Below are 72,089 nucleotides of genomic sequence, written 5' to 3'. Positions count from 1 at the left end.
GGAAAGAAGACTAGAAATAGTTTGCATCCACATGGAATGGATAATATTCATTTAGTTTTGCTCCAAGGATATGATATAATCTAAATTATAGGCCATCTGGACATTCCACAGAACATCACATAAATGCATTACATCAATGACATCATGCTTATTGGACAAATGAGCAAAAGGAAGCTTAGCATACCAGAGGCCTTGCTGAGATACGTGTTCCAGAGGGTGGGAAATAAACTCTACAGAGATTTGGGGATCTGCCATTCCTATGAAGTTTTTAGATGACCTGTACCAAGAGCCATCTGGAACATCCCCTACAAAGTAAAACACAACTTGTTACATTTACATCACCTGCTACATGGAAACACGCACAATGCCTGGTGGATCTCTCTAGATTATGGAGGCAACACATTTTGCCTAGAAACACTATCCCAGCCTATATACTGGATGGTATGAAAAGTAACTTAGTTTGAGTAGGGTCTGGAGCAAGAAAGGGCTCTGTAGAAGATTCGGGCTGTGATGCAAGTAGCCCTGCAAGTTGGGCCATATAATCTGGTGGACCTTATGGTATTCTAGGTACCATTGGTAGAAAATGATGCAATGCAGCCATTTTTGTCAGAAGTTCATGGAACTGTGGACAAGCTGCTCCCCAAACGTATGTGCGGAGAAATCTGTGCAGCATATATCAGAGGTGGAATGTGTTTGCCACAGGTGTGCCACTCAGATCTCTTCAAGAAAACCTGATGTGAAAAAAACAAAAGCCGGAGGCACACTTCCTGATTTCTAACCAGGTCACAAAGGTTTAGTAAACAACCGTATGGTGTTGGCATAACAACAGACACATAAACCAATGGAACAGAATAGAGAGCCTAGAAATAAACCCGTACATATATAGTCAATTAATTTACAATGGAGGAGCCAAGAACAGACAATGGGAAAAGGACAGTCTCTTCAATAAATGGTGTTGGGAAAACTAGACAGCCACATGCAAAAAGACTGAAACTGAACCCCTACCTTAAACTATACACATACAGAAATACAGAAATATTAACTCAAAATGGGTTAAAGACTTAAGAGTTGAAAACATAAAACTCCTAGAAGAGTTTCTAGGCCTTAACTAATAGGTAGTAAGCTCCTTGCCATTGGTCTTGGCAATAATTTTTCGGATTAGACACCAAAAGCAAAAATAAACAAGTGGGACCACATCCAACTAAAAAGGTTCTGCACAGCAAAGGAAACCATCAACAAAATGAAAAGGCAACATACTGAACAGAATATGTGCAAATCAAATATCTGACAAGGGGTTAATATTGAAAAAATATAAATACAACTCAATAGCAAAAACAATCCAACATAAAAAATGATCGGAGGAATTGATTAGACATTCTTCCAAAGACATACAAGCGGCCAACAGATACGTGAAAAGGTGTTCAACATCACTAATCATCAGGAAAATGCAAATCAAAACTCCAGTGAAGGTCATCTCACACTTGTTAGAATGGCTATCCTCAAAAAAAAAAAAGGTAGATGAATGCTGGTGAGGATGTGGAGCAAAGGGAAGCTTTGTGCCTGCTGGTGGGAATGTAAGTTGGTGCAGCCACTATGGAAAACGGTATGGAGGTTCCTCAAAAAGTTAAAAAAATAGAACTGCCATATGATCCAGCAATTCCACTTCTGGGTATACACCTGAAGGAAACAAAATGACTATCTCAAAGAAGAAAAAAAGAAACACCTCAAAGGAAGAGATCAGATTTGTGGTTGCCAGAGACTGGGGGTTGGGGGATGGGGGAAATGGGTGAAAGTGGTCAAAAGGTATAAACCTCCAGTTATAAGATGAAAAAGTCCTGGGGATGTAACGTACAACATGGTGACTACACTTAACAATACTGTATAGTATATTTGAAATTTACTAAGAGAGTAGATGTTAAAAGTTCTTATTACAAGAAAAAAAATTATAACTATGTGAGGTGATGGATGTTAAACTTGTGGTAAATATCTTGCAATACTTACACACATCAAATCATTGTTATACACTTTAATACAATGTGATTTGCCAATTATATCTCAATTAAGCTGGGAAAAAAGAAAACCTGAAGCAAACAGCCTCCAGCTCTAACAATAAACTTTTAAAATTACAACAATCATTAAACAAGAGGGGGAGATTATCCAAAACCATTCGCATCTCATGACTCTACACAACGTTCAGTAACATAGATTTCAATGGCTTAATCCATACTGTCTCTCAAATTTATACCATGTACCATTTTAGAGATCATGGAATAACTGAGTACTCAGGCGACCTCTAGAAGCCTGTTTCACGAAGCCCTCACCTTTAAATTATTCTTCCTGTGTAACTAGTAGCTGAGTACAGAACTAAAAAATTAAACAACCCACTAAGGCCATCTGTTTGTAGTACTGAAGTCCTTATTTACTGAGCTTTCAAGTCTGAAAAACTTTGAAGGATTCGGTGTCTTAATATTTTTAGAAACGTACGCCCTTCTGTCCTGATATTTCTACTTACACTAACTTTAACGAGAATATCAACTTTTCCACCTTCCGTAACTACCAAAGCACCATTCTTGGTTCATTACAAAGAATTTCAATTCATCTGTTTTCCTAACACAGCAAATAACCTCAAACTCTACTGCTAACAAAGCCTCAATTTAGAGAAGTAAAATTCACGGATCATTGCCTAAGGTATATTCAATCCACCCATTCCTCTATAGAGTAAGGATCAGCCTGTTTTGTACAAACTGAGCTAAGAATGGTTTCTACATTTTTAAAGGGTTATTTTTTTTTTAAGCAAGAGACTGTATATGGACGGCAAAGCCTAAAATACTTAGAATTTGTCCTTTCAGAGAGTAAAATTCCTGTTCCAAAGAGCAGTGTTTCTTAAAGGCACCGTCACTGACAAGATTTAGGGTAGTGATTCTCAAACATTATTATAAATAAGTCACTTAAGGAGTTTGTCAAAAAGCAGACTCCTGGCAACCCAAAAATTCAGGTTTAGGACCCTGGAACCTAACAAATAATCCATGCGATCATGATATAGGTGGTTCGAAGGACACTTCGAGAAAATTTAATCACGGGATCAGCTCAGACCATCAAAAAGACTTCTTACTGGACTGACTTTAGTGGAGTAAATTTTAGTGTCATATTGATTTGCATTGTGGGACATCTCATGATCAGGAAACATTGCTTTTCCTGTACAATATATCTGCTTCTATCTTAAGGTTACCATGAATTTTCTAATTTTATTCAACTCTTTGTCAATTCTGTCCACCTCTATCAGAGCAAATGTACAGGATCTGATAGCATGCATATGCGTTTTAACCCTTTTTTTCACCTTATTTTTTTCTCTATTTTGGCTTCATCCCAATGTTCTGTTTGTTTTAATATATTTATATTAAGTCTCTTCAAGTCATTTTTGGGAAAACAAGTCATACTATCCTAAACTATTCCTTATGGTACATGGTATGCATTTTCCTAAATTCTCTCGGTTTAAGAGCAAGAAAAGAATATTTATGTTATGAGCTGACGGGGGAAAAACCTGGAAAAAAAAATGAGATAAAAGGTTTTTTAAAGAAATATACAATTCCTCAGCCAACGAAATGTGGGAATGAGGAATAATCCATCTATATTAGGAGAACTCTCACACACATACACACACACACACACACGCACACACAAAATGATCCAACCAAAAGAGTTTAAAAGGAGCTTAAATAAGAAAACTGAAAGGAAATCATGGACTTCCCTGGTGGTGCAGTGGTTAAGAATCCACCTGCCAATGCAGGGGACCCGGGTTTGAGCCCTGGTCCGGGAAGATCCCACATGCCGCAGAGCAACTAAGCCCGTGTGCCACAACTACTGAGCCTGTGCTCTAGAGCCCACGTGCCACAACTACTGAGCCCACGTGCCACAACTACTGAGCCTGCTCTCTAGAGCCCGCGAGCCACAACTACTGAGCCCGAGTGCCACAACTACTGAAGCCTGTGCACCTAGAGGCTGTGCTCCACAACAAGAAGTCACCACAATGAAAAGCCCGCACACCGCAATGAAGAGTAGCCCCCGCTCACCACAACTAGATAGCCCACGTAGCAACAAAGAACCAACGTACTAAAAATAAATGAATAAATTAACTTTTTAAAAAACGAAAATCAAGAAAGAAAACCTTACAGACTTCCAAGATGAAAAAAGATTCGGTAGGTCTTGAATAAGATTTCAATAACCAAAATTAACAGAATTAAAAGACAGTATTTATTAAATGCTCAACTGTGTGCTAAGAAATATACACGTATTATAGCTTAGCTAATACTTACACATTAGACTAGCAAAGTAGGTACAATTCTTCCCATTTTTTTTACAAACACTCCTTTATGGCTTGCAGAAGGTGACTTGTCCAAAGACCATTTAAACAGTAAGTAATGAAATCTGAATTTGTATCAGTATCTGCTTACAAAGCCCATTTTGTCAAAGCTTACAAAGCCTATCTTGTCAAAAGTACTAGGGCTGCCTCTGAATACACATGTATATTATTAGATCCCCTATAGTTCAAATAAAGTAGGTCAGACATGGTCTCCAGTCACAAGATTAAAATATAGTGAGCAATGCTATGACAAGTGTGTGCTAGAGCCTTGTCAGAGTGAAACAGAAAAAAGCCTGCATTTCTTCAGAGATAAAAACATAGCAATAATTATTCAGCATGGACAGATAAACTGAGATGAAAGGGGCAGGAGAAAATCCACATAATACACATTTTAGTGCCTATCTTTGTGCCAAAAGGAGTAATCGTATCAGAATATTTTATAGAGAGATCAGTCTGTCAAGAACCAAGGAGTTTAATCTTTCAAAAAGTGAAGAAAAAAAAGAGAATGACACGTGTGGAGCTAGACATCAAGTCTAGATATGCAGACTGAAGTGAACCCATACAAAATGGAGTGAGCAGAAATAACTGACAAAAGAACAAACCAGGGCTTCCCTGGTGGCGCAGTGGTTGAGAGCCCTGGTCTGGGATGATCCCACATGCCGCGGAGCAACTAAGCCCGTGAGCCACAACTACTGAGCCTGTGCGTCTAGAGCCTGTGCTCCGCAACAAGAGAGGCCGCGGCAGTGAGAGGCCCGTGCACCGCGATGAAGAGTGGCCCCCGCTCGCCGCAACTGGAGAAAGCCCTCACACAGAAACGAAGACCCAACACAGCCAAAAAATAAATAAATATAAATAAATAAATAAAAATTAAAAAAAAAAAGAAGAACAAACCATACTCCATGCTATTTCATTTCCAGTTCTGGTGTTTTTATTTTAGAAAGCACACTGAATTAAACAGGTTAGAGCTATTGCTTCCTTGTTCTGTGTACTTCTATCCTCCATTTGAAAAAACATATAGTCTTCATCCATTCTGCGAGATCAAAAGAACCTAGGGGGGAAACACACAGAGCTCACTTAAATCACAGTTTTAAACAGTCTTTATAATTAGGATGAGAAAAAAAGAAAAGGAAAATAAGAAAATTAACTAATGTGACAATAAAAAAATACAAATTGTCTAGATTGCCAAAAAGAATCATAACCCTTTTTATAATTACCACATTTCATCTTGGTGATCTCAGCTGACAAAGGTATACTAAGGTATATCATTCATTAAAAATTAAAAGCTTAAACCTGTAACAGGTTTAAAAGAGCAACCTTACTTCCCAGATTTACTTGACTCTTCTTCAGGAGAAACTATTCTTATTTCCTGAAATTTCTTCTCTCTAGAATCAACAGTTCACTTTATAGGTCCATTATTTTATCTACTTTTTCAAGATGCTGCCAACACAAAAGCCAAAACTTTGGTCTTTATCACTGGAGTTTTGTGAGACTTATTTCAGTTAGACATCCAGGTAAGCATATTTTCCTAGTGATTGATTTAAACTGTACTATAGAGATAATTTATATTTTACAAAAATCAACCCAATTTTAGACACTGAATTTCATATTAAAAAATACAACCATATAAAAGATGTGTCAGTAATATTACTCCTTGACAACCCTATAATATAGACAATTGTGTTTTATTTTAGCACCAAGAGGAAAAAATTGAGGTAAGAACATTTTTTCTAAAACATCACAGAAAGTTATTGTAGCAAAATGCCTGAACAAACAAAATTAAACTTAAATGCTCTTACTCTAGTGCTCAAGACTACATTTTCAATAAATTATATAATGAGCAATAAATTTTGGTTCAGATTAAGTTTCAAGCTTCTTCTTTCAGTTCTAAAGCACTGACATCTCCATATAATAACCAAAATTTGTGACAAAACTCTTTTTAAAAGTTTAGAAATCTAACCATATTAACTGAGGCATGTATTCTTGTGTTCCATATTAATATATGTAAAACTGTATTTAGCATTAAACAATTTTTTAATAAAAGGTGACTTTCTATACTATTTTTTAAAAAAGAAACAGAATTCACCATGTATTTAAACAATAATATCAGTTACTCTAGCTTCATGTTACTATAAATCCTTTATTCCAAGTATGCACAATAAGTTCATTTAACTATCTACTTCCCGTTGCTAACCTAAAAATCTGTCAGAAAAAAAAAATTCAGAATATAATGTTTTACCTTTGTTGCAGATTGATTCATTATCCAGAATAGAAATAAAGGTAGGCCAGAGGAGAGGTAGAGGATTAGTGGTATAATAGATCTAAGAGATCCACTTCTCTTCTCTCTTGACCAGAAATTGCAAAGAACCTCTTTGCATCTTCTCTTAACAAGGGACACTTTTTTATTCTCAAACCCTGTAAATGATGTACTCATTAATTCTACGTACAAACCACCTAAAATGGCTGCCCACAGCTTGCCTTAGTATCCTAACCACAAGCCCAAACAGTGACAACTTTCTTTCTAACTCACAGCGGTCTCATTGCAGAGCACTTCACTTATTCAGTACTACAGCAGATTTTGAAGAATGCACAGCACATAATGCAAAGAGCACCATATTGGCAGTTAGGACACTTCAGATGTAGTCCTGGCTCTGTAATCTTGGTTAAGTTACTAACTTCTCTGAACGTTAGTTTCTTTACCAGTAAATCCAAGATTACAGTATATGACCTCTAAGCTTTCCACTTTAAAAATTCTAAACTTCTATGGTAGGCCTCTGTAGGCCAGTAGTTCAATCTGTTACTACAGATACTACAGTAAAACAAGTAGTTAAGTGAATAAACGGGTCTGCAACTTACTAAAAGAATGGAAAATTACAGTCTTTAAATCTAGGGAATTCAAAATATCACTTCATTTCTTTTATTCAGCCTCATCAAATTCTAAAATGTAGAAAATCACAATACTGGTACTGATGCACATGCTGAAGGCAGCTGTTGATGGAAAGGAAATAGAGCTATTTACCAGAGAGAACACAAATGAAAATGGGGACACACACACACACACATAGAGAAATAGGCAGGCAGAGACAAAAAATGACAACATTGGAAAAATAAAATCCAGAGGGACTGAATGACTAAAGAGAGAGATACCAAACCAGGAAAGCAGAAGCACAACTGAAGAAAGAATAAGAGAAGAAGGGCAGAGACAGATAAGCAAGACAGAAAGGTGAATATGCAGAACAGAACTGATGGGCAGGTACAGTGACAAGGAAATGGGAGTAGAAAGGAAAGAGAGAGCCAGAAGAAAAGATCATTTTTACCACAAAATATTGTCAAGTGACATACTTCTGTAGCTATCCCCCCAGTGCTCACACTAAAAAGGGGACACTTTCATTTTTACAAAATGATTAACAATGCGTATTTCATTTACCTTGCAGATTTTTTAAAAAAATCACATTTACTGTGAGATAGCATAATTTTTGCCATCATTAAGGTCTACATATTGGATATGATAATAACTCGATGGGGGGGGGGGAATCCTTTCACAATGTATATCAAATCATCATCTTACAATTTTATCTGTCAGTTATACCTCAATAATGCTGGGGGGAAAAAAAAGGTTTCACATGTATCAATATACTGGAAATCCCTAATTTTACATATTGCTAATTTTTTTTTCCAAATTAAAGAATGATAGTACCCCAGTTAGGACAAATTCATCCTACGTCAAGAATTTACAGGCATTCATGATTACACACCACAGTGACTTACGGGACACTGGTATCATATTGAAAACACATTCTTGAAATTAACTTACCATTTAAGAGTCAAGATCAGGGATCGTAGTCCTGTTTCCATTTTTGCCCCCTTTGCTTGTCGTGGTATGTCATGCTCTCTCTCTTCTCCTATGCAGATTTTGTCAGTAGCCATCAATCTGAAGAATTCTTTCTTCTGCTGCCACCTACCAGTTTATTTCTCTGCTGCAGCAGAAGAGTATATAGAAAAAGTTCTTGCTTACTATTCATATTAAACAGAAAAATTCCTTAACATTTCATATTTTCACATGTGTATGAAGTTCCTGTTTCCCCGAAACCTCCCCTCCAAGTTAAAACAACAAAAATCCCAATCACAGAAGATCAAAACATGTATGATCAATGTTCATGCTAAGCTGGAGGAGGGGGAGCTGGAAAGATTTAGACACTCAGCAGTTGCCATCTCAAGGAGCCATTCCTTTTCTGTTACTTTCCTTCTTCAACTGTCCCTACAAATAATAAATGCATAACTTAAAATTTTAACTAGGTAGTCAACTCCTCCAAATTTTAAGTTCAGAGACTACCAAAAGACTTGTGGAAGATGCAGCAATAAAGGAGTTTTTAAAAGTAATTCTAGAAACTAAGGGTGTTAGGCGCTTTACCTGCTTGAGTTTTCATGTTCTGGACTGCTTATTGCCCAATGGCTCTGAATACATTAAAACACGAACACATACGCCACCTACATTTAAAATAGGGTAGCATTTGTATGCCCATATAAGCAATGGGTATATTTTTTGCAAAAGAGTAGTAATTTCATTAGGTCCTTTTAAAAGGACTGACCACAAATGCACATTTCCTCAAACTGTATACATACATAAAAGAATTAGGGCAAAAAAGGGAGAGTGACAAAGGTAAAAGCGGGTGTAGAACTGGAAATTAATACCACATAAATGTTTTGTCTTTTTATATCCTGAGATTCATTTCTATTCCCAGTCTATTATTGAGGTCTAGGTTTCAAATTTGTTCTTTATTCGCTACTAAAGAACAATATGCAAGAATGAGCTAGTGATAATGATGAACTAGTAATAATGGCTTTTGTTCCACCCTCCCACTACCTTTACCCCAAAATAAAAACTTATTTTGTGAACTTAAAAAATAAAACAAACACTGACATATAAGCACCAAAGGCTAGTCAACAGTGGCCCGGCTGTGACATTGTTTCTACTTTCTCATTCCTTCCCCCATCTCAAGCCCCACCCTTTGACCTCTGTATATGGGATGAGCCTGAGCAGGAGAGTTGGTGATGTCAGGACTGCGCCGTTCCCACGGATGCTCCTAGAGGCCTGCTGTGCTTCTGGGAACTGGGGCACAGGGATGGCTGTCTGACTGAAACCTAAAACAACAACAATTCACCCCACCCCTCATGTTCCCAAACCCCACAGTAGCAGCCAGGTATATATGCTATATAAGGACCATCTAATATAGTTTGAATATGGTGAAATCTGAAAGCAAGATCATTTTTAACATGGCAGTGATCTTGGGGGCGGGGCAGTGGAATGGAGGTGCAAAAATCCTCCACATCCCATGCAATCACAGAGTGCACACATGCTAATGCTAGCCATTCTCATCAGCAAGAGAACAAGATCCTTCCATACGTCATAAATTACTGCAGGAGTGCAGCCAGGATTCCTTTGTTGGTAAATTTCAGTTCAAGACAAATATTTTCATCTTAAGATGCTTAGGGGAATGACTGTCCCTACCTCACATGAGTGAACTGAAGCACAAAACAAGTTTATGACTTATTTTATGCCTCAGCTGTAGAAACAGCATTACAAGCCAGGATTTCCTATTCTCTAACTAGTGAGTTACTAGACTTACAGCCTCCTTGGATAGGACATACAAAGAGAAATATATCTTGAAAAGGTCCTGACTACTGACACTAAAATTCTACCTATCAGAAAGAGGATTATCTCCCATAATGATAATAACTCATATTAGAGCGAGAACTTTGGGAAGGACAGGAAAAAGGAGGGGACTGGCGTAGACAGGAAGGGATAGCAATATTAACTAACAGGAAGGCTACTAAAATGGGTAAGCTGTATTCCTGTTCCTGCCATTAACTTTGTTTTATGGGCTTGATTAATCTGCTTCAAGATCTTGTGCTTCAGAAATGCCCTCCAATCTGTTCAAACCTATAACTTTTGAATATTTAAACCATTATTTAATGATAATCTCAAACGGCTGACATCTATCTCTTTGTCAGAATTAGTGTATCAGAAATGCTAAAATCATTAATTCTGAAATCACGCTGCTCCTGAAATAACTGAAATGCTATTATCTTTTGTCTCATTACCTTTCACTTTTATAATGAAGTCACAGAAACAGAAGCACTACTAAGGTCAACTGAAGGCTATGTTGAGTTTTTACCATATATATATAACCTAGAACCTAATTTTACCTTTTCAAAACTCTAGTTTTCCATACCTGTCAACTCCTAATTGATGTCTTTATACTGTGAGCTCACTGTGTATTCGGAACACCAACCCCTGAAAAAGCTTAAGCCAGAGTAGCACAATGGAAGAAACATACAAACCCAAAACAAAAACAAAGCTAAAAAAGTCACACTCTGAAATAATTATAGACATATATGCAAGGAATGGAGATATCTAAATGGCTAAAACAAATCCCCAAAGAAAGTCCTGGGTTCATCCCAACCAATTCAAACTTTACCCCCAAAACTTTTTCTATAACCAAATTATTTGCTAGATATGTTTATACATTGTTTTTTGAAATCAAAGTTATTACAAACCCATTGGTGCCTTCAAAGTACATAAAAGAAAGGAAATTTTTAAAAGAAAGTAAAGTTAGCCTTGTGATGAAAAAAAGGAGAAAGAATCAAATTACCTGCCAGCAGCCTGGGGCTGTGCCTGAATCCAAACCGCTGCATTTACCATTCATTCTACAGCTGCATTATTGGGGGAAGGGGAGTTTAGAAGGGCACTGACCCCGAAAGTTCTCAATACTTCTCACTCATCATCAGGAAGGGGGAAGAAGGAAAGTTTTTTCTCTGGGTATTTTTTTGTTTGTTTGTTTTTGTTTTTTTGGCTCCTGAAAAGGCTGGCAAAGAACAGTAATAGTGCAAGCAGTTAGAATATTTCTTTAAAAACAATTTTAAAAATGCAAAACATTAAGGAATTTAAAACACCACATTTTCGTTAATATAGAAAGAATTTTCACTAGAGTTAGGCAGCCACCCCAAAACAGCATGGCAAAAGGGCATTGGTATAAAGGAAACAAAATACCACACAAAAATCCAAAACAAAACTAAAAACATTTCAAATTAAACCTGGAAGACTAGAAGATTCCAACAGCAGATTTCTGTCCACTACTGAAACATTCCAAAATCCAAGCTTCAAAGGCGCCTAAATGTATCTTAAATGAAACTTTGTTTTGTTTTGTTTAAGAAAAAAAAAAAAGAAAGAAAGCAGTGAACCTGGTTATAAATCCTGCAATATATTACGTTTAAAAATATCCTAGTACAACAAAAACAAATTATAAAAGAAATTAAACAAACAAACAAACAAATAAAAACAGTAGCAGCAGAGGTTACCTGTCTGAGCACCTACATTTTCTTAGGAAGGGATCGTGTCTCACCAGCCATATAGCCCATAAACCTTCTCAAAAAGAGTGAGCCAGGAGAAAAATGTAACACAAGATTTGATTTCACAATGTCTCTAAGCACCCCAGACCCCAAACTGGGGACTCACTGAATGAAGAGAATTTCTTTTTCCTTTGTTTTCTTCTTGAGAAAAAGAAGAGATGATCTTGAAAGTCAATTACTTCTTTCAACGCCTTCGATACCTTTTCAAAAGTCTGATAAAGCACTTGATGAAAGCAAGTCTCTTGATGGATTTTTCTAATGTTCCAGGGTATTTTCTTATTTGATAGCATATACAGAAATATTTCAAAGTTCAGTGGAGTTAAAGCCAACAGAAATGACCAATCAAAAGAAAATAACTATTAAAAATTTTAAATGGAATACTTCATATTTGTGTGTTTATGTATATACATAGTCCGCTTTTCATCATGGGTGACATAAAAACAATATCAGAAAGAATTACTTTTAAATACAATTCAGAATTACAATTTTAACAATGTACAATAGTTTTACAATAATTCAGATTTTTGCATGATAAAATAACAACTACACATATTTGATAAATACACATTTTTACCTCTCATAATAGCAATAAAGATTTTAAGAAAGTTACTCAACAATATGAAAATATATTTAACTTTCACTTAAATATCTGGGCTGTTTTATTTGGGTTCTTCCAGTATGGTTTGCTCATATTCTTTACCTTACTTTTTGAAGGAATTCAAGAGGATATTCATGTTTTTAAACTCTAAGATGTCCATTCCTGTCCATTCAGTGTACGATCCAGAAATAGATTGGTAAGGCTATGTTTTAACATAGTGTGAATGCACAAAAGATGGATAGTGAGTAAAACTAACAGTGAAATAATCTCAAGATATTTCTTCTAATGTACTTGGTTAATTTGACAATTTTTTAAAAAGGCTACCTACATTTTTCCTGGTGCCTTATCCCACCCAACAGAAACCTTGAGTTTTTCATCAAATAGACAGGGTGTTCTATTCGTGTTTTAAAATTCACTAATCTATATACATGTGATATGTAACTATTCAAAGTATATGTATCATAATCTATGTGGCAACCAGATGGTCTCTACACACATATGAATGATGATTTAATTAAGCGATTCCTTTTCCCTTGTTTATTTCTCTATCCCGAATAGTGTGCATCTTCCAAAGTATGGTCATTTAGTAAAAGAAGTACCAAGTGAGCCAGAGGTACTTATGTATTCCACAATATGTCGCACAATAACCCTGTACAAGTCAAATTCTTTTAGATGAGATGAGAATATCCTAAAATAAATTAGAAAGTCCTCTTATGTATCTTTTTCTAAGGTGAAATGAGACACTGCACAGATCAGAGGTACTATTCTATTTGTCAACAATCAACCTTTCACTCCATTTTAATATTATTTAATTCTATGGAAAAAACAAGTTTTATTACATTCCTTTTTTAAAATGGGGGAAAAACTGTACAAGTAAGCATGATCAAACCTCTGTTAGAGCTGGTTAATACTGATCTTATTGCCTCGAAGTCTCTCTAGTTGTGTCCAAGAAATTATGTTTAATGTCCATCTGAAGGAAAAAAGCACTGGAGAGGCAAGAAAGGACTCGGGTAAAAAGCTTCAGAGGATTGTAGGGAGATGGAACTTGCTGCTTAAAAAAATTACGTTGAGCTCTGGTGCATCTCCATTTCTTAACACACCTTCCAAACCATTCACTGGGATAGTTTTACCCATGTTTAAAGGCTCATATTATATGCAGTTTGGGGGCTTTTATAAATTCAGGAATAAAGTAATATAAAGAGTAGAATATTGAAGGCTTCAGAGTAGGGCTATAAGAGACTCAATACTGCTAAATAAGTCCCCAAACAAAAATGGTCAGTCCACCCCAACCCAAAACCTATGTGTAATAGGAGAAAATGCACAGCAAGAAGAAGCAGAGGAAAAGCATGTAGCCTGGAATAAATCATACACTGAACAGTCTAGAACCAAAGGAAAAAAGCAAACAACATACATATACACAAAAGCCTAAGAAGCAGCTATTCTCCTCATGTCTTTAGGTGAGTACCTCTACCAGTAGATTATAGTTATGAAAATGACTCAGTTGTTTGTTTTTTTTAAAGTAAAAAACTGTTTCCCATCATGCTCCATTTTCTAGAATCTTTCCTTTTTGATTGGTTGGTGTAAACAAAAAGCAAAGCACATAAACATGCAAGCGTGCACGCACGTGCACACACGTGCACGCGCACACACACACCCTCCTAAAATGTGAAAAATGCAGATATATAACGCTGGTATTAGAAATCACTTCAACTTTATACTTAGGAACTTATAGACCCTTGATTTGCCCCCCAAAAATATTTTTCCTTGTCCTTATTCTTTAAATGCCCAACCACCAAAAGAAAAAAGGAAAAAAATAAAAGGCTTTAAATGCACATGTTTCAAGTCAGTGTCTTGTTAACAAAAAAGGTAGCATTTTCTTCACTTTGGCCATTGTTAAAGATGCAGGCATAGATCAGGGAATGTTAAGACTAGCATGTATTTAAAAAAAAAAAAAAGCAACATTAACAGAGCATATATCTTTCAAAAAAGGCTAAAACACTAACAAATACAAGTCAATGCACATATTTTTAACTAGTGCAATTTTATCTACAATGGAGTAAATGTTATTTTGTGTGCCAGACATTGCAATACTGTTCATTTCCCTTTTATCATGCAAACATGCCAACTTTATCATTAAAAAAAATCTTTATTGGGTCACATTCATGTTGCCCTCCCACCCAAATTAAGGGGGAAAAAGTCAATAAAAGAGCTCCTCAAGATTTCATAACTATGAACATAAAGCTCCTAGATAATAGTGTATAGGCTGAATTTTCAGATTTGTATAAAAAAATTATAATTTAGGTAGATGTCTTCCTCACGGATTACAACACAATGTTAAGTTACACTATTCTGAAATTTGTACCAACTGTACAAAAACAAAAGCAAGAGACCATGAAAATATTATGTTCTTCATGGCCTGAGAGCCTACACATTTCTGAGTAATGTAAAATTATGAGAGCCTGACATTTTTCTGTATCTCACCTCTTCTGCCTATCGGCAGGATTTGTAAATCAAAGTCAGTAACATCTTAGCAAAGGTCTCGTCTATCTCCCCCTTCTTCCCTCCTAACTAATCCTACTCAATTTTCTCTCATCTTTCTGAGCATTTTCCATGAACAGCATTGCAAGTTGGTTAAAAAAAAAAAAAGAAAAGAAAAAGAAAAAAGAAAGAAAAAAAGGAAAGAAGAAAAAGAAAGTTTTACAAGGGTTTTGTTGGTTAATTATTTACTGGTGGAATCACTCCACCAGGAGTTTGATTTCATTGGCTAGCAGTTGGTTCATGTTGAATAGGCCCCCCGGGAGCTTGGTGAGCAGCTCTCGCTCCGTGGTTTCAGGGTCGCTGTCAACAGAGCTGGAACTTGCGCTCATGTTGTCGACAGCAGTGTTGGCTGGGGGACCCAGCTCCGGCTCACTAGTCTCACTGGCCGTGGACACCACGGAGAGCAGGGACATACGCCGGGTGAGCCGGCCAGAGGGCAGAAGGGAGGCGGCATAGTCCGCTATGATACCAGCTACATCTAGATTACAAGCCTTATCAAAGGCTATGAAACCTACATTTGCATTGGCCTCGCAGACACAGAAGGAGCCGTCGTCTTTCATCAACAGGTCAATGCCACACACATCCATTCCCAGGATATTAGACACCTGGATAGCTAGCTGTTTCCCTTGTTCACTCAATGAGCACATCATCCCGACACCACCTGGCAAAAGAGAAATAAGAAGTTACCAAAATGATAAAATTTTGGAGTAAAACTAAAGCTGACCTTAAAGTTAGCCTCTAAGGCTAAACCTCTCTTCTAAATCAGTCGAACAGCAAAAGTGCTATTCTAGTGTAAAATTGGGACTCTGAAGTCTAAGATTCTTTCATTAGGGAATCCCCTTCCAACCCAGTCTCTCGACAAATTCATGACATAGTACTTTTTCCATAAGCCATTTTTTTCTGAAGACATTAAACTTTCACTGAAGCCTATCTTACTTGCAATAACATGGAACTTTTGCATAAATACAGTTAAACCACTTAATGTTGTTATTGGTTTTTATCAGTTTCAGATTTTGATTTGTAAAAACAGAGATGCATCATTAGTGTATAGGAATGCAAGAGATTTCTGTGCATTAATTTTGTATCCTGCAACTTTACCATATTCATTAATTAGCTCTAGCAGTTTTCTGGTGGCAGTTCTGGGATTCTCTATGTATAGTATCATGTCATCTGCAAACAGTGACAGTTTTACTTCTTCTTTTCCAATTTGTATTCCTTTTATTTCTTTTTCTTCTCTGATTGCCGTGGCTAGGACTTCCAGAACTATGTTGAATAATAGTGGTGAGAGTGGACATCCTTGTCTCGCTCCTGATCTTAGAGGAAATGCTTTCAGTTTTTCACCATTGAGAATGATGTTTGCTGTGGGTTTGTCGAATATGGCCTTTATTATGTTGAGGTAGGTTCCCTCTATGCCCACTTTCTGGAGAGTTTTTATCATAAATCGGTGTTGAATTTTGTCAAAAGCTTTTTCTGCATCTATTGAAGATGATCATATGATTTTTATTCTTCAATTTGTTAATATGGTGTATCACATTGATTGATTTGCGTATATTGAAGAATCCTTGCATCCCTGGGATAAATCCCACTTGAATGTTATAAGTCATAATCCTAGTTATTACTTTAAAATGTATATCTCAGAAATAACTAATTTTCTTGTCAACTGCATTATTATGAACTTTCATCAAATCTTTAACCGTGGACATTTTTAAGTCTTTTGTCATTTACAGACAGTTCTGGGTGTACTCTGATGCTTTTGCAAATATGTTCCTATAAAAGGGTTTCATCTTCAAGAAATTCATGGAAAAGACTCTGACAAGTACAGGTTTCTGGTAACTGACTGTACTGCTGAACTGAATGAATAAGCATTTTCAGAACTCTAATGAAAAACTGATGAACTCATAAAAGTGCTAACAAAAGACCAAGATGAAAAAAAAAATTAATTACATGGGACTGAGTGAACTGATGAGGATGAGTATAATTTTTGTGACTTTCTGTTTGAATTAAAAAAAAAAAAAATCCCACAAGGACTCAGAGGCAAAGAATATACAAATCAATTTTCACTGCAAAGTAAAGGAGCTGTTACAGTGGAGGATTACTGGACTGAATGTCAATATTATGACATAGTATGAGTGTGTTTCGTGTTTGGTAATTGCAATCACTGTTGCTTTTGTTGTGGTCATCCATGTACAATGCTTGGTGTCAGGCTATTTATCTCTTGTAAAAATAAAATACAGTGTGTGTGTGTGAAAAAAAAAAAAAAAACAGAGATGCATAACAGGGAGAGAGGACAGAATCTAGGAACATGCTTCTCTTCCTCCACAGTCCCAATTCTAACCTCTGCCATTCCTAAGCCAAAAGCATTCTGGGGTTTCAGGTAGCTGGAGGAGTGTACATGAAGTCTTTGCTGGTATCTGAGAGAAAAGAATTAGAACTAGTTGGAGACACGCTTCAAGACTAGAAAGGACTAGATAAGGACTAGAAAGCAAAAGAATTTTGACAAAACCTTGGCTTAAGGAGCTCAACAGGAGGACAGCTGACATCAGTACTATGTAAGTATGCCTGACCCAAAGAGACCAAAGGTAAATGCACATATGACCAGAGTCCCCCTTACCACTGTGGCTGGAAGAGTAGGGGAGGGGAGTGCAGGAAGGAGGGGACTGGCACACTAGCCAATGAATTAAATGACACTGCTTCTCAGCATCCACAGTACTGAGGCCATCTGGAATGCTCCAAATAACCAGAGCAGAGCTCTGATGTGATGTGACAATAACAAGAACAAATAACAAGCTCTCTATGACTTGAATGAAAGAAATAAGAGCACAAAATTCAAGTTTAGCACAAAAAGACTCTCTGAACTAAAACAAAAACATGATTACCCAACTTAAAAGTTACAACAGAGGAACTGAAGGAGAGTTGCTTTTGTGAGTCTAACTTATAACTTGGAAACTCTACTGTAAGAAATATTTTGAAGCACATACAAAAAACCTGAGGTGAAGTCACAAAAGAAGAATAAAAAATTTGGATAACTGAATCAGAAAAACCCTAACCCCCAGAAGGAGAGAAGAAATTTTCCTGAAGCTTAGAAAAACTGAATCTGATAGAAACAGCTTACTAAAATCCAGGTTGGACTGACTGAGAAGAGACACATATCTAAAAATATCCTGAAAAAACTGTTGAGCATTTCAAATAAAACAAAACAACCAAAAATAAGAGAACAAAACAAAACAAAAAACAAACTTACAAAGAATATAAATTACCTACCCCCCCTCCCAAAATCAGAGTAGATTTGGACATTCAATTGCAAAAGTGTAAACTGTAAAGCACTAGAACAGAAGCAAGACTCACACAATTTAAGAATCCTATCTCAGCCAATATATCATTCTCCTTTGAGAAAGAAAGAAAGCTATGAGGTATCTATCACTCACATACACCATCCAGGGAAAATAATCAAGAAAAGATACTAATACTAACATAACAGCAAATGACTAAGAACAGAAAACACAAGATATGGGAAGATGCAGATGGAGAGTAAACAGTGACGAGTAGTGTGATTCTTGCAATACAGGAATAATTAACTCTAAACAGATAAAGACTGCCTGGGAATGGATAAAGTAAGTGCTACATAAGGATTCTTGAAACAGAAGAGACACACAATAAAAGAAATTCTGTTATAGACTTGAACTAAAACTATTAAATGGTTTCAGTAAAACACTAGAATACAAAGCCCAGGGAAGCAGAAATTTTTGTCTGTTTTGTTCACTGCTATATACAAAATACTGCTATAACAGTACTTGATACTTAGGAGGTACTCAAAAATATTTATTCAGTGAATGAATGAATCAAGAGGGAGGAGTAGGAAGGGAAGTAAAACTGTTCTAATCCTCTCATGGGAAGAGAGAGGGAACAAGAGGTGATGCATTTTGAGAGTAGAAATTTCAAGGAGTTTGGATATGAGGTGTTAGACTAGAGAGGAGATCAAGAATGACTCCAAGGATTTTGGTCTAAACTAGAAAGATACAGTTGCCAAAAAACAATAAGGAGAAAACTGTGGATGGGACATATTGGAAGGAGGAGTTAGATGAGGAGTTCAGTTTTGGACATGTTAAGACTAAAATGTCTAACAGACATCTACATGGAGATATTGAGAGGCAGTGATTTACATGTGCCTGGAGCTCAGGAAGAAAGCCTAAACTGGAGAGAGATATTTGAAAACAATAACATAGATAGCATCTAAAGCCATGAGCTAGATAACATTACTAAGAACGTAAAATAAATAGAGAAGAAGAAAAAACCCAGACGATGCTCTGAGGCGCTTCAACAGTAAGAAATCTCAGAGGATACACACTTAAGCAAATCAAAATCAGCAACATTCTTTGGACCAATGGGTAAAACGGGTTAGGACACAGCTTAAATGAAATAATATGACCAAAGAGGGAATTTGTTAGACATCTCACACATGTGCGAATTGGGGTACAAATTGAGCCTTGGTGAAAGCAAATTTATGATTCAGAGAAATCCAACTTCATTACTAGAAAAACAATTCTATACATTTATTATATTCGTGGTAAATCTATTAACCATATTTACATGTGAAAGATATGGTTTTCAACATATTAAATAAAAAGATCTAAGTTATATGCAAATACTCACTGAACAAGCTTTAATAATATTACTTTATATCCTAGAAAGACACTTGCATTGCTTTTACCTAGTGAGCAGTTGCTTTGCATCCTCCCATCCGTTGAACAGCGTAACATGGTGCCAACCACACGGCCTCCCACGACAATGACACGTACATCCCTTCCATGAGACTCTTTAACATACTTCTGAAACAGGTATGGAGCTTCATGGCGAATAAGATGGCTTAGATCAGCCAAATGGTGCTTATCGCGAGCCAAGAAAACTGCTTTGCCTGTGATCGAAAAGAATAAAATGGTCGAAAAGAATAAAAAATGTAAGTCAACAAATTATGAGCAGTTGATATCATTACCTGCAATTTCTTGTGTCCCAATCTACTTTTTCAGAACCAACTGCTTTTTAACCAAAGTAACAGCGTTATGGTAAAATGTATATAAAGACAAAGTAAATATTTGGGTTCTTAAGATTTGTATTCCTCCAGGTTAGCCAATAATATTAGCCCCACTTATCAACAAAACATTTTTCTGAGTTAAAACATATGTTTTATATATTACACAATATTAAGATGCCATGTTTGCATATAGTAAAAGAGCAGTATGTTACTACTTCTATGCCAACAGAAGTGTCTGCTTTTAAAACATGGTTATAAATCCTTTGACATTCTTCCCATCAAGAGGAGGCGGAATCTGTATCTTATCCCTTGAATCCAGGAGGGAACGTAATTGCTTCAGAAAAATACAGAATAGGCAATTCTATCTGGCTTCTGAGGCTAGATTGTAAAAGGTCACACAGATTCTTTGTTCACTGGAGCATTCACTGCAGGAGCCCTGAGACTTCTTGGCTGCCATACTGGAGAAGCCAAGTAGAAACAGTGCAGTCAGAAGTCCCAGCTGAACCCTGACCCAGCTATCTCTGTCAAAGCACTAAACCTTGTGAAGTACTTGGATTTATGAATCATTTTATGCCTTAAGAAACAGTTACTTAATCTGAAGTTATTAAGATATTTTATACACTGTCTTCAAACTATATAAATTGGGATGGGGATGATGGAGTTGGTGATCTAGAATCCTTGCATTGTTGAAAAGGACGATAAAGATATTGAGACTCAGCCTACATTAAAGCATGCATCTTAAAATCTCTAGGATATTCTGGGCGGCAGGGAGGGAGGCCTACTGGGTCCGCATGGCCTCGGGGCCAGAGCCCGGGTCCCCGCCCGCCCCAGCGCCTGCCACCGGCCGAGCCCCGCCCCCCGCGTCTCCATCATGGGTCGCGGTGGTCGGATGTGCGCCCAGGTCCGCGGGACAGGCGGGCGCAGAGGTCCCTTGTGTTGGCGGGGGTGGGTGCGGCAAGGTTCTGGCGCCTCCGCGGAGCATCGTGGGGCTGGGGCTGGGGGCGCCGTGGATTGCTATGCTCTCCGCACTTTCCCGGCTCTGAAGCCTCGAGAACACGGCTAGGCAGCAGTAGTTTAATGGGGAGCTTGCCTGCTGGGAACTAGGGGCCTGCTGGGGTCTCAGTTCTTGGCTGGCCCTGGAACACGAGGTTGCCAGGTGTGTGACGGTAGCAGGTAGGAGTGACCCGCTGGTGCAGTGATGAGCAGGAAAGGAAGGACAGCGGCTGTTGGCCTGTGAAGTTAGGCAAGAATGACCAGCCAACACAGTCCAGACCAAGGTCCGTGGGCCCAGCTCGGTCCTGTGCGTCTGGTCAGTGGAATAGACCTGCAGGTGTGGCTCTTGTCACTCTAGGACTGGCTTCAGGACAGATCCTGCTGATGAGCCCAGGGCACCGTCCTCAGTTCTCCAGGAGAGTGTACCGGAGTGGAGCCAGGGGGGTGTGCCCGACTCAGCACGGTGGCCACGCACATCCAGTCTGCCGGCAAGGGCAGTGGGGAGCCGGGGGAAGTCATGGCCTTGGGAGTGTCCTGTGATGAAAAAGAACCTGCAGCCTTATCAAATAACTTTTGTGTGGAACGTTGGTGTGCTGAGAAGCAGTTCTGTGTGCTTTTCCCCCCTGGTGGGGATCAGCAGTGCTGAGGCAGCAGGCGGGATACAGAAGTGTGAGCAGAGACCGTCTGGAATCCCCAAACTCCAGGGGAACTAGAGGTGACAGCCAGCCTAGTGACGAGGACAGGAGTTAGGGGCGGGGGCGGCAGCCCAGCAGGTGCCCCTCGTCTCAGGGCCCTAATCCTGGCTGCAGCCGGCTGGTCAGGGGAGCTGCAAGGTCTTCTGGGCGAGCAGAGCCCACAGTCCTGAGCTGTTCTTCTCTGTGTTTGGGTCATCTCCCCCCATCCAAGGGGAGAAATCTATATGAGATTTAAGAATTAGTGCTTTGGGCTTCCCTGGTGGCGCAGTGGTTGAGAATCTGCCTGCCAATGCAGGGGACACGGGTTCGAGCCCTGGTCTGGGAAGATCCCACATGCCGCGGAGCAACTAGGCCCGTGAGCCACAAATACTGAGCCTGCGCGTCTGGAGCCTGTGCCCCGCAACAAGAGAGGCCGTGACAGTGAGAGGCCCGTGCACCGCGATGAAGAGTGGCCCCGCTCGCCGCAACTAGAGAAAGCCCTCGCACAGAAGCAAACCCAACACACCCAAAAATAAATAAATAAATTAATTAATTAAAAAAAAAAAAAAAGAATTAGTGCTTTAAGAATGTGGATCTCATAGTTGAAACCTCGGAAGACATGTTTTCAGCACAGGGTGTTAAAGTGAACAGAAGGATTCAACCCCTTTTCAAGGAGGGTGTCTCCATGTGGGCAGAACTAGAGAATAAATGGGTCTTGAATTAAAAAAAAAAAAAAAAAAAAAAAAAAATCTCTAGGATAACCACTAAACAAACAGAAATGTGAGTTGTTGTTCCAGCCTAGCGGAACAACTCACAAAAGCCTTCTGTAAGTCTGAGGTACCATGCACCTAGCAATTTCCCTACAGTAATTCTTCAGAAGCTCTGTTTCAAAACCTATAAACTTCAGTTGACAAGACTACTGTCTGGTCAATAACCATGAGCAAATACAAGGTAGATCTAACTTAAGCTTTAAAAAATCTGTTTTGTATAACCACTTATTAATTTTCAAGAGTAATTTCAATATTATGTGTGGTAGCAACAACTCATACACACCTCTATGACCCCGTGTGTTCTTCACTACCATTGGGAACTCCAGTACTTCTGCTTCATCAATCATTTTAGCAAAATTTTCATGACCACCTGGTTTGAGCAAAAAAGAAATTTAAGAACAGCAACAGAGGTGTTTTGTGATAAATTTTATCTATACTAAAGTCAGCAAGACAAGGGAGGTATAAGGTAAGAACCTGATGGCTAAATTTTGTCTTCAGTTAAACAACCACTCCTTTTAAAATGGATAAAAACGATCTTAAACTATAAATATTCTAATATACAACTCAAAGAAATTAAAACAAAGTTTCCTGATTCTATAACATTTTTCATATTTTTAGCCCTTATTTCTCTACCACGCAAACAACAGAAGCCAAGATCTACTTTAGTATATAGAATTCTATTTGGATTAAGAAACAGAAGAGTGAGGCAGTTGGGTAGACTTATCCAAAGTTGAAAAGATGCTGCATGCGCAGGCATGGTTCTCTCTCTCGTCAAATACACAAAGTAATATTTCTTATCTCTATTATAAATCAGAGTTCTTTCTACACTGAGCTATTCAGTACCCATGGGTTATGTCTTGTTCTTTCTGTTTATATTCCTAGGAACAAATGATACAGAAGCAAAGCTACAGCAAAAATGGATTGTAGTTGTAAAAAATAAGCATGATGACAGAATAATCAGACCAAAAAAAGGTTCATTAAACAACTGTGATATCATAAATTTGCAGCTTAGAGAAATTAAGATGACCTAGTCTCCAAATTTTAAACCTTAAACATGAGAGCACAGGTAATATTCATTAATTTGGTTAATATACTTTTCTCCTTTCCATTCTCTTAAAATCAGAATTGTAGAATGATGAAATAAGCTATATAATATCTCAAAAGCATCAGGAAGAGAGAACTCTCAAACTGTAACAGGACAGGAATTTCTTTTTAAAGCCTCGTTAACTCTCCAAGCATTCTGCTGGACATTTTAAGAAATATTTTTATGAAAAAGTATACTGATTTATAGCAAGTCTGATTCTTTCCAAACTAGAAAAACTGGAAAGGCAGGAAATATATTAACATAATACTGTTTATAGCAGCGCTACTCCAAGTGTGGTCCAGTAACCCCTGCCTGTTTGTGACTTCTTTGCTATTGATATGTGTCCAAATAAATACAAAAAGAGTAAGCACAAGAAAGCAATTTGGCATTGCTCTGCTATTTTTATGGTACTTTATGTGTACTTATCCACAGCAAATGGGTCTTAAAAAAAAAAAAAAATAGTCCTCTACCACAGATGATTTTAGAAGCACTGGTTTAAAGCACACCTAATGGGCTTCCCTGGTGGTGCAGTGGTTGAGAATCTGCCTGACAATGCAGGAGACACAGGTTTGAGCCCTGGTCTGGGAAGATCCCACATACCGTGGAGCAAATGGGCCCGAGAGCCACAATTACTGAGCCTGTGCGTCTGGAGCCTGTGCTCTGCAACAAGAGAGGCCGCGATAGTGAGAGGCCCCGATAGTGAGAGGCCCGCACACCACGATGAAGAGTGGCCCCCGCTTGCCACAACTAGAGAAAGCCCTCGCACAGAAACGAAGATCCAACACAGCCAAAAATAAATAAATAAATAAATAAAGCACACCTAGTATAGTGTAATTTTCTTTAAAAATATGAAAATATTTATGAACCATTATCATGAAAATGGTAATGAAGATAATCATAAATTATAGAGATGACAGATTCTTTTACCTCAGGGGTTGCCAAACTAAGGACTGATTTGGCATACAGCCCTTTGTTGTAATTAAGTTTTACTAGAAAACAGCCAGACTCATTGTTTAAGCTTTGTCTACAGCATGTTTCACAGTACAACAGCTTTACTGAGGGTCACAAAAGAGAACTTATAGACTGGAAAGCCCAAAATATTTACTATTTGGCCCATTACAGAAAGTTTGGTCAGTCCATTCTACCCATAACATACACAGATTCATAATTCTCCTGCCCAGTTTGTTAAAACCGAAAATCGCTTCTAAGAGTTCTTCCTTGTTCACAAATTTCCTTATATCACATAACCCTATTAGTTTAGTAGGGCTTTCAAAACTTATTGGTGCTCTGAAATTTAAGCTATAAATTCTTATTCGTTAACTCACCATAAGAGAAAGTATCTGGCAGAGGAACACCATGACCTGCCAACTCTTGAAACGTCCAGAACTTATTAACACAGTTCAGGATGGCTTGAGGTCGGTTCATCAACCTGCATCCCATCTTCTCTAGATGACGCAAAACAGTGATGTCACTATCACTTTGCACCCATGGGGTTGGTACTCTCACTACCACCACCTGAGGGTAGGCAGTAATTAGTTCTCCATTGATACGAAGACCTGAAATATACAGGAATGAAACCATAACCATTAAAGGGGAACATACAATACAATAGAGAAATAGATATATACCAAAGCTTAGGTCTCAAAACTAAATGTACTATTTTGCTAACATTTCACTGGGACAGAGAGACATTCCTCCTTAAATCATTTTCTTTTGTAAGAACAAAGAAGATGTAATGAGAAGAATGTATGCCTGGGTAAATAAATTACAGTACATGTGAATACAATGAAGTATTACATATCCATTAAAAAGAATGTCATAAATCTCTATGTTCAAAGATGGAAAGAATGTCCAGATGCGTAAGGTTAAGTTTTTTAAAGAGTAAATAACTTTTGTGTTTACATATGTACAGAAAATATATAAAAATGGCTTTCTCTGAGTATGTGTGGGTGGCAAGGCAGGAAGAGAAAGGCAGAATGAGGAACTTTAAAACATTTTGCTCCATGCAATTCTCTATCTTTTTTAAGTGAGGATATATGCTTTTAGTACAAAAAGAGAATTTTTTTTTAATAAATTTATTTATCTATTTATTTATTTATGGCTGCGTTGGGTCTTCGTTGCTGGGCGCGGGCTTTCTCTCATGGCGAGCGGGGGCCACTCTTCGTTGCGGTTCACGGGCTTCTCATTGCGGTGGCTTCTCTTGTTGCGGAGCATGGGCCCTCGGCTCGCGGGCTTCAGTAGCTGTGGCTCGAAGGCTCTAGAGCACAGGCTCAGTAGCTGTGGCGCATGGGCTTAGTTGCTCCGCGGCATGTGGGATCTTCCCAGACCAGGGCTTGAACCCGTGTCTCCTGCATTGGCAGGCGGATTCTTAACCACTGGGCCACCAGGGAAGCCCCAAAAAGAGAATTTTTAAAAGAGCAGTTTCTTGAGTTTTATCCAATACCATTCTATTTTTAAAGAGGTCCCAAATAATAAAGGAACAAGGTACTTGTTGCTCCTTACAACCTACTTCCATTAAAAAACCACATATAGGGGCTTCCCTGGTGGCGCAGTGGTTGAGAATCCGCCTGCCAATGCAGGGGACACAGGTTCGAGCCCTGGTCTGGGAAGATCCCACATGCCGCGGAGCGGCTGGGCCCGTGAGCCACAATTACTGAGCCCGCGTCTGCAGCCTGTGCTCCGCAACAGGAGAGCCTGCGATAGTGAGAGGCCCGCGCACCGCGATGAAGAGCGGCCCCCACTTGCCACAACTAGAGAAAGCCCTCGCACAGAAACGAAGACCCAACACAGCCATAAATAAATAAATAAATAAATAAATAAAAATTAAAAAAAAAACTACATATACTTATTTAAAACATTCAAATACAAAAATATAACCCATTTACCTCCCATCCAACATCCTACATACTTAGTGTTAACAATATGTATTGACTAATAGTTAATAGTTAACTAATAGTATGTTAATAGTATTTTCCCCACCATTATCTAATTATAGAAAAATATATAGATAATTTTTAGACAAATGTGATACTTTGTTTACATCATTTTGTCACTTTCTCTCATCACTTAAAATTAGACCAGACATCTCAGTCAGTGCACATATAACTGTATTGGGCTCAACAGAATTATACTTAAAGATACACCATATGATCAATCCCTTACTCATGGACATTCATTCATTGAATAAACATTAAGTAATTACTATGTGTCAGATTCTTTTCTAAAAGTTGGGAATAGATTGGTAAATAAGGCAGATAAGGTCCTTGACTAGTCACTGTACTATATATACATTTACATACCCAGGACTTTTATAGTGAGTGAGTGAGTGAGTGAGTGAGTGTGTGTGTGTGTACACCGTAGTCTTTATACATTCATCTGTCAATGGACACTTAGTTTGCTTCCACGTTGTAACTATTATAAATAAAGCTGCTATGAACATGGGGGTGCAGATAAATCCTCAAGATAGTGATTTCATTTCCTTGAGGTAATATACAGAAGCAGAATTGCTGGATCCACAATTCTGAGCCAAAAGAGATTTTATCTGTTCTGATTAAGGGAACTGAGGTTATGTACTTGATATTACCTGTGAATACTTCACACCATCCCCATCTTTTACTCCCTCCCTGTATGGCAGGGCCTAGAAGCACTTCCTACTCTCCCTTGCCAGCAGGATTCCATTTTGAGAATCCACCAATGAGAGACAATTACACAAAATTTTAAAAGTCAAAGAGAAGTAGAAGTCATTATTCTCCAGGGGCAGCTACAGGTAGCACTGTGGTCATCAGCAGATGTGAGGTTTTTTGCCAAAGGCTTCAGGCATTCTCCTTGCAGTCATTCACTGACCATGCTGTTACAGGCATCTTGAGATCAGCAGGAGCAGATTTCTGCAATCCTACATTTTCCCATTTCCTGGGCTTTTGTGCTGACTTGCCTCAACAGGAAGATCTAAACAGCATTTTACTTGAAATCAGAAAAAAGCCTAGTGACCAAATTGGGATTTAAAAGGGGACATGGAGAATGGGAAAGGTGAAAAGGGAACCCAGTTTACGGCAAAAGATGCTGCCTCTGGATGTAGATATGAAAGATTCTGGTGATAACATCAAAGTAGAACTATTCTGTTATAGTTGAAGTACGGATGGGAACTATACAAATGTGTATATACAATACACATGTGTATTACAGGTGTGTAAAATAATTCATATCTGGTAGTGTGGAGTGTGTGTGTGCTTACAGAAGGAATCAGCCCAAGACTTAATACCTAAAGAAATGGGGATGTATAGGCTGAAAAAATAAAAAGAAAAAATGGAAATTCCTATGACTGGATTTGATGAATCTCAGTTAAGGGACACGAGAAGAAAGCAAAAACCTGAGGAAAAATGAGTCAAAAAAACAGGAAAATCTAGTTTTAAGTAGTAATATGAAAAATAAGAAAGTCAGTGTTACCTGGAAAGAACAATCAAATTCATTTAATGAAACAGAGGTAAAACAAAGATTGAGTTTGGGAAAACTTGAGTGATCAGGAAAAGAGACACTGTCAACTGTCAAGAGAAAATTCATCCATTATGACATTATCTTCTCATTTCCCTAAAATGGAGACACTTTTTGCTCCTTTTAAGAAAGGGGATAGAGAAGGCAATGTGTTCCACTCTCGGTCTGCTGCCAACGGAAATTGGGAATATGGGAGTACTTTATCCAAAGCACAGTCAGATCTGCATAGTATACTATATGGGCATTATTGAGGATGGAAAGAAATTCAATGCCTCCTGTAACAGAAACAGACACTTTATTATCCTAGACAAGCAGAAGGTGATCCGAGGCTGCCCAGAAAGAAGGGCAGGTACTGATGAATGTGAGCCAAAAAAAAGGCAAAGTATTACTGATCTCTTGAGTACTCTTAGTAAATACCACTCATCTTTGATGCAGAGCTTATAAAACTGAAATATAGGGAGAATGACTCTTTTCCTTAGATCCCTGTTATTCATTATACACAGGCACAATTCCACTCTACTCATTGTGAAAACAGCTATTCCAATTGAATGTGCTACCAGTCAGCTTTGTTTTCAATTCCACTTCCTCAAGCGTATACTGTCTTTTTTGCTCATCATCTTAAACAGCAACGTATGAAACTATTCATCTAGTTTCGTTTCATACTGGGATAGAAATTTCAATATAAATATTTTGGGTAAGTTTTGAATTAAGTGTATGATTAAACATTAAAAGCCAATAAATAATGAGTTAACCTTAGAATAGCAATGGGGTTGGGAACAATTTTTGTTCCTACGTTTTTTAGATAAAAATGTATTATGTATTAAAAGGCTGCTACTGTTGTCAAGGCAGAGTGAGAAGGTGCTGAGGGCTGATTATTCTCCCAAGTTGAAAGATTCCTTTGGGATATTAATAATCTCCTTGCCAGTAATTAAGTGGGAAATCTCTCATGTAGCCTGCTCTACACCTGTGCTTTTTGAAACTAGTTTGGCTACACGATAAGTACTAGGTGTTTTTATCCTCAGGAAGTAAGGATAGGCTTATCTGCTGACTGGCATTTCTTTTTCTTCCATCCTTTAGTATTCCAGAGGATTTACCAGAGCCTCTGGAATCATTTTAAAGCTAACAAATTTTAAGAATTTAAACTGGAAGTTTCCAGTGAAGGAGCTATTTGTACACAATTAAAAAGCTACACAGTCTCTGTGCCAAAAATCAAGGACGCACTCAAAGATTAAGACAGATGAGTTACTAGAACACGGGAGACAGCCTGAAAGAGCTTTCATTTAGCCGAATTTCAAAGAAAAAAAAAAAAAACTACTAACAATGCAAAAAAAGCTCATTAATATATAATGATAATGGAGAAGGGAGGCTCATTTGCTATCACTTGAGGAGCTATTACATAAATCTGTATTCTAAAAGCTGGTAGGGACTTCCCTGGTGGTGCAATGGTTAAGAATCCGCCTGCCAATGCAGGGGACGCGGGTTCGAACCCTGGTCGGGAAACTAAGATCCACATGCCATGGGGCAACTAAGCCTGCGTGCCACAACTACTGAGCCCATGTGCCACAACTACTGAAGGCTGCGCACCTAGAGCCCGTGCTCTACAACAAGAAAAGCTACCACAATAAGAAGCCCACGCTCTCCGCAACTAGAGAAAGCCCACACGCAGCAACAAAGACCCAACGCAGCCAAAAATAAATAAATTTATTAAAAAATAAATAAATAAAAACTGGTAAATAATGAGGAAAAATTACATTTATGCCCCCATTTCAGGAGGAGCTATTTATCACCAGTAGGAAAAGGTCTTCTTTAGAGAAGAATGCCAATTAATATAGAAGGAATAGCAAAATTAGAAAAATCACCATTTTGCAAATCCCAATGAAATATCAAAATATCATTATAAGGAAAGGTGGATGGGATATCTGTATAGTGCCAAAATATCAAAGAATTGCTAGGCAAAAGATAAAAACAGATTTTTCTAACAGACCATGCAGACACTACCTGTCCCAGTGATCAAACTTATCCTCGACAGTGGCACAGACTATCATTTTGGGCCTCCTGGAAGGACGCACTATTAAGTATCCATGGTCAACTAAGAGGTAACTGTGTGCACAAAACACATGAACTGTATCTAATCATGCCAACTCACAGGAAGCTTCAGGAGGCAGACATCACAAGAAAACTATCACACAAGTCCAGGATATGAGACATTGTTCTGATCACTTCAAAAAGTTGATGTCACTTTAGAAATAAAGATGGGAAGAATGTCTAGAGTTAGAAAGACTAAGTAGACATTACATCCAAATACAATGCATGAACCTTATAGAGCCTGATTTGAAAATAATAACTGAAAAAGGTGTTTTGGAATCAACTGCGACAATCTGATTCTAGAGTATATATGAGATGATATTAAAGAGTTTACTTTTCTTAGGCGTGCTAATTGTGTTGGCTGACAGGGAACAATATCCTTATTTTTTGGCCTCAGATACTGAAATATTTAGGGGTGAACATTAAGATAGCTACTTGTATTCAAAAGATAACGACTCTCTCAAAAAGCTGTGTGTAATGTACATAATGTTTATACATACTAGGAGAAAGAGATATTAAAGAACTATGACAGGGCTTCCCTGGTGGCGCAGTGGTTGAGAATCCGCCTGCCAATGCAGGGGACACGTGTTCGAGCCCTGTCTGGGAAGATCCCACATGCCGCGGAGCAACTGGGCCCGTGAGCCACAGCTACTGAGCCTGTGCGTCTGGAGCCTGTGCTCCGCAACAAAGAGAGGCCGCGATAGTGAGAGGCCCACGCACCGCGATGAAGAGTGGCCCCCGCTCGACGCAACTAGAGAAAGCCCTCGCACAGAAACGAAGACCCAACACAGCCAAAAAGTAAATAAATAAATGTAGTCATTAAAAAAAAAAAAAAAAAAAAAAAAAAAAAAATCTAGAAAGAACTATGACAGGGGGTTACTACTGAACACTCAATCTAGGTAGCAAGAATATACCTGTTCATAATTCTAGTCTTTCAACTTTTCTCTTCGTTTAAAATTCTTAATGAAAACCCGATTTGGAGGGGAGAACCCAAGACGTATCAAATTCTTAAGTATTCTCTAAAGAGAAGTGATGCTTGTCATTCCAGTTTCAAAATCTCTGGGTTTTGCTGCTCAGCTTTTCACTTTTTAAAAAAAAAATGCATTCTCATCCTTTCTCTCACCAAAAGCCCATTTACTATTCTGCCAGTGACCCATCTCCCTTGCCATTTATGTTTCAAGTGCTACTACTGCAGTAAAAACTTTATATTAGTTCATCTTGGAAGGGGGAGGAGGGAAGACTAACTGAAAGCTAAAGTAACTTGCTAAAGGCAGTCAAAACCAAATTTAGGACAAGAAATCTAACCTGTTCTTTCTCAGGCTGTGAGTTCTACTTAGAAATAGCAAGGAGTCAGGGTAAGAGATTTATAACTTCTGAGCTCCCTACTTCCAGCTAAATTCACATAACAAACTTTAGTTGTTTAGGTCAATAATCCAGAATGCTAATCCATTACTTAACTGACAAAGCTATTAAATTCACCACCACATGTAAAATAAAAAGAGCTATATTAACAAAAAAGACGAGATAATTCTGAACGTTCTAAAATACTCAACTCACTATAAATCTATTTATCAATTAATCTACTTTAGGACGTTAAAAAAAGATTGCCGCAAGAGAGCTTAGGTCACACAGAACTGGTGCCTACTATAAATGCAAAACTGTCTTCACATGAGAATTGTCCTCCTAAACTTTTTTAAAAAAAAATCACTGGCTTGGGACTTCCCTGGTGGTCCAGTGGTAAAGAATCCGCCTTCCAATGCACGGGACGCGGGTTCGATCCGTGGTCGGGAAACTAAGATCCCACATGCCGCGCGGCAACTAAGCCTGCACGCCCCAACTACTGAGCTCTTGCATCTCAACAAGAAAGCCCAAGTGCCGCAAACTACAGAGCCCATGCGCTCCGGAGTCCACACGTCACAACTAGAGAGAAGCCCGCGCACTGCGAACAAGAGCCTGCGTGCCATAAGGCAAGATCCCGCATGCCTCAACGAAGATCCCATGTGCTGCAACTAAGACCCGACGCAGGCGGGGGGGATAAATAAATGAATATTTAAAAAATTATCACCTTAAAAAAATCACTGGCTAGTTTCCCCCACCAGGTCCCAAAAATGTAGGATGAAAAGTAATTACCCAAATTTTGAGAATAGGACAACTGATAATGGAAATTTACAGTACCAAGGGTCAGATAATTCTCAAAAGAGTTATATAAAACACTAAAAAGTCTTTATTAAGGCTGGGTTAGAACTCATACATCTAAATTATCAAATATCAAAAACAAGAATAAAAGAATCCATTCTTTTGAGAATATACATGCCTTCTCTATCTGCTTACCTGCTTCCTAAGAAGATATATTTTATGTTTCCTATCAAACTACCCCTGTTTAACATCCTCAGCAATCCTTTTCCTGTCCAATTTGCTTCCAAGCCTTATCTCACTATTAATCCCAGGTAGCAAGAAAATTCTTCTCTTCAATGGTATGCTCTTTGGGGAATGATAAGGAACCAATAAAATTCCTTTCCCAGGTCCATCAGTGGTACTGAAAGAAACAAAAGGAAGTCTACTATAACAGTGTGTCTCATTATCACTGAGCACTGCCGCTTTGCAGCTGACCATCATGTGTTTGAAAAAAAGAGAGAGAAAAGGAGAAAGAGATGAGGAAAATCAGATTATGACTGTCTGTTTTAAAAACATCTTTTATTGAACGTAATGACTGGCTAGCTTCTGCTCTAAGTACCTTTAAAAAATGCAGAAACTGGGGGTCAAGACAACCGACCCTACCCCAAAAAGCAGGTAGGACATATCAAATGTAGAAAAATGTGATGCCACTAGCTAAATAATTCTAATTAATCTTACTTTTATAAATGCTGGCATTCAAGCTCTGCATGTTTGAGTACATTCTCTTTACCTTTTCTATAGATAGAAAAAAATGGCTCAGGAGAAAATATTTCATGAAAGTGATAAAAAGATAAAATACCCTTAAAGGACTCATCCACTTATCCACTCATTCTTTTATTCATTCAAAAACATTGAGCATCTATTTTAAGATACTCTGAGCCTTGGGATAAAGTCCTAGCCCCACTTAAACAGTTTTGAGGAGGATGATGGCGGAAAGTGCATGTTAAGTATTTGATAAAGATTGGCACATAGTAAGTAGTTAATAATTGTTAGTGGCTATCAATTACTCTTAGTTTACAATGGTGGGTTGGGGTAGGCTGACGGCACATATGGTAGCTGTTGATTCTTCATCTCCTTTTTTTTCTCAACTCCCAAGCAAACTTGATTTATTTGATATCTGATGCATAAGGTCTCAGTATTAGAAGCAAGAAGATATATTTCTATTTTGCTAACTTAACATGAAAACTATGAATTTTTTTCTTACTATTATCCAAATATGAAATGTTATATCTAACCAAAATTACATTTTCTTCCCCCATAAGATAGCAATCTATACTGAAATAGTTTAATAGAAAACTATATAGAAGAAAAGTGGGGAAATGTATCATTTAGGTCGCTATTAATGAAACCAGCCATAAAAATGTACTGCAGTCTCCCAGCAACAGACTAATGTAAAAAAGGGGAGAGTGTAAGCAAAGTATCTTTGTGATATCCTTTAAATGTCAAGTCCCTCTCCACTTTGAATAAGAGTAAACTTTTTGACAGTTACAGAAAGATAGAGAAGATGAAAAGGCAGAGGGCTATGTACCAGATGAAGGAACAAGAAAAAACCCCAGAAAAACAACTAAATGAAGTGGAGATAGGCAACCTTCCAGAAAAAGAATTCAGAATAATGATAGTGAAGATGATCCAGGACCTCGGAATAAGAATGGAGGCAAAGATTGAGAAGATGCAAGAAATGATTAACAAAGACCTAGAAGAATTAAAGAACAAACAAACAGAGATGACCAATACAATAACTGAAATGAAAACTACACTAGAAGGAATCAATAGCAGAATAACTGAGGCAGAAGAACGGATAAGTGACCTGGAAGACAGAATGGTGGAATTCACTGCTACGGAACAGACTAAAGGAAAAAGAATGAAAAGAAATGAAGACAGCCTAAGAGACCTCTGGGACAACATTAAACGCAACAACATTCGCATTATAGGGGTCCCAGAAGGAGAAGAGAGAGAGAAAGGACCAGAGAAAATATTTGAAGAGATTATAGTCGAAAACTTCCCTAACATGGGAAAGGAAATAGCCACCCAAGTCCAGGAAGCGCAGAGAGTCCCATACAGAATAAACCCAAGGAGAAACACGCCGAGACACATAGTAATCAAAGTGGCAAAAATTAAAGACAAAGAAAAATTATTGAAAGCAGCAAGGGAAAAACGACAAATAACATACAAGGGAACTCCCATAAGGTTAACAGCTGATTTCTCAGCAGAAACTCTAAAAGCCAGAAGGGAGTGGCATGATATACTTAAAGTGATGAAAGGGAAGAACCTACAACCAAGATTACTCTACCCGGCAAGGATCTCATTTAGATTTGATGGAGAAATTAAAAGCTTTGCAGACAAGCAAAAGCTAAGAGAATTCAGCACCACCAAACCAGCTCTACAACAAATGCTAAAGGAACTTCTCTAAGTGGGAAACACAAGAGAAGAAAAGGACCTACAAAAACAAACCCAAAACTATTAAGAAAATGGTCATAGGAACATACATATCGATAATTACCTTAAACGTGAATGGATTAAATGCCCCAACCAAAAGACATAGACTGGCTGAATGGATACAAAAACAAGACCCATATATATGCTGTCTACAAGAGACCCACTTTAGACCTAGGGACACATACAGACTGAAAGTGAGGGGATGGAAAAAGATATTCCATGCAAATGGAAATCAAAAGAAAGCTGGAGTAGCTATACTCATATCAGATAAAATAGACTTTAAAATAAAGAATGTTACAAGAGACAAGGAAGGACACTACATAATGATCCAGGGATCAATCCAAGAAGAAGATATAACAATTATAAATATATATGCACCCAACATAGGAGCACCTCAATACATAAGGCAACTGCTAACAGCTCTAAAAGAGGAAATCGACAGTAACACAATAAAAGTGGGGGACTTTAACACCTCACTTATACCAATGGACAGATCATCCAAAATGAAAATAAATAAGGAAACAGAAGCTTTAAATGACACAATAGACCAGATAGATTTAACTGATATATATAGGACATCCCATCCAAAAACAGCAGATTACACGTTCTTCTCAAGTGCGCACGGAACATTCTCCAGGATAGATCACATCTTGGGTCACAAATCAAGCCTCAGTAAATTTAAGAAAATTGAAATCATATCAAGCATCTTTTCTGACCACAACGCTATGAGATTAGAAATGAATTACAGGGAAAAAAACGTAAAAAGGACAAACACATGGAGGCTAAACAATACGTTACTAAATAACCAAGAGATCACTGAAGAAATCAAAGAGGAAATCAAAAAATACCTAGAGACAAATGACAATGAAAACACGACGACCCAAAACCTATGGGATGCAGCAAAAGCAGTTCTAAGAGGGAAGTTTATAGCTATACAAGCCTACCTAAAGAAACAAGAAAAATCTCAAGTAAACAATCTAACCTTACACCTAAAGAAACTAGAGAAAGAAGAACAAACAAAACCCAAAGTTAGCAGAAGGAAAGAAATCATAAAGATCAGAGTGGAAATAAATGAAATAGAAACAAAGAAAACAATAGCAAAGATCAACAAAACTAAAAGCTGGTTCTTTGAGAAGATAAACAAAATTGATAAGCCATTAGCCAGACTCATCAAGAAAAAGAGGGAGAGGACTCAAATCAATAAAATCAGAAATGAAAAAGGAGAAGTTACAACAGACACCGCAGAAATACAAAGCATCCTAAGAGACTACTACAAGCAACTTTATGCCAATAAAATGGACAACCTGGAAGAAATGGACAAATTCTTAGAAAGGTATAACCTTCCAAGACTGAATCAGGAAGAAACAGAAAATATGAACAGACCAATCACAAGTAATGAAATTGAAACTGTGATTAAAAATCTTCCAACAAACAAAAGTCCAGGACCAGATGGCTTCACAGCTGAATTCTATCAAACATTTAGAGAAGAGCTAACACCCATCCTTCTCAAACTCTTCCAAAAAATTGCAGAGGAAGGAACACTCCCAAACTCATTCTATGAGGCCACCATCACCCTGATACCAAAACCAGACAAAGACACTACAAAAAAAGAAAATTACAGACCAATATCACTGATGAATATAGATGCAAAAATCCTCAACAAAATACTAGCAAACAGAATCCAGCAACACATTAAAATTTGTATGGAGACACAAAAGACCCCGAATAGCCAAAGCAGTCTTGAGGGAAAAAAATGGAGCTGGAGGAATCAGACTCCCTGACTTCAGACTATACTACAAAGCTACAGTAATCAAGACAATATGGTACTGGCACAAAAACAGAAACATAGATCAATGGAACAAGATAGAAAGCCCAGAGATTAACCCACGCACCTATGGTCAACTAATCTATGACAAAGGAGGCAAAGATATACAATGGAGAAAAGACAGTCTCTTCAATAAGTGGTGCTGGGAAAACTGGACAGCTACATGTAAAAGAATGAAATTAGAATACTCCCTAACACCATACACAAAAATAAACTCAAAATGGATTAGAGACCTAAATATAAGACTGGACACTATAAAACTCTTAGAGGAAAACATAGGAAGAACACTCTTTGACATAAATCACAGCAAGATCTTTTTTGATCCACCTCCTAGAGTAATGGAAATAAAAACAAAAATAAACAAGTGGGACCTAATGAAACTTCAAAGCTTTTGCACAGCAAAGGAAACCATAAACAAGACGAAAAGACAACCCTCAGAATGGGAGAAAATATTTGCAAATGAATCAACGGACAAAGGATTAATCTCCAAAATATATACACAGCTCATTCAGCTCAATATCAAAGAAACAAACACCCCAATCCAAAAATGGGCAGAAGACCTAAATAGACATTTCTCCAAAGAAGACATACAGACGGCCACGAAGCACATGAAAAGATGCTCAACATCACTAATTATTAGAGAAATGCAAATCAAAACTACAATGAGGTATCACCCCACTCCTGTTAGAATGGGCATCATCAGAAAATCTACAAACAACAAATGCTGGAGAGGGTGTGGAGAAAAGGGAAACCTCTTGCACTGTTGGTGGGAATGTAAATTGATACAGCCACTATGGAGAACAATATGGAGGTTCCTTAAAAAACTAAAAATAGAATTACCATATGACCCAGCAATCCCACTACTGGGCATATACCCAGAGAAAACCGTAATTCAAAAAGACACATGCACCCGAATGTTCATTGCAGCACTATTTACAATAGCCAGGTCATGGAAGCAACCTAAATGCCCATCAACAGACGAATGGATAAAGAAGTTGTGGTACATATATACAATGGAATATTACTCAGCCATAAAAAGGAACGAAATTGAGTCATTTGTTGAGACGTGGATGGATCTAGAGACTGTCATACAGAGTGAAGTAAGTCAGAAAGAGAAAAACAAATATCGTATATTAATGCATGTATGCGGAACCTAGAAAAATGGTACAGATGAGCCAGTTTGCAGGGCAGAAGTTGAGACACAGATGTAGAGAATGGACATATGGACACCAAGGGGGGAAAACTGCGGTGAGGTGGGGATGGTGGTGTGCTGAATTGGGCGATTGGGATTGACATGTATACACTGATGTGTATAAAACTGATGCCTAATAAGAACCTGCAGTATAAAAAAACAAACAAAACAACTGATAAAAAAAAAAAAAGAGTAAACTTTTTAACAGTGGCTCCAGGTTAAAGACAAATATTTATATCAGTCTGTTCTAACCTCCTTTTGGCAATCGAGAGCAGGTGACCTAACTACATGATATCTAGAAATTTCTCTACTTATCAAGGAGAGAATTTACCAGCAGATTTAATTTAGCAGTATCAAGACAACCAGTCTGACCAACTGCAAAACAGTTTAGTTTAAAAACTAAATCAGCCAGGATAGCTAGATCTAACTAGTTCTAAGGCAGAAGCTCTTTTCATTGTATCACATGAATTCCCTCCAAAGCCCTAGCAGCATGACAGCTGGAAGACTCCTTTCAACAAGAATATACTCTAATGGTTAGGTTAGACCTATAATCCTAAATACTGGAAAGCCCCTGAATTTTGTTATTTGCCTTGAAGGAAGAATTTAGAGATTTGAGCTTCTCATCATTCCTTTGCTTTAAGTTCCCCAATGCCTTCAGAAGGCCATTCAGTCTGTTTCCAAATCCCTCATACTCTAAAAAAAGTTTCCTGTGGCAGTACCTAACAGATTCCAAGGCTTTATCTTCAAAAAGACCATGATTCCAAGTGAATAAAAGTAATTACTTAATAACCAGTTTCACCACTGTGTACCATGGGTTATGAGATCCCCACTCTGAAATAAGAAAGGTAGTATTAATTGATTTCTGCCCTATCTATGCCAAGTAACCAAGTCTCTGAGCGTCTATTTCTGGCAATATGTTCTCTGGAATTAATTTCTGTAATGGGGAAGGTTATTTGATTTGTAAGCAATTAAAATATCTCTAGTTAACCTGAGCAAGAAACAACCTATAATCTCATCAAAGTGCCATACCAAAAATGATTAAATTCCGAACTTTCTCCTTCTATCCTTGAGTCAAAAATTTTCATCAGTTCCAACGTTCTCTCCATTTATTTTAATTTTATTAAGAAAACTCCTAAACAGAAAATAAAAATACTATAATGAATCCAATGTACCATCACCTACTTTCAATTATCAATACATGGCCAACCTTGTTAGAGTCAGAGTAGTCTAGCTCATCCCTGTCCTCTTGAACCTTTTCTTTTCCCTAAAGGTAACCATACTTGGAAAATTATGATTTATCCTTCTATTAACTATTTTTTAAACCAGCAAAAGTTACAGTCACATACCCATCCTCCCCTTAGAAAATAGTATATGCCCTTTTTCCTAACAATAATTTCACTTAACATTGTTGTATTTTATGAAGTAGGTTATCAGCATGTATCTCAAAATAAGGACTCTTGGGCACATACATTTTCTTAACTGGGACACAAGAAGCACTAATCAAAAAATAAGAAAAAATAAACCATACTTAATTAAATTTAAAAACTTTCACTGACCAGAAGATGCCATTAACAGAGTGAAAAAGGCAAGCCACAGAGTGAGAGAAGATATTCACAGTACATGTATCCAGTAAGAGACTTTTCCCCAGAATATAATACAAGACTACAAAACAAAAAGAAAATGAGACACACACCAATTAAAAATGAGTACAGAGAGGATTCCGGGAAGATGGAGGAGTAGGGAGCATCAGGACTCTGTCTCGCCACCTAAACAACAAATGCATTGTCAGTCTGCTGAAGGATAATGAAGGAAAATACTGGCATGGTAAGTGCAGTTAATTTTCGTCAATTTCAGCTCTAGAAAAGTAGCAACTACCCGTCCCCCATTCTTTAGCAATACTGCACTTGGTTCTGGAGCAGCTGACATGTCTTGCAGGAGTCAGGGTGGTCTACAAGGACACTGCCCTCCAAATATCCGGCATCTCTGCTCTGATGGCTGGATGCAGCTTCTGATCAGAGGTGCAGACAAAGAGGCCGGTAGCCATTTTTGTTGCATCACTCCTCCCACTTTTACAAGCCCCTCCCCTTCCAGCTGAAGTCACTTCCAGGGGACTTTATTTCTTCAAATATCCTCTTTGCCCCTTTCTCCCTTGTCATTTTTCCCCTCTCAGAAGCCATACACTAAACACTAGGACATTCAACTGCACATATGGGGAAAATTTAAAAAGTGACTGCAAGTGCCTAGGGAAAGGTTCAGAAAAGACCTTAAAAGACATTAAGATTGCACCTTAGGCTGATCTGAAGTACAGAGACAGCCTATGACAATCAAAACAACAAAAACAGTAAACAAAAAACAGCAAACCCTGGGGAAGGGGGAGACTGATTTCCATAGTTTCCACATTAGATTCAAATGTGCAGAATTCAACAAAAACCCACAAGGCATACAGAAAACCAAGAAAGTATGGCCACTAAAAGGAATGAAATAAATCAACAGATACCATTCCTGCAGTCCTAATTAATGGCAGAGAGATTAGACAAAGACATTAAAAGAAACTACCTTAAAGATGCTCAAAGAACTAAAGAAAGATGTGAAGAAAGTCAAAGAAACAATGTGTGAACAAAATGTTAATACCAGTAGACAGAAAACGTAAAAAAGAAACCAATAAGTAATTCTGGAGCTGAAAGGTACAATAACAGAAATGAGAATTCACTTAGAGGGATTCAAAGCAGATTTGAGCAGACAGAAGAATCAGTGAACTTACACATTGTGGGAGTCCCAGGAAGACCGGGCGGGGAGGCGGGGGGGTGGGGGGAGTTGTGCAGAGATAATATTTGATGAAATAGTGGCTGAAAACTTCCCAAATTTGATGAAAGACATGAATATAAACATCTAAGAAGCTCAACAGTCTCCACCTTATGAACTCAAACAGACACATGTTGATACACTATACTTAAACTTTCAAAACCCAGGACAAAGAGAGAATTTTGAAAAAAGCAAGACAGAAGCAAATCATCACATTCTATGGATCTCAATAAAATTATCAGCAGATTTCTCATCAGCAACTTTGGAGGCCAGAAGACAGGGGGCTAATACATTCAAAGTGCTAAAAGAAAAACTGCCAACCAAAACTCCTACATCCAGCAAAACTCTAATTCAAATAAGAGGGAGAAACTACCACTGGCATTTTTCACAGAACTAGAACAAAAAATTTCACAATTTGTATAGAAACACAAAAGACCCCAAATAGCCAAAGCAATCTTTTTTTTTTTTTTTTTTTTTTTTTTAATTTATTTTTGGCTGTGTTGGGTCTTCGTTTCTGTGCGAGGGCTTTCTCTAGTTGCGGTGAGTGGGGGCCACTCTTCATCACGGTGCGGGGGCCTCTCACTGTTGCGGCCTCTCTTGTTGCGGAGCACAGGCTCCAGACGCGCAGGCTCAGTAGTTGTGGCACACGGGCCTAGCTGCTCCGTGGCACGTGGGATTCTCCCAGACCAGAGCCCGAACCCGCGTCTGCTGCATTGGCAGGCGGACGCCCAACCACTGCGCCACCAGGGAAGCCCCCAAAGCAATCTTGAGAAAGAAAAACGGAGCTGGAGGAATCAGGCTCCCGGACTTCAGACTATACTACAAAGCTACAGTAATCACGACAGTATGGTACTGGCACAAAAACAGAAATATAGATCAATGGAACAGGATAGAAAACCCAGAGATAAACCCACGCACATATGGTCACCTTATCTTTGAGAAAGGAGGCAAGAATATACAGTGGAGAAAAGACAGCCTCTTCAATAAGTGGTGCTGGGAAAACTGGACAGCTACATGTAAAAGAATGAAATTAGAACACTCCCTGACACCATACACAAAAATAAACTCAAAATGGATTAAAGACCTAAATGTAAGGCCGGACACTACCAAACTCTTAGAGGAAAACATAGGCAGAACACTCTATGACACACATCACAGCAAGATCCTTTTTGACCCACCTCCTAGAGAAATGGAAATAAAAACAAAAATAAACAAATGGGACCTAATGAAACTTAAAAGCTTTTGCACAGCAAAGGAAACCATAAACAAGACCAAAAGACAACACTCAGAACGGGAGAAAATATTTGCAAATGAAGCAAATGACAAAGGATTAATCTCCAAAATTTACAAGCAGCTCATGCAGCTCAATATCAGAAAACCAAACAACCCAATCCAAAAATGGGCAGAAGACCTAAACAGACATTTCTCCAAAGAAGATATACAGATTGCCAACAAGCACATGAGAGAATGTTCAACATCATTAATCATTACAGAAATGCAAATCAAAACTACAATGAGGTATCATCAGACACCGGTCAGAATGGCCATCATCAAAAAATCTACAAACAATAAATGCTGGAGAGGGTGTGGAGAAAAGGGAACCATCTTGCACTGTTGGTGGGACTGTAAATTGATACAGCCACTATGGAGAACAGTATAGAGGTTCCTTAAAAAACTAAAAATAGAACTACCATACAACCCAGCAATCCCACTACTGGCCATACCCTGAGAAAACCATAATTCAAAAAGAGTCATGTACCAAAATGTTCATTGCAGCTCTATTTACAATAGCCAGGACATGGAAGCAACCTAAGTGTCCATCAACAGATGAATGGATAAAGAAGATGTGGCACATATATACAATGGAATATTACTCAGCCATAAAAGAAACGAAACTGAGTTATTTGTAGTGAGGTGGATGGACCTAGAGTCTGTCATACAGAGTGAAGTAAGTCAGAAAGAGAAAAACAAATACTGTATGCTAACACATATATATGGAATCTAAGAAAAAAAAAAAGGTCATGAAGAACCTAGGGGCAAGACGGGAATAAAGACTCAGACCTACTAGAGAAAGGACTTTAGGATATGGGGAGGGGGAAGGGTAAGCTGGGACAAAGTGAGAGAGTGGCATGGACATATATACACTACCAAACATAAAATAGATAGCTAGTGGGAAGCACCCGCATAGCACAGGGAGATCAGCTCGGTGCTTTGTGACCACCTAGAGGGGTGGGATAGGGAGGGTGGGAGGGAGGGAGACGCAAGAGGGAAGAGATATGGGAACATATGTATATGTATAACTGATTCACTTTGTTATAAAGCAGAAACTAACACACCATTGTAAAGCAATTATAGTCCAATAAAGAGGTTAAAAAAAAGAAAAAAGAGGGAGAATTTAAGACATTCACAGAAAAGCAAAAGTTGAGGGAGTTCGTGAACCTGTAAGGTGAAATGAAAGGACATCTGCCAGTAACTCAAAGTTGTATGCAAAAAATAAATATCTCAATAAAGGTAAATAAATGGGCAATTAGAAAAGCTAACATTACTGTAACAATAGTTTGTAACTGTACTTCAGAATTTAGAGACTAATATAATTCAAGAAAAAATAAACAATCATTAGTATAAAAGCTAGTATTGCTATAACTTTCGTTTGTAACTCCAACTCTTGTTTTCTATATAACTTAAGAGACTGGTGCATTTAAAAGGATTATCAGTTTATGTTTTGGGCCACAAAATGAATAAAGGTGTAATTTTGTGACATCAACAAATGAAAGGGGTGGAGACAGAGTGGTAAAGGAGCAGAGTGTTTACATGGTACTGAAGTCCAGCTGGTGTAAATTCAAATTAGAGTAGTATAACATAAGGATGTTAAATGTAATCCCCATGGTAAACGGCAAAAAGTAAATGAAATATACACAAAAGGAAGTAAAAGGAATGCAAAGATTTCTACAAAAATGTCAACTAAACACAAAAGAAGACACTAATACAGGAGACATCAATAAAATCGGCAAAACTTTATCTAGATGGACTAAGAAAAAGAGGGAAGACTCAAGTTACTAAACTCAGAAATGAAAGGGGGAACATTACTACCGATTCTACAGAAATAAAAAATATTATAGGAGAATGCAGCAGTCCTCTCATCCACAGTTACCGCAGTTAACTGTGGTCCAGAAATATTAAGGTGTACTGAAATATATGAGCAAAGACAAAGAAACAGCAATGAGCATAAATGACATTGAGCTTTCATAGTGAACATACTGATCCAAGGCAAACAATACAGACTAATAAGAGACAAGGTTGGACAAATGGTCTATCTGCAACATTTACAGCAGAGTTAACAATATGTGAGAAGAGGGATTTTATTCTAATTTCTCCACTTAGTTCTTCAAGAGTCTGTTTCCTCACCTGTAAAATGATAATATTACCTTCCTTACAAGATGGTATGAGATTTAAATAATTCAAAATATGCGAAATGTAAAAAAAAAAACCTAGAAATTCCTGGATTTATGGGACATGCATCAATGAAAAGTCTTTAAAATAAGATTAGATTTAATGTTATAGGGAAGTAGAGAGTTTCTGAAGGTTTTATCATGTTAAGATGATAAAAGTAGTGTTTAATGAATGAGAAAGGGCTAGAAAGGAAAGACTTTTGAAAAAGACATAAAGGGCTGTTGCGGCATTAAAATTTGGGGCCCTAAGATCCTGACCCAGGACAGTAAGAAGAAGAAGTCAGAATAGCTGTGGCTTGGGGGAAAAAAAGCAACAAAATTTTGTGGCATAAATGGCTCTTAAGGATGAATTAGGTCAAAAGAGACAGAGACAGAAAAACTGAAATAAGCCCATGAGTGAAATTACCTTAAAAGCAGATCTGTCCTCTGCATTATTAATTCTCACAATAACCACCTCTCCCTAATAGAAAGGACCAATTTAGCTGTAACAAATCCTTTTACAAAGCTTAAAGATTCCTGCAAGTCAGTCCTAAAGAATTTCTACACATTTTTAAAATATCTTCCCCTAGTAATCTGAAAATAATATGAACTACTGAAAATATTAAAAATACTTATCACCAATTAAGTCAAATCATTTGGACACTTTTATCCAGAGAGAAAAGCTGTATTTAACACCATACATGTAAAGTATCTCATAAAGAAAAAAGAAAATGAGAATTACACATGGATTTTGATCAATTTACTAGAAGGACCCTGATGGGGTACAAATTCCCTTAGAGGCACCTTATAAACAGGGCATTTTAAAAATAGAAAACAATAATGGAAGAAAACTAGTAGGTAATCTTCAATTTCCCTCCCAACTATTTCCTAAATAATACAATAAAGGGTTTAACAAATACCGGTGTTGCCATTTCTTCCATAAAATATACTAGATTTTTAGACTAGATGATATTTAGTAATAATAAGGCTATTAACAAATCCTTTGCCCTAATTATTCCTAAAACATGCAGAGTCACCAAATTCTAAGTAAAAATCCAAAGAAGTTACTTAACTGTAGACTTACCCAGGTTTCCTTGCTCGACTGTTAGCACCACCTCATCCATCACCACAGCCCTAAAGTCCAGTTCCTCCTCACAACATTTGGCCTTTAACGCTCGCAAGATCTCTTTTTGGGGATAGTCTTCCCTGATTCGACGATCTGTCAAAAACCACAACTTGGCAGCCACAGAGCTACACATCTTGCTCTGCCTGTTCTTCCTTTTCTGGGATTACTTCCTCCTGAATAGACTCTTTCTAGCTGGAAAAGAAGATATACATACAAAGTAAATCGAGAAACCTACTCAATTTTTTGCTGTCACACAAATCATGCCATGATTATATACTAGCTATGAAAAACAGGAACTATACCCCGTCTTTTCCGTCACTACAAACTCGAACAAATTATGTATATTCATGTATCTGTAGTTATTGTTCAATTATCTTCCTTTATTTCATATATGTATAGTTTCTTATAAACATTTATAGGTATGTTTAAAAATCAGATGGTAGCACATATTACTAGATGAGCATCAACAATGACGTCATTCACATAGCAACTTTAGTCAAAATAAGTAATTTGAGAATGTGGGGAAAAAATTTTAAACAACTGCCAAAGTTATTTAAAGAAATGCCAAAGTTCATTCACTAAAATTTGTTTTTAAGTCAGGAGACAGCATGCTCTTACTCACTGTTTTTATTCTATTTTTAAACAGAATTTTTCTTAAACAAACATAGCTTGTTTACTAGAATGTCACCAACAAAAACAGAGAGTGCTGCTTCTCAGAGTTTATATCATGAGCAAGACAACTGAAAATCATTTTCATGAAAAGAAGAAAAAAGTTACAAGTTTTACTAACAAGCATAATAAGTGATTTCTAGTATTATCCCAGATGACATGGCAAACCTAACACAGAAGGACAGGACAAGGGCAAGGAATAGAAGCAGCAACGGCCATACAGATGGACGGCTGCCAGCATCACAGCAGCCGGAACTGGTCCCTTATACACCGTTCACGTGCTTTCCACAGTCTCAGCCAGAAGGGCCTGCTCCACAGATGCACACAGTAAGAGCAGAACATCATGGGACAGAGGCGCTACCACACACATACACATACACACGCACACACACCACCCCCTCCCTCAAGACCTTGACCTGTCCCGCCTACCACACCCACCTACCTGCCTGGGGACCCACAGTCTCAATGGCATCAGGGGATTGGAGCTCAATTTACATACGAGGAACATGGGATGTGGCCTTCCAGGCGAATGGAAAGGGTCTCACTCAGAAGGAAAGCTCCACAAGTCACACCAGAGCATCTAATGTAGAGATGTCCAGTTTCCCTTGAGAGGGGAACTATAAAAATGCCCTTAAAATGTTTACAATGGGTAGGTTTTGAAACAACCTGTCACTGACCTCCAATACTCCGAAGCCACGTCTGTGCCTCCCCTGACACTTAGTTCTTGACCATTGTCTGTTCTATGATTGACTTCATTGCATGAAATTGCACTGCATTACCAGGGCAGTTGTGGACCCAGTAGAAATCACGATGGGATGTTATAGCCACTGGCAACTGGGAAGCAGTTATGGCATGTCAGCTTTCAGGAAAATGCCCAGGCCACAACCGTAACACAACATGGTGTTTTCAGTAATTCTATAACCAGACAATAAAAACACTCCAGGGCTGCAATCTCACAGTCATGCAGCAACTCCTAAGAGATGATGCCAATGGGCATATCCATCTTGTCTGGCTTCATGGCCACAGCCCTGATAGCCTCATGTAAAGTTTGGGTGTTTCTACACTGGTGTGCAACCAACAACTAACTACAGGCTCATATCAGGCTCCCCATCGCCTTTCATTTTCTTTTTAATGAAAGGGCTCGAAATCCTCATGAACCTAGGGTTCTAAGAAATAAAATGATTCCCCTCTCTGTCTGGAAGACATGAACCAAAGGTAGAGAGCGCATCATTGGCCGCAACTGGACCACATTCTTTCAGGGGGGATGCCCACACCCCCTAATCTGGAACTGGAGGCATGCTCTCGCCCTGCAGAAGAAGTGGTACCATGGGGGCTGTCACCTTGTCCTGAACTGAGGTATCTTCAGTTCGATCACGTAGAATACATTTTCTTTATCACCTTCAAAAGATTTTTGTGTTATGCCCTGGTTTTCCTGTAAAGATTTGTAGAGGTATGCGACACTGTATTCCAACTCAGTCTTCCTGTACAAGTAAATGACATCACCAGTTTCTAAAAGGCAAACTGTGCTTAACAACCCTCAGCTGACTGGTGTTGGTATCTTCAAGTGACACCTGTCTAGATTTTTTTATCTACTATAATTTTAGTCATCTCCAGAGACCAGTTTATTATTGCCAGGGAGTGAAAGGGCACAACCTCTTCTCTGCCCAGTGGTCCACCCCAGTTTCCACAGGAGGATAAGCGGCTGACCATCCTTGGTGCCCAGAGATGCTGCTGTAGTGGCTGTTTGCCTTTTCCAGACTGTTCCATTGGGATCCACATTTAACAATACCCAGGAAACAGGTAAAGACGCCAGCCGCAAAGCAGAGGCTCTGCATCTCCAACAGCCCTCCTGGCCTGAAAGGCCACCAATGCATTCCTATAGGCCAGGCAGAGACCAACAGGTTGGTATCTCCTCCCTGACTATGATTTTAAAACACCTACTTTTCTCTTTTTTTTCCCCATCTGTTAACATCAAGGAAAAAGACAAAACAAAAAAGCTGATAAAAACTCAAAAGCGTAACAGTAAACCTACACAGCCTAGGAGCCCAAAGTATGCCAATAAAAGGTCAGTACTGAAGTTCATATCATATCCACTGTTTTAAAAGACAGGCGGGACTTCCCTGGTGGTCCAGTGGTTGGGACTCTGTGCTTCCACTGCAGGAGGCATGAGTTTGATCCCTGGTCGGGGAACTAAGATCCCGCAAGCCACACAGCAATCAATCAATGACAGGAAAGAGTCCCCTGTAAAGTAAAATGGTTCCCCTTTTTTCCCCTGACACTTAAAGTAGTAGGTTTGGCTACCCAATAACATATCTGTAGGAAAAGAGTTTATTCTCCAACAGTGTAAGATCAATAGGGCATTTGCAAACGTCCACATATACACAGGAGTTGATTTTTCCTCTTAGAATAAAAAAAAAAAACAGATCTATTAATTCTCTATTTTTTTATTTCTCCAAAAGTACCAAAGAAAATAATATATATATATCAGATAATAAATAAATGCTAAACTAGCCTTTTTGAAATAAAGAGAAATCTATAAAATTTAATTTTATATTATAGTTTTCCCGTGAAAACTTCTGGATAAGCACACCAATTTTTATGACTGTCATCTTCAAATACTCCAGGCAAGGCTAATTAAGTGAGAATCATAAACAAGGTGATTTCTTGTGAGGCCCCCTTCCCAGTGGTAATTATTCTGGTAAAGAAAAAGCAAAATCACAATCTACCATCTGACGATATTAAGGGCATCTCTTACTACTAGAAAAATTCTTTATTCCAGATAAGATATACCAAATGAACTTAGAATCAAAAGACTGAAAAAGAAAATATGTTGGAGGAGAGAATATATACATACTTAAATATAAAAACTAGAATTTACTCAATTTGGCAATAACTACAGCTGTACTTTCAATGACATCGTTCTGTCCTGGATGTGGATTAGGTTTGTACAGAAAAATAACAAATGTGTGAATAGGCACTCTTTCACTATTATTTCCTGTAACTCTTTTCTCCTGACAGCTTTCCCCCTGTACATAATCCCCAGGGCTTCATTCTTAACCCCTTCTTTCCTTTCTCTAGAAAAGTCATTCTCAGTCCAGTTTCAACTACTATCATTAACCTACTAAATGTATTTTTCCAACCAGGAGTTCAACTGAATTTCAGATCTTGTTTCAATATGCCTAAACGGGCATCCTTAACTAAATGCCACCCACTATTGCCTCAGTTAAGCAAGTAAAGTACTGCAGTACATATTTATTGAAAAAGATTCCACAAATCAGTGGACTTGCACAGTTCCAACCCACATTGTTCAAGGGTCAACTCTGTGTGTGTGTGTGTGTGTGTGTGATAATATACATACATATGATAAATATATATATACACACACACACATATAATAAATAGATGCCATAACAGAAGCATAATGTTTAAAGATGTTGAATGACATGCCTTATCAAACTCCAAATACTGGGCTATTCTAAAACTAAAAGCTGAATGAACACTATTTCAAATTAAACCTCGGGTATTATAGTAACCATTTTACAGATTAAGAAATGAAGATTAAGAGAGTTAAGAAATGCACCTAAAAAAAACTTTTTTTAACTAAGTAATACTAGTAAGTAGCATAGCTTATATTTCCAGAGATTTTCTAAGTCCCAACAGTCTCCCTCCAAATCATACTACGTGCCTATATTGACTTCAATTGTACGTTTTAACACCTACTTTGTTATGCTTAAGGTTTTAAACCAAGGATCTGTTTATCAAGGCTTTTCTCTCAGTCTCAATAAGTTCTAATGCTTCCCCGCCTCCCCAAAAAATCCAAAACACAACAAAACACAATCTGGGATACAAATGAAATTTTACCCTCTTTCCTTTCCTTGCCTTATCCAGTGTCTCTTTAGGAGGTGGATCTGAGTTACTGTTAGAAATGAGAATGAATGGGAATAAGGGGCAGAGAGACAAAAGCATTAAGAAGAAAGATGGGAGAAAGGTAGGAACACCCCACTGTGTGTGTGTGGGGGGGGGGTACACTTATTAAAGGGGTACAGAAAATGAATGATAAAATGAAAATCTCAGAAGTCTCAGAGACAACCGATTAATAGTGTTAAACCTGTTACCCATCATCCACTAAAAGTATGTCCCTTTGGGGCTTCCCTGGTGGCGCAGTGGTTGAGAATCTGCCTGCCAATGCAGGGGACACGGGTTCGAGCCCTGGTCTGGGAAGATCCCACATGCCGCGGAGCAACTGGGCCCGTGAGCCACAGCTACTGAGCCTGCGCATCTGGAGCCTGTGCTCCGCAACAAGAGAGGCCGCGATAATGAGAGGCCCGCACACCGCAATGAAGAGTGGCCCCCACTTGCCGCAACTAGAGAAAGCCCTCGCACAGAAATGAAGACCCAACACAGCCATAAATTTAAATAAACAAATAATAATAAATTAAAAATAAATAAATAAATAAATAAAAAAGAATGTCCTTTTGAAACTTCGGTAGTTCCTCCACAATCTCATCCTTTACCTAAGATGCCACTTTAAAGATATCACTGTCTGGGTGCCATTTTCCTTAGCACATTAACTTGAACTTAGACTGTAAGGCTGTGAAAGCAGGAGCAGGTTAGGTATTAATCAAAGTTGACTTTACAGTGACAGAAATGGATGACAGTCCCCTACTTATTCTTGAAAGAGTATACCTCAAAAACAGAGCAAATATCTAATTTTCCAAACTTTACATGACACATTCACTAATACTCTCTCCTTACAGCTCTTTCTATCATAATACTTTTTCTTAAAAAAACTATACACAAGATTTTGCATGAAAAATGAGAGGATAACCATTTTCCTATACATACTCAATATGGTCCCCTGTACTCTTTTCTACTATATCTAAAGATATCGAAGGGAATCTGGATAAAGTAAATTCACTTTTGAGTAATTATATGTACCAAATACTGTGTGAGACAGTTTATTTGTATCTTCTCACTTAATCCTCACAATCATCCCTGTGACACATTATTGTCCTCATTGGGCAAGTGAGGCTGCACTAGCAGAGAGGTCACTTGTCTAAATTAGAAAGTGGCAGAAGAGCCCAGAGTCACTTCAAATTCCACACACTCTATGGCAGAGACTGCCACCTGCCTACCAATATCCACTTTCCGGGGCTTCCCTGGTGGCGCAGTGGTTGAGAATCTGCCTGCCAATGCAGGGGACACGGGTTCGAGCCCTGGTCTGGGAAGATCCCACATGCCACGGAGCAACTAGGCCCGTGAGCCACAGCTACTGAGCCTGCGCGTCTGGAGCCTGTGCTCCGCAACAAGAGAGGCCGTGACAGTGAGAGGCCCGCGCACCGCGATGAAGAGCGGCCCCCGCTCGCCGCAACTAGAGAAAGCCCTCGCACAGAAACGAAGACCCAACACAGCCAAAAATAAATAAATAAATTTAAAAAAAAAAATCCACTTTCCACTTACTCCTCTGTAGTAACAGATCTGATATTTACCTGAGCACACTGCCATATGACTAAGAGACTGCATTTGTATTCCGTAGGCTTTCTTGCAACTAGATATGGTCGAAGAGTGCTGAGCCAAAGTACTGCACTCCAACTTCCAAGAAGCATGCTAAAGAGATGTACTCTTCCTTGGCCCTTCCTCCATTCTGCTACCTGGAATGTGGGTGCCATGGCTACACCTCCAACAACCATCTGGACAGAGGACAAGAGTCGACCCTAGGAAAAGCGCAGCTACGTGTTAGAAGAACTTGAATCCCTGACAACTGCGCAGTGCTGTGGCCTTAAACTGCTTACTATCTCTTTTTCATGAGGAAGAAATAAACTTCCAACTCAATGATATTTTGGGATTCTTTATTATAGCCAAAAAAGATAAACTACTAAGTACACAAAACTAAGCATTCAACTGCATAATACATTCAATTAATATTTGAGTGCCTACTACGCACTCTCCCTAAAGATACCATGGTAAACAAAAGAGACAAACCCCCAGCCCCGAAAGAACTAAAAATGATCTGATGTTAAAATGTCATGAATAAGAAAAAATGCTCAACATCACTAAGCACTAAGAAATGCAAATAAAAACACAAAACTACCTCACAGGATGGTTACAATAAAAAAAAAAAAAAAAAAAAAAAAAACCCCAGAAAATAACAAGTGTTGGGGAGGACGTGGAGAAACTGGAAGCGCTGTCAACTGCCGGTGGGAATGTTAAATGGTGCAGCTGCTGCTGAAAACAGTATGGCGGTTCCTCAAAAAATTAAAAATGGAATCACCATACAATCCGGCAATTCCACTTTTAGGTATATACCCAAAAGAACTGAAAGCTGAGTCATAAAGAGGTATCTGTACACATATGTTCAGAGCAGCATTATTCACAATAACTAAAAGGTGGATGCAACCCATGTGTACATTTGACAGATGAATAATAAGCAAAATGCATGTATCAGAATCTAATGCCTTAAAAAGGCATTAGATTCTGATACATGCTTACAACATGAATGAACCTTGACGACATTATGCCCCACAATCTAAAGTACTCTAATTCACAGAAAGTAGAATGATGGTCGTTAATGGCTGGGGCGTTTAAAGATTAGGGAGTTACTGTTTAATGGGTATAGGGTTTCGGTTATGCAGGACGAAAGAGTCTGGAGATGGATATGGTGATGGCTGCACAATATGAATGTACTTAATACCACTAATCTGTTAAGATGGAAGTTTTGTGTGTATTTTACAATAAAAAGAAAACTGGAAAAGGAAAAAAATTGTCATGAGCAAATTAACATGCAAATGTTTACACATTCCCAACTAAAGGGTCAAAAAAATGTTACCTTTACTTAAATAACCTGTAGCTTTGTTACTAAAATTCCCAAAATAGTCTGTGGTATAAACAAAACCTAAGTTTTCTCTGGAATCCAAATAACATTTCTAATGATTTCACTTAACAGAGAAATGTTACATCAGAGTATCTCTGGAATGTGGCACAAAATTTTAAAAATGTTCCTGAGATGCAATGCACAGTACAGCTCAAAGTTCATCACATTTAACATGTTAAATGTCAGGCCTTCCTTCAACATTTTCTTTCTGGACACTATGCTGTAAAAAGGGTTGGGAAGCTGTTAACATATTCAAGAAGGCTTTGCAGATATGGCTAACTACATCACATGTCAAAGGAATAAGCTAACAACTGAGAACTCCAAAGCATCAGGGAAGAATTCCGAGCTTGCTGTATTTGGGCAAACCTGCATGAATTTTCAAGATGTAGTTTTCTGATAAAGCATCAAAGTCTGAAATACTGCCAAATACGGGACAGCAGAGCAGTAACACAGAACCGGTCTGATCTTATATAGCAAATCCATGCTCTATCTTGGAGACCTTATTTCTATATTTCTGAGAACATGAAGCTAAGAGCTAGTATCAGAAGTGGTGAAAAGAGAGAGAGATGGAGAGAGGGAAACAAAAAGGGGACTGTTAAGGAGCTGAATAGAGCAAAAACATTTAAGAAGTAGGTTTGGATTATTTTTTTTGATCACAACTTGGTGGTGTGCTGTCACTTTTGAAAGAAAGGTAGTAAAAACAAAAACAAAAACAAAAACAAAACTTGGCATATCAACATTTACACAAATTTGTTCTGCTAATTCATCAATTCACAATCCAGTAGACTCCTCCAGACATTGCTGGGAGAAGTGACTGACAGGGGAAAGGACCAAACAGTAAAGTTTCCAAGTAATGAAAGACAATTTACCCAACATCTGTACCTAATCCGCCCCCCCCTCCCCCGCCCTCCATTCAACCTCTCTTGAAACAAGAGGATCAATGAAATTAGACAGTAAACTCTATGAGGACAGAATCCCCATCTGTTGTATTCCCTACTATTATCCCCAATGGGCAGCACAGAACCTCAAAAGGACATGGTTACGGGTTAGGAGTTACTTTAAAGGACTTTGTTATGCTGAATTACAAAGGAGTATCAAAAAACCAGAGCTATTTTCAAAATTAAACACCAGGCAAATTGTACAACATAATATCTAAACGTAGCTGTTTAAAATTTAAAATTTTTTTTTTCAGTTTCGCATAAAAAACAAACAACCCAAAGCTATTGCTACTTTCTATCATCATTATACAACCTTTGTTAACAATTAAAGTGGGGCCTGGGGTTAGGGGCAGTAAGGAGAGGAAAAGAGAGGAAAAAAGATATAAGCAGATGGGTTCCGTGCAGACCAGGCTCTAAGGGAGTAGATGTGGCTAGCTCTGTGACTTTTGTCCTCCAAGCCAATTTTGAAAGGGAAAAAACATTGGAAAAGAAAACACTGAAAATGACACCATGGCATCAGTTACCATGAAGCCAGAAAATCAGTCCTTTTCTGCAAACCAAACATTTACACAGATACATATGGCACATAAATCTAAAATATATTATGTACAGATATTTTTGGAGGTACTCTATTATTTCTTCACAACACTTAATATGACAAGCAGGAAAATTCCCAAGTAATGCAGGACAATTTACCCAACACCTGTATCTAATCTCCCCGATTGAACCTCTCTTGAAACAACTGCACATGCCAGTACAGCTAACATCTAAAAATACTGCTTTCTTCACTGTTCTTATCACTATCTACCTACCACTCAATAGCGTAACTATAACAATTCTAAAGGCTCTTTTCTCAAATGCTTATGACTTAATCCCACTTTCAGAGAATATTCTTTGTAAACTAATCAGCCATATAATCTCTCTACAAATCCACCCCCAAAAAAACAGTTGTCAGCAAGCAACATACAATAACTCACCCTCCTTACTTTATGTTTGGTTTTCTCACTCTTCATGGGCTGTTTGTGGGTACAGAAGTTCTTCCTCCACCCATTTTCTGTGTTTAGCTCTCTATACCTACTCCCCAGAAGAAGATGATAAAAGCTATGTCCCACAGTGTGGAACAACTCACTCTACTCTGTCCCATTCCCCTAATCTGTTCCAGTGTTCATGGTGTTCAGTCTTTTAGCTCATTGGGAGGGGAGAGGAATTGAGAGATCGATCAGTCTAGTGACTTACCCCAGTAGCAAACCCCATGTGAATACAAATTGGGGAAAGAAAGAATTGGGAGATAATTTAAAAGGTATGTTTCATCCTGTGCCCCAACAAAGTAATGCATGAAGTTTGGCTGGTGTTCAGAGAAAAAAAGAATGTTCATTTTCGAACCTTCTTTACAGTATGGCTAAGAAGTGGTAGAAGATTTACAAGATATTGCTGGTATTTCCCTCTGGTGAGGAAGAGGGGACCGAATGAGAAGGGAAAAGAAAAAAAGGATAATTTCTTCTTGTCACTCTCCCCTGCACCCCCAGATGCTATCATATTCAATAGGAAACACACACAAAAAAATTTAAAGCTATCCAACTAGAAACTAAGATAAGCGGAATTTTAGCTCATAGCCAAAAGTCTGAAGGTTAGATATACAGCTCCTTACCCCCTACAGGGGGAAAGGCAGGAAGAGAAAAGTGGCTCTTCACTGAGTAGAGGGCTGCGTGTGACTCAATTTGCTGCTCCCCTTCTTGGCTCTGTTTTCAGAATCACACAGACTGCCTCCCTGCCTGACAAGCAGACTCCAGCACCTGGCGGGGGTAAGAGAAGACAAGGGAGAAAACAAGGGAGACAGAGAAAGAGAAAAACATCAACAGCCATGTTGCCAAACTAACAACTAAGTCTATGACATGAACGAAGGAAACTAATACCTAACCAAGATAGACTGGAATAAACAAAAGATCACGTCAAAACAAAATAGGCCTCCTCCCCTTTGACACACTAACTAAATCCAATAACCATTATAAAAGAAATCTAACTATATTATGACTATATTAGAGCTTTTCATCCCAGAAGTTATGGTGACTCTCCATGACTAAAATTTCAGAGAGTGCTTTACTTCAAGTGAATATCTTAAAAGTATTTGGACAGTCAATTGTTTAAGAAATCGTTTTTTTCTTTTTAAAAAGACCTTAGAACTATCCGATGCTATGAAATAAAATGAGATCTAAAGAAAATAACATTAACATTTTAATGGTTACAGTTAAAAATTATATCATCCATAAATATAATCAAGCCCACAAAAGGAAAACCTTCCATATTAGGCTGCCCATACAGTTTCCATACAGATTTCAAATTTAACCCAACTCCACAAAGATGTGGGAACAATTCCTGTAATTAATGAGAAAACGGCACAAGCAAAGAATTTACATCGAGGTTACATTCAACACGGTTACTATAATAATCCCACTCACAGAAGAGAATTAACGCCCCATCTCTATCCGTAAACACAAATGGGAGAAAATACAGGGGATGACAAATCTGCTATTAGCGATAAGGAAAAATTAGTAAGGCAAATCTGAAGTTATTATCCCCTAACTACTTTGGATTTATTGCGGGGGGAGGGGGGGGTAAAGATCTGCATCATGGTCAAATGCTGTTAAAAAAAACCAAACGAGACAAGCAATTACTGTCACCCATCTTATTCAGAGGGCTTTCAAAAGAAAAAGAGGAATGGCTGTCACTCTTCTAAAAATGTACACGTAAGGAGAAAAGCGTGGAATTAAAACAGAATAACTGCGGGACCAATACCAGCCCCTCCCGCCTCGGTCACACACCACAGGAATGTGTCTGATGGCAGCAGTGGAGGCAGAGATCACCACGCTGCCGAGGACAGGTTAGCGCCACGCGTGTGTGGCTCCGACACGCATCCCCAGGGTCACCACACCCCCTCGCCGAGGGGAGACCACACTGCTCCCCGCCCGAGGCCGCCGCCTCCCTCCAGCCTCCCGCACCCACCGGCCTCCTCAGCCCCTCCCGGCGCAGACGCCCACCCAGCCCGGGGTCCGCCGAGCGCCCCGCCGCCCCCGGCTCTGAGGCGACCACCGGCCTCCCCAAGCCCCGGGCCCCAGCCGCGCACGGCCCCGTCCTCTCTTGGGCCCGGCCCCGCTCGTCTGGAGCCCGTTCTGCCCAACTCGGCCGCGGCGGGCGGCGGGCGGCGGGCAGCGGGCGGCGGGGGTCGGGCGCGCCGCCGCCTCTCACCACGACCCCCGGGGAGGGAACGCGAGGGTCCCGCTCACCTGGCTGGGGCGACTCCTCCCTGGCTCTCGGCCGGCGGCGCCCGGCTGGGGCCTCCGAGGGCGGCGCAGGCGGGCGGCCGGGCGGGCAGTAAGTCCGAGGAGAGGAGGGGGAGGGGGTCGGGATGCCGGGAGCCGCCTCCTTTCTCCGCCGCCGCCGCCGCCGCCACGGCTCCCACAGCCTGGCCCGGCGCCCTCGCCCACTCGCCTCCTTTCTCACAGCCGCGCGGTCGGTCTGGCTCTCCCTCACCTCACACACCCACACATACACACACACACACTCACCCCCCCACACCCACACACACGCACACCCGACTGCTCCTCACTCCCTCACACTCCCTCACTCGCCTGGCGTGCGCGCGCGCGCGACCCCGCTCTCACAGCGCGCGCGACGCCGGCGGAGGCCGCCCCGCGCTCCCCCAGACCTAGGCGAAGCGCGCCGTCCGCCCGCGTGCCGAGGACCCGTGCGCGCCCCGGCCCCGGCCCCGCCCTCCAGGCGCGGCGGCGCGGCGGCGCGGCGAGCTGCCGGCCGAGCGAGGGGCCGGGCCAGCCAGCCGGCCAAACCTGGCCGAGCGGATCTGACACCTGCGTCGGGACCCGACCCCCAGGCGTCCCGTCTCCACTGGCAACCCTCTCGTCCTCTGGGGTCGAGGAGAGGCGATGGGGCGCGCGCGCGCGCGCGCCGGGAGGAAAAGGGGAGCGCGAGAGCGCTTCGAGGACGCGCTTTCCCCACCCGCCCCCAAACCGTCCTCACTGAAAAAGGGAAACGGATGGAGGGGCGAGGTTTGTTCGCAACTCGAAACCGCGTGGTGAATCCCTTCCGTTGTACACCCTCCCCGCCCTCACCGTCCCTCCTCCAGTCCCATTCACCCACACTCTGAACCCTGAGGCGAGCCCACCGAGTCTCCCAGGCGCAGTGTGCGGAGTGCGTGTCCGCGCCTCTGCGCCTCCCGCCCGTCCCCGCCCACCTCCCGCGCCGCTCTGAGGACCGCCTCCCCCTCGAGCCCCCTCAAACCGTGGTCTCCCCTCCGGAGGCAAAGGTTTGGGGGGCAACTACCGTAAACACCCATAAGGTCCTTGTCCCTGTACAGAGTAAGGACAATGCCTCTGTAGATAGTGAGGCCAATTTTTAAACATCATGTATTCGCCAGGCTTTAGGCAGGTTTTAAGATACAGGCGGGGCACCGTGGTACAGCCAGCTCTGCCGCTTAGAAAGCAGTGTAAACCTCGTTACTTAACTTGTTAATTAACCTAGTTACTTAACTTCCTGTGATCCCTTGTTATGAAAAGAGTATATTCCAAGGTTGCTGTGTGAATGAAATGTGATAATAGACTTACAAGCATTTTGTAAATTTCCAAACTGTGTAAAATGAATGTTTTACACTTATTTTCATTTACACTTTAGTGTGTTTCTTCGCAGTATGGCTGAGAAGGGGTAGAAGATTTTTTAAGATGTTGCTGGTAATTTCCCTCTAGTGAGGAAGGTCAAAAAACTCCTCCACAAAGGAGGGTACGAATATGAATAGGTCGGAAGCAACCTAAATATCCATCCACAAATGAATGGTTAAAGATGTGGTATGTATATACAATGGAATATTACTCAGCCATAAAAAAGAATGAAATAATGCTGTTTGTAGCAACATGGATGGCCCTAGAGATTATCCATACTAAGTAAAGTTAAGCCAGGCAGAGAAAGACAAATACCAAGTGATGTCGTATGTGGAATCTAAAATACGACACAAATGAACTAACTTATTTACAGAACAGAAACACAGAGAACAGACTTCAGGGAGGGGGGTTGGGGGAGGAATGGAGTGGGAGTTTGGGATTAGCAGGTGCATTCTATATAATAGAATATCCAAACAACAAGGTCCTACTGTATTGCACAAGGAACTGTATTCAATATCCTGTGATAAACCATACTCTATATGGAAGATTCATTTCCAAATAACCTTAGTCATTTATTACACCAGATATCCCAGATGTGAGAGAGTACATCCTAACACGTTTGCCTTCTTGCAGATCACAACCCCTTCTCAGTCCCCTCAGCCAACAAATTCTTTTCAGCATTCCTTTCCCAATCTTTAGGGTCTGCTTCTTTTTTTTTTTTTTTGCTGATTTACTTCAGGGGGACTTGAGAGTCCCCTGACTGAGAAATGTAGTTAGGGTGTTAACTAAGTGTTTACTGCACGTTTTGACACAGAGTAACCTAGGATGGTGAACTATTTTCACGAAAGATAACGTTTAGAGGTACAAAAGTGTTATACGATATATACTACCTTCAGAAGAAAGGGGGGGAAAGTCTACAGAACTAAAATGTTGCTATTTACTCCACTCTGATATTATCTCCTGGAACATGAAGTACTTCCCTTCAATCTAAAGAGGAAAAGAAGAGAATCATTTTGTGATCAAAGAAAGCTTGACCACAGAGATACGAGCACAATGAGAATCTGACACAAAATACATAGGGAAATTGGCACAGAGGAAAGGTCGGGGGCATGCCCAGCAGAGGATCCCAATTCACAGTAACCACGCACTGCCCAAGAAAACCAGGTTGTATAGGTGAAACTGTGGATAGGGAGTATGAGGCTATTAATTAACAGGCCACTTGTCTCTTTAAAAAATGCTGTCATTCAGTATACTGTCACTATGCGCCAGACACATCCTAAGAAATTCATAACACACACAACAACTTTGCTTTTCACTTAATCTAGTCAGGGAAATAAACCCAGAAGTATATTTTTAAAAACAAAGCCAATGATATGTCACTCTATAAGATAATCTTTACATGAATAATGATCAAATTCATACCTCCTATTTTTGTATGAAGTAATGAGGGAGCAGAAATTGTTTTTAGCATTTCCAGAAAGGCTCAGTTTCTTAGATTCAACCAGAATCTTTGTGTTTTCACGGCAGTTATGTCTGGTCAGGTGTGGACTCACATCTCCTTTTGGTGGCAATGTAACTTATCTTGGTTTAATCATGCGCCACTCATTTTTAACCCATAAATTGATACTCTTCCGGAGGGGGTGGGTTGAATCCCTTGAGAAGACATATTATAAGTAACCTCACGTCTCTGGAGTCAGATGAATCTGATTTATCTGATTTGAAATCCCAGCTTTATTTGCTGGTATCATGGGATTGTTGCCTCTATGAGCCTCAGTTTTCTCATCTACAAAATGAAAATTAACTATTTCACTGAACTATAAGGATTAATGAGGTAACTTAAATATAATGCACTACATATGAAGCGTGCAATAAATATTAGCTATTATTACACAAGACTGATGTTCACCCAAGCTGAAGGGACCAAGGATTAGACAAGAGGTGCTGGAATTATCCATGTATCACCTTATTGAAATGTTCTTGGTGGACAATATGAAGATAGTTAGTGGGAGAGGCACATAAAACAGAGGATTTGATGAAAACAAAATCTCCCCCAACAAAGTTGCCCAGGTTCTCTGATTCAACTTGAATTGCATTGGTGTATATCTACATCAGCCAGAAAGCATAACTCACCTATTATCTAGACTGCGGGTCAAGCAAAAACTTTAAGGACCCCATAGACACCATCTGTGCAAATCTTTCTCTCCTGGGGTTAAAGACAAACAAGCTGCGGTTTGATCAAAACTAAGGCCTAAAGTAGTGAAGAGAAAAACTGTAAACAGGAATGAATCCAGAATTATTCTCAGTACCTAAAATAGTGTACATCACTGGGTATCTAATGTGATTCGTGTGGGTGGAGAAAAGGTAGTGGGTGTCTTATATCAGAACGTACACTAGCAAATAAGAAACAGTAGCGGCAGCTGCAGTAGATGCAGCTCTCCCTGTGCTTCCTCTCCCAGAGCCAGCCGGCTAGAACCAGCCTGGCAACAACAGTCTTCAGTTAGAATAGCTAAACCCCGATCTAGCCTTTCTCCACCCACATCCCTCCTCCTTTCCCTCCACTCCATTTGTGCACAGTAAGCTGAGCGCCTCTCTAACTATGCTAAGAAAATACAGATGCCAGACACAAAGGAGGATGGGGTGGGGAAAGGGAGGAAAGACCGTACAGATTGGCTGCATCAGAGAAAGAAAAAGTGTAAAGGAAAACAATGACTTAGAAATAGAGGTGATGTAGGTTTTTCCCCTTCCTTTAATTGTATCTGGCTACTATTTCTTTTTCTCTGTTACACAGGAATAAACCAGGATGTTTAAAATGCAGATTCCTTGGCCTTCACCCCGACCTGCTGAATGAGCCCGGGTATCTGCATTTTTTTGAGCCAAACACAAAACTTATGGAATCAGCCAATAGTCTGCAAATTTAACAAGCTTACCAAGTTGGATCTTAGCTACATGACAGCTTGAGAATAGTGTCTTCAAGAGATAACCATTTGTAAAATGTTCTTAATTTAAAGCACTCAGCATTTATAAACTCGATGTAAGCCTCAAGCAACCTTGAAATGTTGAGTAAATATCGTTAGTCTCTTCTGACAGAAGGGAAAATCAAGGCAATGAGATAAAATCATTGGTGGCAATTCCGAGTCTCCTGATTCCCTATCCACTGGAGTATCATAAAAGTATCTCAGTCTGGGAAGAATAGAAGAAGAGAGAATGGACTAAGCAAATGTGCAAAGGCAGCAGCGTGTTCTCCTTTAAAGAATAGAGGGAGCCTCAAATAATAGGGGAAAAAAGAAAACAAGAACCCTCCACTAGGTGCAGGGAGACACCGGATTGAATTTGTTGACATTTCAACCATAAAAATGATGATATCAAACCACGCAGGGGCTGTAGGATCCGCCACACACCTATGTCACCAGCAGCACCTTGAATGATTAACAAACATTTACAGATTGAACGGATGAATGAATGAATGCGTTCTGGGATCACCCTAATGATCTGCCACCATCATGATTGTCCTTGTCCAGTTTGCTATCTTTTGCACATCGAAATAGTTAGACTAGGGAGTTCTGTTCATTAGTCTAAGTTCATGTAGTTATCCTTGATGCAAAGAAACAGAACGATTTATATCTGTTGTGTCCAAATCCTTATCTACCCTATTTCTACACTTTGTTTTTAAATCATTTTTGCTCTCTTGGGTTACAAACCCATTTTGATCATCAAGCTAGATTTGTTTAATCTTCCTTGCTTTTCTATTTAACCCTTCTTCCGTCGACTCTACCTGACTCCCCCAAACTAACTGTTTCCTTGATTTTTTTGTCTCTCTCTCTCAGTGCCTTTCAGTTTGGGATTCATCCTAGGAGCATGAGGAGACAGTGAAGAGAAAGAAAAAAATGAATGACACAGTGGAATTACTAGGCAAATCTCTCTAAATATACAAGTTCCAAACCTTTCCCAAAACTTTTCTGGACAACTAGGGCAGACAACGGAGACCAAGATAGAGGATCTATAACACTGGCTTGCTTAGTAAATAAATGGTGAATGAGGAAATTGCCACAGAAATATTTGAAACATATAGTTCTACATGTGAAACATATAGTTCTACATGTTTGAAACATATAGTTCTATATCTGTCCCCAGTCTCATAATAAACCTAATATGTCTTAGAACATGTTTAATCCTCCTAATAACCCTACTGCGTTTGAGTTATCTCCTTTTTACAAATGAGCAAACTAAGGAACAGAGACGTTGAGTAACTTTTTCAAACTCACACAGTTAGCAAGTGGCAAAACCGTGATTTGAATCCAAGCATCAAAGTACATACTCTTAACCAACTCCTTATAATCCCTCAAAGGCTACACAATTGATTTTGTCAGCAGTTTCTTCCCACTACTTAGTATGTAAAGTTTTATTTGGATATTGATGCCTGCTATTTTGGCTTATGTCTCTAATATCATATACAAACATTTGATAAATAATGGTTATTTATATATATATATATTTGGAATTTGTCGCAGAGGATCTCGTTGTCCATTCCTCAACCATACATATAGAGATTTAACCAAAAAATCATTACTAAAAAAAAAAAAATCATTACTAGTGTTATTCTCCAAATACATATAGATTCCATTGTAATCAACAAAGTACAAATCCACTTAAGTCATAGATGGATTTGCTAAAGTCGTATAAGCTTTTTATCATTAAGCTTTTTCTCCAACTTCCGTTACTAAAAATAAAAACTACTATTTTTGTGGGAAACTGAAATGTTTGGCGGTTCAGAAAGGGACCCACTGATATGTTGGGGCAAAAAGGGTTTAGCAGAAAGTCAGGGTTTAAAAGACAAACCAGGGTTTAATGCCTGACCGAGAGGGCAAAAGTAGGTCAGTGTCCCTGGCAGTCACAGCTGGTAGAGAGTGATGTCACCCAAGTAATGGGGGGGGGGGGGAGGGGAGGTGGGATTTAAGGTGGGGAAGTGGAGAGACCCTTTGAAGGGGGGACCGTGGGGATGGGAGGGGAGGAATTTACAGGGGCGGACTTAAGGCAGCCTTTTATAGGCTAATGGCAGAAACAGCTGAAGCACCACTTCCTCCGCTCTCTTCCCTCTTCCCAGGCTGCTTTCTCCCAGGCCTCATTCCCTACCTCGTATCAACATCAGACCCCTCTGCTGGAGACAAAGACACCAGAGAAGGGAATGAGGAAAAAGACAAGCCTGAAAAGGAATAATTTCCATAAAGGAGAGAGTGGTGAGGAGAGAAGTGAAGTGAATTTTAATCAAAACCAGGGAAACATGATGGGAAAGAAGAAAAAAAACGGAGAGGGGCAGATGAAAAAATAGTGGAAAGGGAGGAAACGATGGCTGAATGAACCAAAAAACATATTAGTGAATGGAGCAAAATTAGTATACTGGAAATACAATTATAATAACTTCTAACGTTTTAAAAATGAAGCAAGCAAAGAGCTGAGGAAGACACCATAATGGTTGCAATTTGAAACCATCCAAAATATGTAGTGTGTTTGCAACAAAGCGAAACTGGGATGGTCCCAACTAGGACTTCCCTCCCCAGTCCACATCCAAGTTCAAAGTTATGCTGCCTCTGTGTTTATCGGTCAGTCGAGATCTAGAAGTTCTCGTGACTAATTTAAATACCTCATTGCAGGTGTAGGAGTGCCTGTTAAATTGTTAGTAATCAAGGTAGTAACAATAACCACCTTTGGAATGTGGAGACTGTATTTCAACACCCCTGCTTTTGAAATGTCATGCACTTCACGTACTATTTTAATCACTTAAACATTTTAAAGAATTAAAATTCAATTAATCTCTGATCAAAACTGAATGTCTTTCCATTATGTCCAATAGCGCTCCTGTCTAACAAAAGCAACCAAAAATCCTTTCTCATTTAAGAGTTACTAATGTTCCTTTCTGGATAACTGTTAAGTTTTAAAATATCCCCTGGTGTAACCAAAATATACGTGTAATAAATATGCCACGATGAACTGTGTCCAGAAAGAAATAAGGGAGATAAGCAAGGAAATATCTCACCAAGGCATCTGAAGGACTAGGGATATATATATAGTGCCTGCATCTGGAAGAATGTTGCTTTTCTTTCTCTTCCTTTCAAATTTCTTCCTTCTCTAAGGAAGGAATTTTTATTGCTTATTTTCTGTTTTCTCGTTCATTTCCCCTTTCTCCAAGTCTTTTTTTTTTTTTTTTCTCTTGTTGCAACAGCTTCTCTATTTCCATCTCAGGTTGCCCCCATATTTCCTTCTGACTTTGTTGTGTCTTAGCTTAGTCGGCCAGACTTCCACTAAACTCTCAGAGCTGGAATCAGAACAGCGCATTTGGCAAAAAGTCAGTCACACATACCACACAACCACAAACAAGCACTCTGACTGCAAAATCCTTTCAACAATACATTCCTGTTTCTTGCAGTCAGCGGTTCACATAGACCCACGATCTGAAATAAGCAACGCATACATTCACATACAGTCTGCAGGCACATGGCCTCTGCAGTCAGCTCACAAAGACACAACATCTGCAGAAAGGTCTTGCGGGCAGCATATACAGGCAGCACATTCTCCGCCCCTTTCCTAGCTCTTCCTGACTGGCTCTTTCTCCCAGCCACCTCCTCCCCTCACGCTGCCTGGCAATGTCTCCCCTCCTTTTCCAGCATTTCTCAGTGCAGTGCCATCCATCACTCTCCCAACAGATCCTCGGGCAAAGCAATTGTTTCTTGAAGCTCTCTTTTCCCCTGACTGGGAATTTGCTCTTGCCAAAGGACTGTCAAGACAGAATCTCCTTCTGGAACACGATACTGTGGCCTGGTCCCTAGTGCGCTAACTTGTTTCTACAGATTTTTAATTTTGCCATGGAAGGCTTCAGGAGAAGGAAAAAGAGGAGAAAGAAAACAGAAAGAAAGAAAAGGAAAGGAAAGAGAAAGCCCCGGGAGACATTTCAACGAAGACAGCTTGAACAAAAGCAGAGAAACAGAGTTAGGAGGGGAAAGCAGTGGAGAGACAAAACGGAGGTGTGAAAGTAAATGGAGAAACTATGAAAAAAGATAAAAGTATGAAAGATTTGGTATAACAGTTTATTGAGCTTTTTGTTACCCACTACATTACCAAGGTGACCGTAGAAGTAGGACAGAAGATTCTTATAAAAAGGTCAATAGGTGAATCAGAGATAAAGAGAATAATCTCCTGATAAGATTGCATCATTTGAAATTTCTGAAAAAGACAAAACAGACAACAATCACAAATATCTGCCACAAGGAAAATTTAAACTGCTATTTTGAAGTATTTAGTGACACTTGGAAAGAAAGCACATTTGAATTTTAGTTAAAACAACAGATGATGTCCCAATTTTTGAGATATACTAAAAATGTGAAATTCAAATTTATTTGACCATCCCACATTTTATCTGGCAATCATATTCTCAGAGGATTCTGACTCACGCTCAAGTTTGAGAAATACTGGTATGAAGTAAGAAGGCCTACCTTTAGTAAGAACACCTGGAGGTGTTTGCAGATTCTTATCCCTACCCCACAATCATACCAAACTGAAATCCCTAAAAAGAAGGTGAAGAATCTTCATTGTGATGACATACATTGGTTTATTTTGATGCACTAACGTTTGATAGTCGCTGATTTCCTCACAATTCTTTCATGGAGCCCTCCCTAAATCTTAATAAATGTTGTTCGGTTAATTAAACCAGGGGGCCATTAGACTGAATGGCCACTAAATAGGCTTTAAGCTACATCCCATCAATAATTTCCTTGTTTCTCCCTTTTCCCTATGAAAGTCTCTCCCCAGCTCCCATCGGTGGAAAGCTGCCCAATTAGAACTGATTTTAGTTCACAAAAACTCTTAAAGTTTTAATATGCCTCTTTTCAACTGTTCTGTTGTCAGAAGAAGGAAGCAAAGGAGCCCCCCAGGGACCCCTCCCAGGAGAAATGAGGAACCAGGTGGAGGTATCCATGTAGCCCCTTTAACTCAGTGCTTCTCTGTGTCTGCTTCTCTGTGTCCAAGTCCCTCTTGGATCCTCGTGTTATGAGCTGTCAGACTTTATCTGAGTTTTTCCAGACTGGGTCCAGAAACCAGCCAGAGTCCAACTTAAAAACCGGACTGGGTCGGGGATTGGACTGGGTCTGACCTAAACTGGACTAGGTCCAGTGTGAGGCTTCAGGTGAGTAAAATTTTAAGACTGAACAAGTATATTAATCTCACCACAGATAATCTTGAATTACAGTGGACACAGTGGGCAAGTTTTAACCTAGATCCAGTCAAGAGGTGCCCTAGAGAACAAGGGCACTTCTCTCACTATAAAGAGTAGAAAGAAAGTTATTTTTCCTCCTCTACAGTTTCTAGTTACCAGAATAAGAGCTGCTGGGGGGTACTTCCCTGGTGGGGCAGTGGTTAAGAATCTGCCTGCCAATGCAGGGGACACGGGTTCGAGCCCTGGTCTGGGAAGATCCCACATGCCACGGAGCAACTAAGCCTGTGCGCCACAACTACTGAGCCTGTGTGCCACAACTACTGAAGCCCGTGCACCTAGAGCCCGTGATCCACAACAAGAGAAGCCACCGCAGTGAGAATACTGTGCACTGCAACAAAGAGTAGCCCCCGCTCATTGCAACTAGAGAAAGCCCACACGCAGCAACGAAGACCCAATGTAGCCAAAAATAAATAAATAAATTTATTTAAAAAAAAAAAAAGACCTGCTGGGACACCCTGCTCTCTCCTGCAGACAGGATCTCAGGGAAACTGGCAGAAGTGAGCCAAGGGTAAGAGTTCTTAAAAAGTCAACGCTCCCAGATCTCTGTCTGTGGCGCCTGGTCAAGAGAGGAAGGTAAAGTTTCAGTTGTCCCTTCCTTACCAAGTTCAGGGTTTGAATTTGATTTTGGGGTACCCACTTGTTATCCTTCGCTTCTCTCCTAGAGGCAGCGATTGCTTTCTTGTCTCAACTTGTGTCCTGAGGACATGGCTTGGCTCTCTGCCTGCCTGGGGCACTCAGGTTGTTGGTTCTTTTTTTTTTTTTTCTTTAAATTTATTTATTTATTATTATTTATGGCTGTGTTGGGTCTTCTTTTCTGTGCGAGGTCTTTCTCTAGTTGTGGCAAGTGGGGGCCACTCTTCATCACGGTGCGCAGGCCTCTCATTATCGCGGCCTCTCTTGTTGCAGAGCACAGGCTCCAGACACGCAGGCTCAGTAATTGTGGCTCACGGGCCTAGCTGCTCCGCGGCATATGGGATCTTCCCAGACCAGGGCTCGAACCCGTGTCCCCTGCATTGGCAGGCAGATTCTCAACCACTGCGCCACCAGGGAGGCCCAGGTTGTTGGTTCTTATGTGCATATGCGGGAACCTCAGCCCTCAGGTTGGGGGCACAAAAATACAGCCGGACAGAAACTTGGCCTGTATTCTATTTGTGGCTAGGGTTCTACTGATTGTTGCTAGCTCTCTCTTTGGGCTATTTTTGGAAGTGGCTCTGGATTTTGGGAAGGTAGTATCTTTTGCACCCTCTTTGGAGACACCTCTTGCATCCATGGGATTGGTCAAAACTACCAGGCATTTACTGCTTGTCCCAGCTGAAACCTGACAAGATATTGGCGGCCCGGGGAGGGGGGGGGGGGGGGGGGGGGGGGGGGGGGGGGCGAGGGAGGATATATATTTTTAAAAATAGGCTTGTGGTCAGAAGTTGGCCTAATTGGAAGCTGATTTCAAAACCTTTTTTTAGGCGTTCTCTCCTAAGCTAAAATGAAACTATGTACCCAGATGGAAAGAAAAACATTCTGAGGTCATTGTGGAAGCATTTAGGAAAATATTCCAAAGACACACGGCTCTAAATCTAGAACATGGGAATCTTTCCCTCTTAGTTGGAAATCTCCCTAATATGAAGAAACTCATTGAAGATAATGTATTTGGGTGGGTGGGTCAGCCTCTTGATCTCGTTCAGGTTGCAACACTATTCCTTGTGGAATTAAAAACAACTGTACTTGCCTTATAAATTGAGTCCCTACAAGAACAGAAGTGCAGGTCCAGAAGCAATTTAAAGCCCAGAGTAAAACTGAGGCTGACTTTGTGGAGTCAATAAAGCCCCTTGGGAAAAACTGGCCTGCTACCCTGTTTGCAGGATTCCCGGCAGCCTTTCCAGGTGAATAAGGAAGGTCACTTCCTGGAAGGCCTTTAACTCTGGCAATCATCTCTGAATCCATAACTAAGGCCATAGTTGCACAACAAGAGTCCCTAGACTTTCTTGCTAGGATGGTTTTAGATGATAGAATTGCTTGACATTACTCATCAGCTGAACAAGGAGAAATGTGTGCCATAATAGAATGTCTCCTGTTGCAGCTGGATCAACGCAACTGGTATTGTACCAAATACAAGAGATTAATAAATAGCCACTTGGCTATTTATTAATAGCCAGGGGTTGATGACCCTTCAGGTACATTCTCTGATTTACTTGAGAACAACTGGTTTGGTTCATGGGAGGTCCTGATTAAGGAATATACTTCACTCTTGGTATTACCCTCCTAATAGTCATCATGGTTGTTTCCTTGGTGCACTGTGTTGTCCCAAAGGTCTTAAATGCATATTCACAGCCATCAGCAGTATATCAGATGGTCTCGCTGTGCTTGCAGAACAGAAACAAGATGAATAACAAAAACAAAAAACATTTTTTTTTGGCTGTGCTGTGTGGCTTGTGGGATCTTAGTTCCCCAACCAGGGATTGAACCCAGGCCCTCGGCAGTGAGAGCTTGGAGTCCTAACCACTACGCTGCCAGGGAATTCCCCAAAAACAAATTCTTCTATGAACCTGACATCATAATCAGTTTCACAATGAGACGAGAGCAACTTAACTCTGATGGTGACTGAGAGTGCCGCTAATACCAAATTTTTGGTGAATGACGTACAAGATGATGGTCAAAAGAGAGAAATCATTAAATTCATTAAGCAGGGGGCCGTTAGACTGAGGTGGCTCTAATTCCAAGGTGGCCTATATAAGCAAACCAAAATCTAAGCCTGAAAATACCTCAGGGTTACAATATTGAAACCTAAGGGTAGCCAATCACAAACAGCCCAAGAGGACTTAAGCTATAGCCGAGCAATAATTCTCTTGCTTTGCTTCTGCCTTTTCTCTACAAGTCTCACTCCAAGATCCTGTTGGTGGAGTACACCTAACCACTTCCAGTTTGGCACTACCAGGTTCACATCAATTTTTGCTCAAACAGGATATTTAACATGCCTCAATTTATCTTTAACGTGTTGAACACTGCTATTTTATGTATTTATATATGCATGTCACACTACATCACATTAACTTTTTAAAAGTCAGCGGGAAATGAAAGTACAATTTATCAAAATTTGTGGGAAGCAGCAAAAGCAGTGTGTAGAGGCAAATTTGTCACTGCATGCATATACTAAACAAGAAACATGCAAGAAACTGGACATCCACATGCAAAAATAAAAAAAAGAACCTAGACACAGACCTTATGCCCTTCTCAAAAAAATTAGCTCAAAATGTGTCATAGACCTAATGTAAAATGAAAAGATATAAAATTCCTGAAAGATAACATAGATGACCTTGGGTATGGTGACAACTTTTTAAATACAAAGTCACTACGTCATTAATAAGCTGAACTGCATTAAAATTCCAAACTTCTGCTCAGCAAAACGCCGTGTCAAGAGAATGAGAATGCAAGCCACAGACTGGAAGAAAACATTCGCAAAATACACATCTGATAAAGACCGGTTATCCAAAATATACAAATAACTCTTAAAACTCAACAATAAGAAAATAAACAACCTGACTTTAAAATGGGCAAAAGACCTGAAACATACACCTCACCAACAAAAATATAAGGTGCCAAATAAACATATGAAAAAACGCTCCACATCTTACATCATTAGAGAAATAAGAATTAAAAACAAGGAGATATCACTACATGCCTATTAGAATGGCTAAAATCCAGAATCCTGATAACATGAAACAACAGCGAGGAACTCTCATTCATTGCTGACAGTCCAAAATGGTATGACCGCTTTGGAAGACAGTTTAGGGTTTCCTATAAAACTAAACCTACCCTTACCATATGATCTACCAATCGTGCTCCTTGGTATTTACCCAAAGGAAATACCAAAAACTGCACAGGAAGGCTTATCACAGCTTTGTAATAGCCCCAACAGAAACAATCAAGATGTTCTTCGGTAGGTGAATACATAACTTAACAGTTGTTCAGCCCTAAAAAGAAATGAACTAACTACCAAGCCATGAAAAGGCATGGAGGAAACTTAAATGCATTATTGCTAAGCGAAAGAAGCCAATCTGAAAAAAATCACATACTGTATGATTCCGACCATATGTATTTTGGAAAAAGATAAAAACTACGGGGCAGTAAAAAGGTCAGTTGTTGTCAGGGATTAGAGGGGAAGGAGGAATGAATAGGCAGAGCACAGAGTACTTTTGAGGGCAGTGAAACTGTTCTGTATGATACTATAATGGTGGATACAAGTTATTACACAGTTGTCAAAACCCATAGACTGTACAACAGCAAGAGTGAACCCTGACTGACTCATAACAATGGACCTCTCTGGTACAGGATGTTGAGAGTGGGGAAGGATGTAGGTATGTGGGGCAAGGAGTATAAGGGAATTCTCTGTACTTTCCACTCAATTTTGCTGTGAACATAAAAACTGCTCCAAAAAGAAAAGTCTATTTAAAATTGGTAAGGGGGTGGGGTGGCCGCAGAGGTGGGCTTAGGATGGGGCATGCTTCTCCAGCCATCCTAGAATTACCTGGGGTTGAATTAGCTGGATTGGTGGTGCATGTTTTTCAAAATTGTCACTTAGGAGAGTCTAAGTTTCTGTCTTATTTACACCCAGTAGTTAACCCTTCTACCATCTTAAGAAGCCAATGATACTGAAAAAATGGGTTGTTTCTTCATATGTCACTTGTTTCTTCATATGTCAGGGAATAAAGGAAATTCAGTTCACTTCTCTTTCCCACTAGATTCTCAATTCCTTGAATGGAGGACCTGGGACTGATTCATCTTTTTTAATTACCGGTAGGTAGTGAATGAAGTGCCTGGCACTGAAAAGACAGCCAGAATATCAATGAAGTACAGTTCTGAGTCATTAAGAATCTTTCATCCTGTCGGGCACAGCTCAAGAGTTGTTCTCCACGAACTATGTCATCAGTTGGAATAGTAAATGAGGTGTAGGAAAGGGCAGCCAAACTTCAAAACAGGTCTGGAGAAGTGATTCATTGCCCTCTTGTGTTCAGTTTTAGGAAATACAGTCTCTCCTGTACACGGGCAATACATCTCTCTGATGTACGTATGAGTTCCTGGGCTTGGTCTTGGGCATGCAACAGTGAACAAAGCATCTGCCCACAATGAGCCCACATTGTAGTGGAGACACTCAGGAAAACAACTCAAAGCTGAGTTGGAAAGGATGAGTAGAAATTAGCCAGATGAACATAAAGGTTATGTTGAATTGGTAAATTAAAGATTCTGGTGGAGGTGTTGTAAATGGAATGTAGCATGTACGGCAGCTTAGAGAGCTTGGAGCTTTTGCAGAACTGTAAATGATTCAGTGTGTCGGAAAGAAAGATGCAGAATGTGTCGGGGTGGGTGGGTTAGAGCACTGGTGATGAGAGAAGGAACTGAGAAGTTCCGACCGTATCCTAAGGATAATGAGGCGCCTCTAAGGTTTTTAAGCCAGGGTAACCTAAGTTGAGTCATGCTAGAAATATTACTCATAGTGCTTTGTATTATAAATAAAGGTGGGGAAACGCCAGAACTGGAAGACCAGTTAAGACCCTGTTAGAGCAATGACTGGACCGAACTGAGCTAAAGTGGTGATGGAAATAATAGAGAAAAGGGATGGATTTGAAAGACTGTGTGTTGTGTGTGTGTTGTGTGTTGTGTGTGTTGGGACTCAAGGTGA

General features: G+C 39.6%; 1 protein-coding gene across 5 annotated transcripts; it reads right to left on the bottom strand.

Moving 5' to 3' along the window:
• Window positions 1-14,201: 14,201 nt before the first annotated feature.
• Window positions 14,202-66,216, bottom strand: RIMKLB (ribosomal modification protein rimK like family member B). Of its 5 annotated transcripts, XM_036865901.1 has the most exons (7): window positions 56,770-57,128; window positions 55,137-55,281; window positions 44,969-45,202; window positions 24,779-25,009; window positions 22,653-22,739; window positions 19,612-19,815; window positions 14,202-15,564 (listed from the first exon to the last, which is right to left on the bottom strand). In XM_036865901.1, exons 3-7 carry the CDS (start codon window positions 45,141-45,143, stop codon window positions 15,101-15,103), a joined length of 1,161 nt encoding a protein of 386 aa, XP_036721796.1. In that variant the 5' UTR covers window positions 45,144-45,202; window positions 55,137-55,281; window positions 56,770-57,128; the 3' UTR covers window positions 14,202-15,100. The 5 variants fall into 5 exon arrangements, with proteins under 5 accessions (XP_036721796.1, XP_036721798.1, XP_036721793.1 ...); XM_036865903.1 differs by lacking the exons at window positions 55,137-55,281; window positions 56,770-57,128 and adding an exon at window positions 66,140-66,216; XM_036865898.1 differs by lacking the exon at window positions 55,137-55,281.
• Window positions 66,217-72,089: the final 5,873 nt, after the last annotated feature.

Source organism: Balaenoptera musculus, chromosome 10 (genome assembly GCF_009873245.2).
Source record: "Balaenoptera musculus isolate JJ_BM4_2016_0621 chromosome 10, mBalMus1.pri.v3, whole genome shotgun sequence".
In the NCBI taxonomy this organism is placed as follows: Eukaryota; Metazoa; Chordata; class Mammalia; order Artiodactyla; family Balaenopteridae; genus Balaenoptera; species Balaenoptera musculus.
This window is presented reverse-complemented; position numbering and strand designations above follow the sequence as displayed.

Bases quoted from the DNA above. Each gene is read 5' to 3' on its own strand.
- RIMKLB (XM_036865903.1), bottom strand. From the start codon at position 45,143: ATGTGTAGCTCTGTGGCTGCCAAGTTGTGGTTTTTGACAGATCGTCGA. The intron at 25,010-44,968 runs GTAAGTCTACAG...TGTATATTTCAG, and splicing joins AGTCGAGCAAGGAAACCTGG to GTCTTCGTATCAATGGAGAA. The intron at 19,816-22,652 runs GTGTGTATGAGT...TTTCGATCACAG, and splicing joins GAACACACGGGGTCATAGAG to GCAAAGCAGTTTTCTTGGCT.